Source organism: Micromys minutus, assembly GCF_963924665.1.
Source record: "Micromys minutus genome assembly, chromosome: 13".
NCBI classification, from domain to species: Eukaryota; Metazoa; Chordata; class Mammalia; order Rodentia; family Muridae; genus Micromys; species Micromys minutus.
In genome coordinates, this window is record NC_137982.1 from 54,952,318 (window position 1) to 55,024,406 (window position 72,089).

Consider the following 72,089-nt stretch of genomic DNA (forward strand, 5'->3'; position numbering starts at 1 on the left):
GCTTTCTTAATTTATTACTCCCTAAATCCCACTTTAAAAAAAAGATTTATTCATTCATTCATTCATTCATTTAATGTATGTGAGTACAGTGTCAGAGGGCATCAGATCGCATTACAGATGGTTTTGAGCCACCATGTGGTTGCTGGGATTTGAACTCAGGACCTCTGGAGGAGCAGTTAGTGCTCTTAACCACTGAGTCGTCTCTCCAGCCCTAAATCCCACTTTTTAACATTATAGTTTTTTCCCAGTGGGTAGAATTCAGGTTGACAAAAGTCCTGAGATCATAGCAGTCATGAAGACAATTACTTTATCTCCACGAGGCTTGCACACTGACCAGTTGTGGATGCCTGTGGTAATTCTCCTTTCCTGCGAGACCCTTCTTCGATGAGGGTTGACTGAGGCACTGATCTATGGGTCTAGTGATAGGCCATTAGCAGTCATTGTATTACGTGTCCCAGTAGTAGAACGATCGTAGTAGGTTTTCCTTACGGCCCATGATCTCTTTAGCCTCAGGTACTTGGTCACCTTAGCAATGTCAGGGATGGTTCCATTTCATGGAATGAGCCTTAACTTCAATAGAGTGATTGGTTAGTCCAGCAATATTTGGGGCACTGTGACAGCAGTCTGTCTTGCAGACAAGTCCCTGCTGTAGGTCTCAGATGCTGGGTGATACTGATTATCCCTCTCCTCTAGCCCTGTGCGGAGTACTTCCGGCATCATGAGTCATAGTCCGTAGGGGTAGAGCTTCTGGTTGGTCATCAGCTAGATTTCCCCGCATTCGATGACATAAGTGTGTGATGTCTCCAGCAACAGGGCTTTTACCATTAGGATGTGACAATAACCAGTAGCCTTGGCAACTGCCTGCGATGTTTGGGAGTGGGGATTTATGGGACCTCTTTGTCCAATGACGCAACAAGATGTAACCTATTCCCTGGGCTGAGGGATTTACTTAGTGACATAAAATGTCCAGTTGGGGTATCGCCTGTCCATTTACATTTCTCTCATATATGGATATATTTTAGGAAGCCTGTGCGGGAGTAGTACCGTCAGCATCCCTCCTCATAGTCCCTGCACGCCACTCTCACCCCTCCCCCACCTAATCCTAGTGGAGTTTCTCCTTATCTCTTTGAACTATGTTCTCCTTCCCTTTACATAGAAGGCCACATCCTCTGCCTCGGACCCTTACTGGGTACATAGCCTCTGGGGTGGTTTAACTGGAGCACACATGCATAGAAAGCTTTACATCCAAGCATCCACATGTAAGAGAAACCATGCGGTATTCATCTCTCTGGCTCTGGGTAACCTCACTCAGGATGACTGTTTCTAGCCCTCTCCAGCAATTTACTAGCAAGTTTCCTTTTCCTTAGCAGTGGGATAATACTCCATTGTGTAGACGTACCCCTCTTTTTGTTATCCATCCATCAGTCGGTGGACCATTAAGCCATTTCCGCTTTCTGGCTATTACGAATAGAGCTGCAGTGTACATGGATAGAGAGTCCTCTGGGTATACAAACGTTTTTGAGAAACACCGTGACAGAACTATACCTGCCTCAGTTTCCCCTACATTAAACATGTCGCCTGTGTTGCCCTGTTTCACAGTATACTCTTCGGTTACGCTTTCGCTGTTCCCGCAGAGCCAAGCAAACATATGGCTCTTCGAAGACACCATTTTGATTACTGGAAAATTAGCTGGTAAGTGTGCGATGCTTTGAAGAAGGATGTCCTTAGAGTGACTATTATTATAAGAGAATCAGGGTTGATTGTAAGTTGGCAAAAGTCCAAGTTGGGCATTGAAGGAAAGCTGATCAAAACTAGTTCTTGTCTTATTATAACACTACATTTTTGTGTATTAGACATTAGCTTTAGTATGGATTAAACATGGGCTCCATAAGGTCAGAACCCATTTCTCCCAGTCTCAGGCTCCTAACTACACACTGTCCTTCTGTTCCTCCCTGGTGAGTCTGGCTGCTAATGTGGGAGAGGCCTGTGACTGGGGGGTTTAGGATCTTCTACAGCCCTCATCTTGGATATTGGTGCTTGAATGTCCACAAGAAAGAGTGCAAAAAGCCTCCTTTACCTCCATGTGTCCTTTAGTTGGTGTATAGAAGCTTAGCCATTGTGTCTCTTTTTGGGCACATGCTGCATAATGCTCTTGTGAATTACAACCATTTTATTTGACGTGTATTGGTAAGCCAATGTTCAGCTCTGACGTAATGGACAAAACCGGAAGACAGGAAGTTCTCGTCTGTTAGGAGGGGCATGGCCTGAACTGCTTGTGGAAAATCTCCTGTAGAAGCTGATCTATGAATTTCTGATGGATTAAATAAGAAAACAGTACTTGGTAGGACTTGAATTTGGGGTTAGTCATCTTGGAGTGTCTTACCACGTAAGCCTCTTTCCCTAGATGTTAAAGCACTTGGTATTCATGCGTTTGCCATGGAGTTGTGTGTAGATTAGAGAGTCAACAGGAGACACATGGAGTTGTGTGTAGATTATAGAGTCAACTGGAGACACATGGAGTTGTGTGCAGATTAGGAAGTCAACAGGAGACACATGGAGTTGTGTGTAGATTAGAGAGTCAACAGGAGACACATGGAGTTGTGTGTAGATTAGAGAGTCAACAGGAGACACATGGAGTTGTGTGCAGATTAGGAAGTCAACAGGAGACACATGGAGTTGTGTGTAGATTAGAGAGTCAACAGGAGACACATGGAGTTGTGTGTAGATTAGAGAGTCAACAGGAGACACATGGAGTTGTGTGCAGATTAGGAAGTCAACAGGAGACACATGGAGTTGTGTGTAGATTAGAGAGTCAACAGGAGACACATGGAGTTGTGTGTAGATTAGAGAGTCAACAGGAGACACATCGCTGCAGAGCCGCCCAGTTGCCTGCTGCCCGGGCTGTCATGGAACTAGATGCAGATGTTTCTGATGTCACAGCTCTCCATAAAACACCTGCTTCTCTCCTTAACATGCATGCAATGCTTCGCCAGGAGAGCATCTGGTTTATATCATAGATGTGTGTTCTATATGTGGATGTGTCTGTAGACAAGAGGACAGAAGCAATCAGATACCTTTCTGAGAAAATGCAGACAGTTTACACAGGATGCACACGTCTTTACTTGTAAGAGGTTTGTATCTTTAGCCACATACTTGTAAAATTTCATTTCTTAGGTTAGCATATAAAAAAGTCCAAGGTCAAAGGTAATATATCTGCTAATTTTCCATTTTAATTTTGGAATTGATCCTGGGCTTATTAAATTGTGTTGGTTATAGAAAGATCAATATGCCACTGAGTTCTCAACTGATAAGCATCAGAAGAGAGTCAGTTCAGTACCATTGCAGTGAAGTGCTGTCTATGTCTGGGATCTGGCATTTGGAAGACTTTTAAAAACTACTGTGTGGCTTTCTGACAGAGGCCCCTACCCATTTCAGCATGTGGCCCAGAGGAGGCATTTTTTTTCTTCTACAAAGCCTGGTCAACTTCAGGCATAATTTAATCAGAAGGACTCAAGTTGAAATAATCAAAAAATAGTTTTCTTTCTTCACTTCTCAACTCCGTGAGCATCGCCTCCATTTTCAAACGAGCTCCCATGTTGGGTTCCGTGATGGAACCCTAGGGAAGCAAAGCAAGCCTTCAGTTCTGCATCCCAGCATCCTCGCCCCACAAGGCTTGTGCTTGGGACGAGGCCCATTGTTAAGCATGAACAAAATGCTCGATTGGGCTTGGCCCATTCTGACACACACACCATCACACGTTATAGACTCATCCGCATGCAGGCTGAGGATGGTCAGTGTATGTTTCCCTGAGAACCACGAAGACATTCTGGGCAGCAGAGTCACGCACCGGAGTCTGGAGGTGTTTAGAATCTAGAAGGCACACATGTTAGCTCATTTCGCATTATTTGGAGTACACTGACATTTTCCCACAACTTCTGCTTTATGCACGCCCCTTGCACGTATCCGTGTGCACATCAGTGGCTCATCTGTGGTGCACAGACCGATGCTACTGTGGAACAAAGCGCTCATTAGTCACTATGTAAAAGGAAGCTTGTTAGGTCCGAATTTCAGGTCATGATGTGAGATGGCGAAACTCAGAATTACTGCAACCACATCCTCTGAAAGAAAATGTCCTGACCCGAGATGTTGTTTTTGATATGCGTATGTTCTCTCCAGTTGTTAATGGGATTTCCTTTGTCCAGATGCCAAATCTCAACCAAGTGTTCAGTTTTCCAAAGCCTACATTAAGCTCCCTGACAACCATCATATCAGCAACGTGACTGGCTACCTAACGGTTCTACAGCAGTTTCTGAAGGTGGACAATTTCCTGTATGCGACCGGAGTCACCCTTCGATCAGGTATTTCTCTAGTTGTAAAATATGCAATCTTCTTTCTAAGAAACAGCAGCATGTACATTTTCCATCAGATAATATTTATATACATAATATTACATATTTGATTTGTATTTAATTTTAGTTAAAAACACAACCGCACTTGTCACTCCATCTCTAATATTCTTTGTAAATCTAACTGAAACCACACTGTTTGAAATTACCTCAGGCCTTCTGTAATTTTGAGTACAACACTTGTGTCAGATTTTTGGTTTGTTTTGGGTACATCTAGAAATGAAAGCAACAAAAGTATGTGTATATGTGTATGTGTATGTGTATGTATATGTATATGTGTGTGTGTGTGTGTGTGTGTGTGTGTGTGTGTGTGTGTGTGTAACAATCACTATGTATGGTAAATTATAGGTGACCTGATGCTATCAGGGTCCCAGCCTGGTGAGGCCCACTGTTCTGTAAGAAGCCTGTTCCCTACTGCACACATCTGTCACTGAGAGGCACTGCCTCGTCTCTAAAGCAGGCTCTGCCCTTATGTGGGCCTATGGGAGCTGACACACAACTGGGGCTTGTGCAGGGTCACAATGAGCTTTCCCGTCAAACTACTGCTTTAGACACTTGGCGTCCTGTAAGGGGACTGCTCCGCCTCGTCCAGCCTGGTGCCCCTGGTCACATGTGCTTCCTGCCCATGGTATGTCATCAGTGCACCAGAAGTCTGGACGTTTTATAAAAGCCAACTGGCAGCCCTTCTATCGGATCACGTGGTTCCAGACCCTTGTGAGTCTAAAGGTTTTTTTTTTTAATGTTTCAGAAGGTTACGGTTGGGGTTTCGGGATTAGAGTGTGTGCACTCAAAGCAGCATGCCTGTGGAGGCCAGAAGACAGGTTTGGGGGGTCAGGGACCATACTGAGATGATCAGGCTTGTATATCACACCTAGGGGGCTGTGTCACTGCACTGGGAGTCGCTTGAATTCCAGTGTCCTTAAATCAGATGATCCCGAGAGAACTAGATCATAGTCTGATTTCTCGGTGTGACACTGTCAGCCAACACTTACTCATGAAATACTTCGGAGTGGTGTTTTTAAAATCTTAACGTACATCCAACAGAGCCAGAGCGGACAGCCATGGAGTAGAGGAAAACAAATTTTAGAAACGTAACAGTTCGTGATGCAGATGAAACGTCTGCTCGGACATCGTTTTGATACTTTTTCTTCTCTTTTAGGTTTGGAAAACATTGAGTTGACGCCTCTTGCTGCAATATGTGTGAAGATATATTCTGGGGGAAAAGAACTGAAGGTGGACGGCTCCATCCATGTTTCTCTTCCTCTCCTACATACAAGTAATGTAAACACAGGAGATCGGATACCCGCCTGGACCTTTAATATGAACATAGGTATGGCGACTAAGAGAAAACCATTGGGACAGTTTTCTTTCAGACACTTGGCTATTTGATTTTAGAGTCTGACAGGAATCTAGATTCTTCACTAACATTATCATTTTGTACGGTTTGTTAAGGGCCATAACTGGCCCCACTGGGGACCAGTAAATAAGTTTGCGAGGGGAATGATGCTAATATTTTGTCTTGGTTGCTTTCCCCAACTGTAATAAAATACCCTGACTAAAGCAACTTAAGGGAGAGGGGCTTTATTTTGGCTGCTAGCCAAAATGAGTATAATCCATCATGGTAGGGAAGCTGCAGTAAGGGAGGGGTGGAGGCTAAATTAACCCCATATAGATTCATTTTATTTACCCCTTGGCGGACATCTTGGTTGAATTTATCTATCGGCTATTGTAAACAATGCTCCAGTAACCCCTCCACGGGGCCGGAGGCTACAAAACACGGAGGAATTCGCTTTAGTGTTCCATCTGTAATAATTTCTGATATGCTCCAAGATAACGGGAGGAGCTCAGAGACCCCTGTCATATAAATGTGATTGATGTGCGCATGAGGTGATGGAAATGCTGTTTTATGTTACACACTTTGAATTTCTGTGACATTTTTCTGTATGCCACGACTGTGTACAAATGTGTGAATGAAGGATAGTTTACACATTTTAAACTTTGTGCATAATAAGCCGAAATGCCAGTATATACAGAGCTTAAAGTAACTGTTAGCTATTTGTACACAGCATTTTATCAAACCTTAGGTCTTACTGAATTCGTTCTAGTGTGGGTGATGAAGTTTCACTGGAGTAGACAACCATCTCCAAGTTCAGAGACAGTGTGAGCTTTTATAAACCGAGTGTGGGGCGGTGTATTCTTGAGTGGGAGTGGGTTAGATGAAGTGCGTTTGAAGGAAGACACTGGACCCCAAATGGGACCGAGGGGCGTCAACTCTATGCTCACCTGGTCTCTGGTGCTACTGTGGTTTGGGTCATTTAATCCTTCCCCCTGGATCTATTCTCCATTGGAAGTAAGATCAGGACAGGGTTTGCTTCCCAGTTGCAGCAACGCACCTGAAGCGAACAGCTTTAGTTTCGGGCATCTTGTTGAAGACTGTGTGTGAAGTCTGATTCATAGATGCAGCTCTGGGACAGAAAAGGCATCATTCTGGAGGAACTATCAGTAACGGTTCTTAAAGGGATACGGCCACAAAATACAGGCTGAGTTTAGCCACAGTCTCAGGACAAGTGATAAATTGCTACCTGTCAAGGAATTGGGATTTGTTTTTCTCGTTAAACATCTCTCGATGGCGATTAAACTCCAGGATTCAAACACTCTACATCTGAGCTTTAAATTTGAATTTTCTTCTAATTGATCATGTTTATTAATTTTGTTTGATACATTCCTGAAAAGGTATCTCAGGGACCAAAAGTTGAGTTTTGCTATAATGGTTTTACGTTTTTTGATCATGGTGAATAATTCACATTATATTATTATGTATGTATTGTGAGTATGATGTGATATTTAGTATTTTCACCTGACATGTTTGGTATCCTGGTATTTGTAATTTCTGAAATGGTCTGTATTCTTTGCATGACTACCTGCGGTCTCCCGGTTTTATACCTTAGCTCTCAGGAGTCAGACTGTAACTGTTGTTTCCCACCTGCTGTGTGTTTTAGGTGCTTGGGTGCATCATGGCTGGGGAACAGTCAAGCAGCATAACAGTCACTTGGTTTGGACCTATGACGCACCACATTTGGGCTACTGGATAGCAGCTCCATCCCCCGGCACGCTAGGTACTGTAAAAATGAAACAAATTATTTCATAGCACAGCATTTCAAATCACACAGCATGCTGAAGATGATAAAAGCCCTCAGCTTACACTAAGCATTGTCATATACAAGGTGAATGGAACCTGACATAGCTCATCTTTTTCTTGTATACATAGCCAAAGAATTAATTCTTAATTAATTAAAGCTCCATGAGCGCTGTCTCTTACTGTCATTTCTGGTTAATCTTTGACGATCCTAAGTTTGTTCAAGTATTTTCTAAGTTTATGTTTTTATGAATTAATTCTTCGCAGCTCAGAGCCTCTGACTATAAGAAATAGAGACACGCTGAGTGATTTCTTAGAAGGTGGAGACCATATGTGGAGTTTGCAGGGTCCCGGGGAAGGATGAGGAGCCGGTGAAGGCAGACCACACCTCTGCAGCTCCAGAGCTGACTTTACTGTCCTCCCCTGGTGGCTGACACCGACTCTAGCCCTTTCAGGTCTATCTCCACATGATGCCTGATGTTTTTAAGGAGGCTTGGGGACATGAGAGGAAAGACTGTTGGGTAATAGTGTCTCCAGACTGTTTTGAAAGAGCAGATAGATGATACACGGAATGGCCGCTGACTTGACAGGTTGAACAGAAGGTGGCTAGAACCAGGCGGACATTCTCCACTATTCGATAGGGATAATTTATGCTGTTCTAGCACAAAGTACTTAACGTGGTCTCAAGTTACGTGGACAGCTTGGACTTATGGAAACTCCACATTTGTCACAGCCAGTAAATGTCTTAAAAATGAAAAAAAAATCTGTATCCAATCCATCACATCTTCCTAAATAATAAGTAAATAAATAGCTAAATAAAGCTAGGCGTAGTGGTGCCTTTATTCCTAGCACTTGGGAGGCAGGTGCAGGTCTCTGTGAGCTCAAAGCCAGCTTGGTCTACATAGCCAGTTTCAGAACAGCCTGAGTGTAACCTTGCCTCCTGAAAAAGCAACCAACCAACTAATCAGACAGACAGACAGACAGACAACACCTGCCAAACCTTCCTGAGTAGAGAAACACCCTTTCACATGCTGGAGGCTGGATTGGTTCAATCCACCTGGCTGTCATTCTGATTCAAGTTATATTCAAGAATTATATCAATTATATTCAAGAATTTTGTAGTTATAGTTTGTATTTTGCTGCCGCATAGCTTGGGTTCCCAGTTTCGTAACTTCCCGAAATACTTTCTTTGATGGTCGTTCTAGGGCTTGGAAGGTGGGGCCACACTTTTTAGGGTTTTATTGTCGAAGTGTCTCACAGGCAGCAACCAGTTCTGCAAGAGCAAGGTGCTGTGATACAGTCAGCCGTTTCCATGGCTACGTTGTGTATTTGACTTTTATTACCTGTGTGTCTGGGGTTGGATGCTCTGCTCTAGGGCCTGGCATGGTTATTTTAGGACTCAGGTTGAAGCATTCTGGGAAATGTGGGATGACAGACGTCACATGTCAGAGTGCCTTAGCAAGATACATGAGTCACATAACGTGCTTTGATGCTACATGAAAGAAAAAGGTTCTTCCTCTTGGAGTAGTTTAAACCAAAAGTGACCCCAATTTTGGGATCTCCACTGTTCTACCTGTATCCTCTGTCTGATTCTAACAAAGGGATTTGTTCTATATTTATTACATAGTACAGAAAATATGGCATGGGAAAGAAGTGAGGAATCTTTTGTCTTAATTTTTTTTTTTTTAACCAGCATTTACTAGGGAAGAATCCACAGACCCCAAGTAACACTGGAAACTGCAAACAGATGCCATCAACCTTCTCATAGATGCTGTCATTCTATAGCCACGTGTAGCTTCCAACATGTATGGCAAATGCTTTCTTTGAGGTTGCTTTTAACATAGTGACCACTTTCAGAAAAATGAATAACACAACGAATATACATTATTTTGTGTCCGGGCATGGGAGAGTCACAAAGAGGCGGGAAAATGACCTGAGATTAAAGCTATGCGTTCAGTTTATTCTGTCAAAGTAAACCACTCTGGAATGCCAGGTCATAGTGAGAATGGTTACATTGTTTTCTTAAAGGCAAGTCAAAGGGAAACAGGCTGAACACACAGTTTTAAGTGATCCGAATGCCTGGCGTTAAGTCGGATAAAGGTTAAGTGTCAGGAGGCAAGTGGTACTTCAGAGGAAGCTATTCCGGTAGTCATGCAGAATTCACTGGTCAAAGCAGGTCAGTTGATTAATGCCACGGTGTACCCGACTCACAGAAATCCACCACAGGAAGGAAACAAACCAATAGAAGTAAACACACATACTCAGTCTGTCTCACCCAGGGTAAGACAGCTAAAAGTCTAGCCCAAAAATAATACGCTCTATTTTTCTGTGTTTCCATTGGCTCATGCAGATTCAGGTATAAAGGAAGATTTCCAAGACATCACTGCCTACCACACAGTGTTCCTGACAGCCATATTAGGGGGGACAATCGTCATCATCATTGGATTTTTTGCTGTACTGCTTTGTTATTGCAGGTAAGAACAGCATTCATCTCTATGTGTAGACACAGAGCTGTCAAATAATAGCATCTTCAGTATATTATGTGCACCATAAAGTTCATTTATATAAATAATTGTTTAGGAGCTGGAGCGGTGGCTAATTGGTTAAAAATACTTGCTTTTACTGAGGCTGGCTGGCCGTGCGCGGGTCTGCGCGACGTCCTCTGTGTGTCTGTTCTGGTTGTTACCTTGGGGTTTTTGTTAAATTTTCAACAGTGGGGACGGCGGTGTCTCTGACTCCTTTGCCTTCTCTTGGGACCCTTCCCCTCCTACTGGTTTGTCTTGTCCAGCCTCTATGAGGGCTTTTGCCTTGTCTTACTGTATCTTGCTCTGTCACGGTTGTCTCTTAGAGGCCTGCTATTTTCTAAAGTAGGGGGAGTGGATCTGTTTGGGGGGTAGGGGGGAGCAGGGAGGAGTGGAGAGAGGAGAAACTGGTGGGATGCACTGTAGGAGAGGAGAATCTATCGTCAGCAACAACAAAATAAAAAGCAAACGAAAAGCCCACTTGCTCTTCCGAAGCACCCAAGCTCTGTGCCCAGGACTCATATCCTTCCATAACTCCAACTCTAGGGCTCAGACATGAACATGGGAACATACATCCACATGAATACAAATTTAAAACTCACAAAGAAATAAATTACTTAGACTTCAGTATATGTAAAACAATTGTATTCTAATAACATCATCAGATATGCATTTGTATATTTTGGTATACCTCTCTTTGATGAAAGTTATAGATTGTAACTCTGAGTATCTTTTGCCTTTTCTTTTTCTACTCTAGGGGGAAGTGTGGAACACCACAGAAAAGAGAAAGAAACATCACTAAGCTTGAGATCCTCAAGAGAGATCAGACCACATCAACAACACACATACATCATATCAGTTCAGTCAAAGCCGCATTGAAGGCCGAGGGTAAAACACAGTTGTTTAATTCCAAAACTTCCTCCTACAGTCCCCAGAAAAAGGAGACCACAAAGACAGAGGCAGAAGAAAGAATTCCCATGGTGAAAACTCGGGACAATTTCAAAATCTACAATGAAGATGTCTCCTATCTGTCAGTCAGTCACAATAATTATTCGAGAAACCCAACACAGTCTTCTGAGCCAAGTATAGGGAGCAAACAGCCTAAACATCTTAACAACAACCTCTCTCCATCGCTGAGTGACGCTCAGGAGAAGAGGTATGTGACAGGGAGCGGAGAGGTGTACGGGCGGTCGCACCTTCCCGAGCAGCTCATGCACATTTACAGCCAGCCCATTGCCATCCTTCAGACGTCTGACCTTTTCTCCATGACAGAGCAGTCACATGCCGCCAAGTCTGCCACTCTTCCGAGAAAGGGACAGTTAGTCTATGGCCAGCTGATGGAACCGGTGAACAGAGAGAACTTTACACAAACACTGCCCAAAATGCCAATGCATTCTCACGTCCAGGCGCCAGACGCCAGAGAGGAAGACATTGTCCTCGAGGGTCAGCAGAGCCTGCCATCCCAGACCTCAGACTGGAGCCGATACTCCAACAGCTTGTTGGAGTCGGTGTCTGTCCCTGGAACTCTAAACGAAGCTGTCGTAATGACCCCCTTTTCGTCGGAACTTCAAGGGATTTCAGAGCAGACCCTCCTGGAGCTGTCCAAAGGCAAGCCCTCTCCGCATCCCAGGGCTTGGTTTGTGTCTCTTGACGGAAAGCCTGTGGCCCAGGTGAGACACTCCTTCATAGACCTCAAGAAAGGCAAGAGAACCCAGAGCAATGAGACGAGTCTAGACTCTGGGGTGGATATGAACGAGCACCAGTCGAGCAGAAGGCTGGAGAGGGAGAAAACGTTCATCAAGAGCATGCACCAGCCCAAGATCCTGTACCTGGAAGACTTAGACCTGAGCGGCAGCGAGAGCGGAACCACTGTCTGCTCCCCAGAGGATCCCGCCTTGAGGCACATCTTCGATGGAGGGGGCGGGGTCATCGTCGAGCGCCCTGGGGAAGAGTCTCCGGGAAGGAAAAGCACCCTGGAAGATTTCGAAGCCAACACATCTCCCACTAAAAAAAGGGGCCGGCCACCGCCACTAGCCAAAAGAGACAGCAAGACTAACATCTGGAAGAAACGAGAGGAACGCCCACTGATTCCCATAAACTGACTGTGAGAGCGGGGCGGGGCCGTGTACTCTGTAGTCTCGTGGTGTGTGTTCTTGCTTCTTGTAAATTGCAGTGTGAATTTCTTAGGAAGCTGGGACTGAGTAATCTCGTGGGCCATAGAGACATCTCAAGCAAAGTGGATGGTAAACTCGAAAATCGGAAATGTTTTCTCTGGCCTGTTTCTCTCTCTCTCTCTCTCTCTCTCTCTTTCTTTTCCATTGTTTTTTAGGTGATGAAGTTATCAAAATGCAAAACAATGTAAAGATGTTATCTGAAAATGTTGCTCAGTTTGCCATCTGGTACGGGCTCTTAAGAATACAGCTGTGAAATGTGTTCTAAAGTTGCTTTTCTAAATCTTGTGTCTGCCTTGGTCTTAGAAAAGCAGGCTGCTTCTTCATCCTCGCCCATTGTGACTGTGATGCCCTTTCCCGCCTATGCTCACAACGACTCGCTAAATGTTTGTATGGATGTTAAAGACCAAACAGAATTTCCCTTTTTAAGATTGATGGCTTGTGGATTGTCAACACCAGAGTAAAATCCTGTGCTCCTATAACACGGGCAGGAACACCCCCCACCCCCCAGTTCATTAGATAACAAGACCCAATTCTGGTTGTTTGGGGATATAGGTTTATAGCGTAAATAAGCTGTTGACTTGTGTAGAAATCTGAGAAATGAAAACTCTGATACTGTCTTTTTGTTTCAAATGAGGTGACCTTAGTAGCCAGCTGGGAGGAGGCTTTGACTTTGAGGTTCAGGAGTCCCTAAAGGCTAGGAAAAAAAAAAAAAAAGACCAATTTCCTGATATTAAAAAAAAAAAAAAAAACTCCAGGCTTTGAGTTCCATTGCTAAACGTTGCCACCTTGAAACGATGTTGAAGAAGAGTCTGGGATTCCAGGGGCCGTGCTCCTGGTCCCCAGTGTCCTGCAGCCTTGTTAGTGTGTCTGTTACTTGTTCTGTTCTGTTCAGTAGCCTTGTTACTGTTCTCTCGGTGCGAACTCAGGAGCTGTTTTCCATGACGGGTCCTCAACTCTCCTAAACCGAAAAGCTCTCTGATGTCATCAACCACCCTGTTTGACTTAAAATTCTTCACGAGGACACATTTTTGCAGCAGCTCTCTTTTTTCTTTGGGGCAGGGGGAGGGGGAGAAATGGATCTTCCCACCCCCTACCATATGAGCAAATTCAAACCATGTAAATAAGATTGAGGAAATGAAAACAGACACCCAAACTTTGTAAAACGGTAGAAAGTTAGACAATGGAAGTCAACAGCTTTTCTCCCCAAGACAACCGACAGCCAGTTTTTGCTATGATCACTTCTGAAATGTCTGTCTTAACTCTCGTGGCTTTCAGCATTTACCCCAAAGAATGCAGAGGCCGTTGCCCATGTTTCTTGTACGTTACCCCTCTCCTTACATGTTTGGGTAGGACATAGGCTTACTACGGGGGGCAGAGTGATAGAGCTTACTTTTGGAGAAGGCTTTTTATTGGTTCTACACAGAAATAGATCACACACAGCATGAACGTGAACAAAGATGACTTGGAGAGGTTTAAGGAGTTAGTGCTCTGTGGAAGTGCCTTTGTCTCAGACTTGCATTAGGAGGATTAATAACATCTTTCTTCTGTGTACATTTTGTTAACCAAATTAAACAGATGTGCAGTTATTAAGAAACTTAGACCTAGTGTTTCACGTTGGAACAAGGAATTCTGCATGTAACATTTTCTTTTGTGTGTCGTTTTTCAAATCCACAAGATGCTGATAAATTGCTTATGTTGGAATGGGGTTAGGAACTGTATAGTTAAATGCTGCACCTGCTCAACACCGTAAGTGTATATCCTCACCTTTAAAAGGGTTTCATGTCTCAACTGGGCAATGAAATAACATATAAACATGTGAGTATATGGCCCAAGTATGACAGTGACTTCGCTCATTCTTAACTAAGGGAAATGAGATGAGGTATCCTAAGGGCTTTTATAGGATTTTAATTTTACAAAATACTTTAAAAAAAAAAAACCCACTGCAATCAATGCTGTTTTTGATTGAGAATGCTAGGCAGTTTATCTTTCCTACTCAGAGGCATGTGACCTCTTAATTGACAGCTGCTCACAATTCTTGTTAAAAAGCTAAAGCCATCTACTTTTTCTTAACCCAAGTGATAAACCAACATGACTCACTACTTTCTTAAATTTTTAAATTGAAAGCCAATGCAGACTTTTGCATACGTAAACTAGAGACTTTTGGTTACAAATTGTTGACATTTGTGGCTCCTTTGTACATAGTTTGGATATATCTTGAAGGCAAAGCTATCAATTAGCCAATAGACTCATTTCCTAAAGCACAACTATGCAGTTTTGAATACACATGACCTTGGAACTTTATAGAACCCATTTCTATGACTTTCTGCAGTTGAATAAGGATCGTGCCCTTTTATAATTCACAGTAAGCCACAAAGACTACAAAGATGGAGGAACAGGAGCTCAGCTTTGCTTTGGCAGTTACTGTCAGGACAGTTTCTATGGATTTGAATCCTCCACTCTCGACAGCCATTACAGGGTTTTACACATTTGGAAGTCGAATGTTGTCTTTTGAACCTTCCCAGGAAGGTAGAGCTCAAAACTCTATATTTGTTTCTACGGCTTGAGTTACCCCTGGTTGTGTGTGGACGTCATAGAGAGGTCTACTTGTTTCCGACTTCAGATCTAGAGCTAACGTCTTGCCCCTTGTTCCCAGGTGTGTCCTTTTTTTTTTCCTCTGTCTTCGCTCACTGTAGAACAATCCTTTTGGTGTTCTTACTGCTGTTACTCTATTTCTTGGACAGTCTGAAGATTTGTAAAATGTTACAAACAGTTCTTAAAGGATAATAAAATCAACCTAAATGTAGACTTGTTCTAGTGTTTAATTTCAAAAAGGCAAAGGGTTCCTCCCTAATGTAGTAAATGTTTAATCCACATTGCTTTTCATTCATTATGTCCCATAATAACATTAGTCCTGTGTATATAACCCCTTATTCTTCTGTCTGCAGAATTCCCAGGTTCACTGTTGAGGCTGAGCACAGACAATTAGTTTTCCATCAGATGGGATTCATTGCTCTAACAGGCATTTAAAACATTATATTTTAAATTCTAAGTGAAAAGATTATATAAAGCCTTCATACCTCTTTTAAAATACCCTTTGTGCTTTTGGGCCTAACACTGAGTTATCACTCCAAGGCTCTTTACACTGAGATCTCCGAGGTCCTCTCTTAGTCAGTTGAACAGTATTTAGCTTCAGTCAGGTGGCGTCTGTGGGCTTTAGAATAGTTTTAAGAATCATTCCGGCTGCCATGTTTTCAGACACGCCCATTCTTTTTATTCATTGTGTGACCAGGCATGTTTCTGCCTAGATCTACTAGGTGTTGGACTCTGAGATCACTTGGTGGACTCTCTGACTCCATGGGGCCTGTGCTGAAGCCCTTCCACCGGAAGCCCTGCAAGCTCAAGCAGGATTGTGGCTACCTTTCTGCCAGGGCCTGGGTGCTAAGAGGTGATGTGGCTAAGCGGTAACTGGAAGTGTGGCTGTTAAAGCAATGGGAGGGTGTGTGAGCTGGTCAAGACAGTCTGGCCTCAGAAAGGAAGCATAGAAAGAATGCTGGATGATGTAAAGAGCTGCAGAGAGAGTTGTGTGGAGACAAGGGAGGCTTTAATGTGAAGGAAAGTGGCTCTACTCACGCACCAATAGTTGGAAGAGACAACCAGGGCCTGCCCTTTCGACTCCATGTTGGGAAATATGAAACTAGGTCATGGTGTTGCTTTTCTCTGCATCTAATAAGAGATTCCTTTGCAAGGATTCATGACAAGATAACTTCCTTCCAGGAGTGTGCTCTCGCACCAAGGGAAGGGCAGAGGAAATGACTTCACTGCATGAGATTTGGATTTACCTTCCATCAAGATTACCTTTTTAGCATTTTTATCTTTACTGGAATCACATTCTTGATGACAGCTTCACGGTTTAATGCTATAAAACTAGCCAGGAACTCAATAACAACTTACAAATCCAGATGCAAAGTATATTGGTAAAATCACTTATTAATATAAACTCATTAATATAATTTATAGGAGGGGGAATAACTTCTTCCTGAAATAGCTATGTTTAAAGATCATGCACATCCCCGCTTTGCTGCTGAAACAAATGAGCATCTTTTCATTTCTGTTTATATAACGAATTCTACGTGGACAGAACCTTCATTATCCAAGCCCTGCGCGTCCTGGCCTTTGAACCTACACTAGGTCTGTTGTAAGTAATAACCCATAATTTTGTAGGGGAAACACCACTTTTTTCATGAGTTGGTGCTTCTCCTTCTTTTGTTCAGGTTGACAGTGGGTTTCCTAATTCATCTGTTCACTGTTTCTAGTCCTTGTAGACCTTATTAAAATACTAGACTAACTACAGACAGTCTGATTCAAAACAAACCAGATAATTACAGCCCCAGGAGTCTCTAAATTTGTTATACTCTGATGCCTTCATTAAAACGCCTTTCAAAAATACAACACTGAAAAGCACAGTTGTGGCCACTAGGAGAGGTGAAACGGTGTTTTAGAATATTTTTATTTCATATTTCCATCTTTCAGCTCAGAAAATATGTCTTTGTCTTGTACAAAAAGTGGTTAAAAAGTTATGCTCAAGTCTATCTTCACCAATCAGGATTTTGTGTTAAGTGGTATTTTCAAGCCTTAATTTCTAACTTGGATAATCTCTGAAATATTTGTATCCATTAAGTAGAGAAAAATTTAATTATGAATGTACACTTTTTGCTCAATTTTTTATTTAGTGTTGATTTCTAATTTAAAAATGTTTTATTTCATGAATAGCTTATTAACTTTTCTATGTTTTAAAGATTTCATATATTTATACAATATATTTTGAGCTCTTTAGTCAATACTACTGAGTTACATACTGACTGTTAGGGCATAGCACGTGAGGTTTGTAGCTCAGGACTCTGTTTTTCCAGGGAGCACGCACATCTATAAACACAGGGGAGGACTTTGTTTTTCCAGGGAGCACACAAATCTATAAACACAGGGGAGGACTTTGTTTTTCCAGGGAGTACCACGTCTATAAACACAGGGGAGGAGGGAAAACAAACCCTTGCCTGATCAGATATTTTGCTTTCTTTCTTGTTGATAAAAAAGGCAAATTAATTTTTAAAAGGATTCTAAAAATTAATTTTATGCTAACGATTACTAACACACACACACACACACACACACACACACACACACACACACACACTCTTTCTGGAAACCTCACTTCTCAACAAATATTCCTGTTTGTGGTTTTCCTTTACAGTCAAAGAACAAGTTGTGAGTTGCTCACAGTGGAAGTGTCATTGTTCTGTGCATTGAGACTCTCCTGTCTCATCTGCTTACATGTCCTTTAGAAGTCAAGGTGAGACTTAGTACTATCAAAATTAATTTTAGGAAGACAGTTTCAGTGTTTAGTAAAACAATTTACTTTCTAAGACCCTCATCTTCCATGACATAATGAGTTCACTTCTAAAAAGAAGAAAGGTTGCATGTCCCTGCTGCATGAGATGGTCTATGCTCTTACTTTGTTCTGATGACCTTACATATGTCTGCCAAGATCATAGGATCCCTGTGGATAGGAACTGTATTTAACACCCTGAGTTTCCAAGAATACCTCTGTGATAATCAATAATGTTGATGGATGAATGCATGATGATGGATTTTGTTCAATGGAAACATCTAAAGTATCTAGAGACGTAGGGAGACGGGTGTCAGCACGACAGTAGGGAAAGAGCATCCCGGAGACACGGTGTGGGGACATGAGAGTCTGAGTTCGGATCTCAGCATTCATGTACCTCAATACTGCTCAGGCACTAATCTTGTGGAAGCTCAGACCTGTTCCTTAACACCAGCCAGTCTCCAGCAGTGCAGTGGAATAAGACTTTGCCCTGCATCTTAATGCTCGGCTGCTGAAACCCCGTACCACGCAGAACCTGATAGCCTCGTTCCTAGCCCTGCCTGTGGATGAGATCTCTGGGCCCTATTCCTCCCCTAGTGTTGTGCTAGACTTGGAGGGCTACAGGCTCAGGGTAGGAAGCAGTTTAGTGGTACTTGTAGCAATAAGTGTAATGCAGGAGCTGGGATTGGCCTTTTCCAGAGTCAGGCCAAATCCAGCAGTGACGTGCTGATACTGTGTCCCAGAGAATCTTTCGGGACCGTATGTCTAGATCTATAATTCATAACTCAGCAGTAACTCATGGGATCCAAACTTTTACCATGGCATCTTGACTTTTTGGGTAGATGACTAAAACACCAGTTAAGCATATCTATAGTCTATAATTTGATTTTTAAATAAAACCAATTTACTTAAATGATCTTTGATCCATAATTTAAAAAAAAAAAGTGTCACACAAGTACTTTACATACTGATCTGAGGGTTGGTTTCCCTTTCCGAATTCTCCCTTCTGTTCTTTACTCTCAGGGTTTCAAAATATTGAGAAAGTCAACATCTTGGAAATAGTATAGAAAACTAAAGTATGCAGATGCAACAGTGTCAACTTACCAGCTGAAAACAGGCTTTCAAGCGCTGAGACTGTCAGTGATCTAAACCTGTGATATGGGCTTTCATATGAATCCATGTTTTAGTATACAGCCTGAAAAGCCTTCCTCAATCTTCAAGAGATCAGTGGGCTAAGGTTTGCTCTGATGCTTTGTATTGTAAAGCTAAATTGTGTACCCCAAGGTCTAGGCCAGATTTTGTTGTGCAAACTTTGTTTCCTAATTTAAAACTATTGGTTAAATAAAAATGGCTGCGGCCAGTTGTGGGATGGATTAGAGGCAGGTGGGTTTTTGAGTTACTTGGTTGAGGTGAAAAGGTGAAGGAGGATGAGGAGAGAGGAGAAGGCAACATGAGAGGAGAGATACCATGAGCATGTGGCCAGGAGAAACATCAAGCATTTGGGGTACGCTGCTGGTCAGGGAGTCAGGCCAGCAGTTAGAAAGGGGGGGTTGGTATTACAGCTGCCACCATGTGGCCACGATTGCAGGCATTGCTGGGGCAACAGCAGTGGAGATGTCAGCGCTGGAGTCTCTAAGTCAGCAGAGATGCTACAGGCGCAGGAGCCACGGAATCAACATCTTCATCAAGCCAGCACATTTCACAGCAACAGATTGACTTACTGGTAGGAGAGTTGGCCCTTGTTAGGACATGTCTCTTAGCATGCGGTCCCAGGTGTCACTCAGTCTGCCTACCCATCCCCAGGAACGTAATGCCATTGAAGCCAGACTACAGCCGAGCTTCAACAGCCCTTCAACAGCTCAATATCTTGAAGGTATCTGGTTAAACAAATTCCTTAACTATTCTGGGCTGTTAAAGGAGAACATAGCCAACCTCAGTGCAACCAGGTATTTGTGCTCTCCCTAGATGCAGCATTCTTGGGAAAAGTGTGGGACAACTTAAGAGCCTATTTGACCCCTCGTGGACAGCCAGCCACTTATGCTATGATGGAAGAGATTGTCATACTAATAATTATTTCATTTAAGTGTCTTGCACAACATATTCCAGGCAGTGTTACATAAATAAGGTGACCCTCCAGGTGCTGATGGCTCTCGAATGTCTAGATTGCAGCCCTGTAGGAAGTGATCAAAGCTTGGATGGCAGAGATCCATGAGATCATCATGTAGGGCGTTTCTCATCTCTTCCTTGTGTGACATGTTGCCTCCGGAGTAATATCTAAATGTAGGGTAGTAGTCAATGATGGGTAAGATCCTGGAAGACAGGCAACTTAAGACAGACACAGCCTAGTATACTGGGAATTCTTTGAGGTGGGGTCAACAATGTCGAGGCAGTGGCACCCTGGCAGAAGTGCTGTACTATTTATGGCAGGAAGAAACTATTTTTACCTCCTCCCTATAGCATTAATAAGAGATGGTTAAGTAACTATCTCTGCAATGGAATTAGGAAGGGAAGGAGCTAATGAGCTGCAAGCTGTACATATCAGAAAAGAATTCTTCATATTTATTTATTTAATTAATAAGAGCTAGTTAAGTAACTATCTCTGCAATGGAATTAGGAAGGGAAGGAGCTAATGAGCTGCAAGCTGTACATATCAGAAAAGAATTCTTCATATTTATTTATTTATTTAATAAGAGCTAGTTAAGTAACTATCTCTGCAATGGAATTAGGAAGGGAAGGAGCTAATGAGCTGCAAGTTGTACATATCAGAAAAGAATTCTTCATATCTATCTACCTACCTATCTATCTATCTATTTATCTATCTATCTATCTATCTATCTATCTATCTATTATGAGTATCAAAGCGAAGTTCTGCTCCTTCAGGCTTTGCCTCAGGTAAAGAGCATACCTAAGTCCTTCCAACAATGAGAGCCCACCACTGTCATGGCTTAACAGTAATGCTTGTCTGTCGAATCTGGTTTACAGGTGAAAATGGTAAAGAAAGCTAAACAAAAACCAGGGTCCTCTAGTTTCTAGAGTCTAGCAGAATGGGATTCCTATAATGAATCTATTAAAAAGGAATTTATTAAATTGGCTTATCTAATAGGGCTGAACTACTCATACCTTGGATGACTGACACTGGAGAAGACGAGAGCTTGGTAGTTATTCAGTCTACAAGGCTGTGTGCCTTCAGTAGTCTCAGTCTGGCATTGAAGGCCTGGAAATTTCCTGCAGCACTTCTGGTCTTCATCACACACTGTAGTCCTTCTTGCTTGGGTTCCTGTTGCCGTGATGAAACAGCTTGGCCAAATGTAACTTAGAGAAGAAATTTCAGCTTACTTCATTGCAGTCTACCATGATGGGGAGTCAGGGTGTAACTCAAGGCAAGGACGTGGAAGCAGGAACTGAAGCTGACAGTATGGAACAGTGTGGCTTGCTGGCTGGTGTCTCATGGCTTCCTCAGTCTGCTTTTAGCACCAAGGGCCATCAACCCAGGGATGGTAGTGTCAACAGTGAACTGGGCCCTCCAACATTCATCGTCAGGAAAATTCGATGTCATCTTGCTCACAGGCCAATCTGGTGGGGGATATTTTCTCAAGTGACATCCCTCTTCCCAAATGACTCTAGCTAGTGGCAAATAGAAATAAAACAAGCAAACACAAGATCCAAGGCAACAAAGGAATTAGTAACAATGTAAAACAACTTTCCAGGGAGAGCAAAGGCCTTCCATGTCTTCCATATTATTTTATTTAGGCCACTACCAGAAGGGGACACACACTATTTAGGGTAGGCCTTGGCACATCAATTAGAGCAATGAAGACAGTCGGCCACAGTCTAGTCCGTGAACTAACCCAGCAGACTCAGTTCCTCACTGAGACTCTCTTCTCAGTTGAGTCTACGTCATTTCAAGTTGACAAACCGACTGTCACAGATAGAAGCAGGTCCTTTTTATTCATTGGTGTGACCGCTGAGCACAGAACGTGCCCACCAAAGTCTCCGGAAACAATTGTTTTTAGAAGTGGAAACACAAAAATCCCTTAAAGGATTACAGGAAAGCTCATTCTAAACTGTAATCAATGTTTGTTACATAATCACTGTTGTTTATCAATCAAAGGAATTGCTATTAGATCAGGTATATTTTGCATGTAACATATTATTGCAACAATAAAACCCAAAGTCATTGTAAATCCTTCACAAAAAAGTTTGATTATCATAAGACTAGTATGGTATTTTGAATAGGTATGCCCCTCAAAGACTTGGTTGAATGCTTGGCCATAGGGAGTGGCACTATTAGGAGGTGTGGCCTTGTTGGAGTAGGTGTGGCATTTTTGTAGGATATGTTTTACAGTAGGGACAGGCTTGGAGTTCTCCTACACCTAAGCTATGCCCGGTGTAGACAGTCTCTTTCTGCTGGCCATGGATCAAAAGGCAGAACTCTCACCATCTCCAGCACCATGTCTGCCGGCATGTTGTCATGTTTCCTGCCATAATGATAATGAACTGAATCTCTGAGCGTGTAAGACAGGCCCAGTTAAATGTTTTCTTTAGTACGAATTGACTTGATCATGGTGTATCTTCACACCAGTAAAACCCTAACTAAGGCAACTAATATCACTTTTTCTTTCTTACGAAACTATTTTACAGCATCATTATGTTTTGGCTAAAACATGGTTCATTTTGTTTGTTCACAGTTTTGCTTTCTAAAACATTTTGTCTTTTCCCTAGGGATGTTTTTCAAGGAGACAAATACTTATTAGAAAATAAATACTGGGATAAATTTTTAAAAATTACTTTGGCGTTTCCTTAACCTAGCTTTTAAACAATTATTTTAAATTTGGTTTGTTGACAAATATATCTAGCTATTTAAATATCAGAAACAAAGACAAACTTTCAGTTTTAACATGTGGCTCATATTCATTCATTGTTGCAACATTTTGGTAATTACTTTCTGTTTCTTGATTAGTCTTAATACTCTTTGAAAATTGAAATGAGTCCTACAATCTTTCTACCTTCACTTTCATGAGCTTCTCCATCTCCAGGGGAGGGGCACCCAATGGATACTTTCTCTCTTGACATAACGTCTGAGTGTGGGTCTCTGCAACCAGCTCCTGTCTGCTGGAAGAGGACGCCTCTCTGATGACAATTAGACAAGGCATTTTGACCTATGAGTATGACTATAGCAGATTCTTATTAGAAATCCTTTGATTGAGTCTTTAAGAACATTTTTTTTTTTGTCAGTCATGTTTGGTTCTACCTTAGGTCTTTGGACTATCCTGTCTCCAGTTTTGGGTCATCCAGGCAGTTTAGGGCATGTCCTCCCTCTCATGGTATTGGCCAACATTGGCCTCTCCCACAAATTCTGCACCATCATTGTCCCAGTGTAATTTTCAGGCAGGCGTTTTACCTGCTTTTGAGACTTTGCTTCTCCTATTGGGTTGCCTTGTCCAGCCTTAATATGAGGACTTTAGCTTTGTCTTATTGTATCTTTTTTTTTTTTTTTTTTTTTTTTTTTTTACTGTTTAGATGCTATCTCCTGGAGGTCTGTTCTTTTCTGATCAGAAAACTGTAGAGAAATTTTAATTCAACAACTTGGTTGCTCTGGCAAGGAATCACATCAAAGACATTCTAGGTCTATGTGATCTGGTTGGAATGTTATACCTTTAATCTATAATACAGACACACTCTTAGTACAGACCTTTTATCCAAAATAATAAAGGCAGAGTTAACTTGTGGAAGAAAGCAGTCATGTTTGAAATTGACATCTAATTGAGGAGCAGACAAAGTGATAAATCAGAGACAGATTTGACAGAATGAGTCAACTCTGCCCAACTCTCATGAGAACAGACAGGAGAGGCTACTTAAAAGGAGAGCAGTGCAGAGTGAGTCAGAAAAGTAGGGGAGGTTAGTTCAATGAGTGCGGTTCAACTGAGACCAGGCAATGCAGTGAAGTTCAGTTGAGTTTACTTGAGGGCAGTTTGGTGCAGTTTGGTTGAACACAGTTGAATTCAGTTAAGTCTGGCCAGTTCTGTTTGTGCAGTCAGTATAGTCAGCGCAGTTCAGTTCTCAGAATTTTTTCAAGCAGAGTAATTCAGTGAGAAGCTGAGAGAAGGCAGTTTGAATCGGTCACTTTAGAGAGAAGTTTTGAGCCAGAATAGCTGAGTTGAACCAGCCAGCCAGAGTTCAGAAAGAGATAGAAATGGTGAGCTTATTCAGCAGTAAGCCTCTGAGATGACAATTATGTTATAAAATATAATAAAAGTTACTTCTACAAGAAACAAAGGTAGAGTGGCTCTGGGGGACCAGGAAGGTGATGATGGGGAGCTGGGAGGAATTGGGGGAGGGGAAACTCTGGTCACAGTGTATTATATGAGAAAAGAATCTTCTTTCAACAAAATTTAAAAATTCAAATTTAATTTTCTTAGTTTGGTGGCTGCATATGGGGTTGATCCCCAGGTGAGGCGGTCTCTGCAGCCTCTAAGTATTTGTCGTAAATTTCATACTTTTAGAGTTGCTGTTTCAGGATATTTGATCACACCCAGAACCCCACAATTGTGTTATTTACTGGAAAAACATGTTTCTAGTTGTGGTGTGTTTTAGCACTAACATACACCTTTAATCCAAGAGCTTTCTGATTGAACATTGTAAACAGGATTAAATAAAGTCAACCATAGGTCAAGAGGCAGAAAAAGCAACCAGCTGACAGGAAGCAAAACAGGACTAAGGAAAAGAAAACATCAAGAGTAGGAGTCAGAGGACAGATAGGAAATTTTTAAATTGAAAAACCGTTTACTTGCCTGATATAATTATTTTTCTCATGGTTTAGTGCCTCCAGCTTCTAACCTTGGTCTAATCCTAGAAACTTCTAGACTTGGTACAATCTAGTCTAGGCCTAGAATGTTTCTAGACTCTGAGACTTACTGCTGAATAAACCCACCCTTTCTATCTTGTTTTCAACTCTTGTTGGCTGGTTCAACTCCACTGTTCTGGCTCAAACTCCTCTCTAAGTTGACTGATTCAATCTGGCTTCTCTCACTTATGACTGAATTGCTCTACCTGACCTCAAACTAACTCGAGAAATTTATTCTTATCTTTTGGCTTCTTCTTTTTTTCTGGCTTGCTCTGTCTTGACCCGTGTCTAGCTTGTTCTCTCTTTAACCTGTCTGTGAAAATCTCCTGGAAAAACTGGCTCCTTTCTCCGGACAGTTGGGCATATCCTATCTCTGACTCATTCTGTCAAATCTTCCTCTGATTTGCCACTTTTTCTGCCCCTTAATTAGACATTATGTCTAATTAAGGTAATTAGATAATTAAGATAATTAGACATGGATGCTTCCTTTTACAAATTAACTTTACTTACATTATTGGGAATTTTAAAGGTGTGTCCATATTCTAGTCAGATCACATAGACCTGGAATGTTTTGGATGTGATTCCTTGCCAGAGCAGCCATATTGCTGAATTAAAATTCTTCTACATTGTTCCCCTTTCTATTTAAGCTAAAACCATATACAGTTCAACTACTACAACAGAAACAATGATCAATTCCATGACCTTAACAATCCGAATGTCTTTATGAAGATCTGATGATGTGATGATCTTTCACCTGTCCTTCAACAAATGCCCACTTCAGCATCAAGGATTTCCAGTTGGCCAGTTTGCCAATCTGTCCTTTTTCAGCTGGTTTGTTGAGCTGTCCCCATGCAGGGGGTGGGAGTAGGGACAGGTCAGCTTTCTGTGTTATCTACATTGCTGTCTTTCTGCATCACTTTATTCCTTGAGTTGTACCTTTCATGTAGAAACTTCTTTTACTTGGATCAGATCTTTATCAATTTTGATAGAATCCATCGTCTCTTATCCCTGTGGTTCACTGTTTCACAGGGTCCTGTGTCATTTTTGCTCTAGACTTGAGGCTCCAGTAGCTTTGGTGTTTCCCTAGTCTCTTGGGTATCCAGCCAAGCTCGAAGAACAGATGCTTGCTCTAGGGCTGATCCCAGGTGAATTTCTCTTCTGTGGCTTTCTGTCAGATGTTCTCTATTTTCTGCAACCTTGGTGGGTTTTCTCCTTCTCCAATCACATTGGGTGTGGGATGTTGGGACGAAAGCCTGCTAACTCATAGAAGCAGAGAAAATATCTAGCTGACTTCCTCCACAGCCAATGTCCCAAAAGGACAAGAAAGTTCTCCTCTTCTGTTTTGTCTCAAAACCCCTCAGACTACATGGCCCTCCCTTCTACTTCCCTTTGTCTTTGTCTTCCTGATTCCCTCCTACTTTCTGAGTTTCTTCCCTATGCTCACTCCCCGTCAGACTTGCCCCATTTTCCACCTGTGCTTGACGTCACTAAGTCCTGTTTACAACAAACAGAAAGCGCTTGGGTTAATGGTATATGATAGGACTGAACCACATCACACCTAGAACAGGATGTTCCAGTAAATAACACAATCTTAGCCTTCACAGTATCATCAAATATTCTGCACCACTGATGGAGAAATGATGGGAGGTAGGAGGGAGGGACATTGTTTGAAGGAGGTTGTTGTTTGAAATGGCATGATGCACCTGTGGGATGTCTGTTGAGGAGGAAGGTCAGCTAGGTGTTTTCTTTGTCTCTCTGACTTAGTAAACTTTCACTCCAGCACCCGACTCACAAATCTTTATTGGTAAATTTGAATGATTAAGATTTTGTTAAAAACAACAACAACAATAACAACAAAATTGTTTCTCAGAACTGTGTATTCCATTACCATGACAAAAACATGAGAGATTTCCTTCCATGATACAGATAATAAAAACTGACAATATAGTGATGTTTAAAACGAATATTTGTTAGCCTTAGAGATTACTTAGTGGGGTAAAGCGTTTGAGGACAAGTTTGATGACTTGGGTTAGATTCTTGAACCCACATAGTAGAAGGAAAGAACTAATTCCCTCAACCTCTCCTCTGATCTCCACATTTATGGCATTGCATATGTGCACTGATACACACATGCACATACAATAAAGAGTATTATCTGAGAGGCTGGGAAGATGGCTCAGTCAACAAAGTACTACCTAAGTATGAAGACCGAAGCCTGAATCTCAGCACCTATGTGAAAAAACAAGACAAAGCAACAACAACACAAGTGGCACAGTGCTCATAGTCTCAGGAGGATGGAGGCCGATGGGATCCCTGGGCTCAGTGGTCAGCCAAGTCTAGCTGATTCCGTGAGCTCTAGTCCTAGCGAGAAATGTTGACTCAGCTGAAGTTGGACTCTGCCACACACGTGTGGCCTCCACTCTCAATACTACAGGTTTTAACAAAGCTTTGAAAACCCGCCAAATCATGTGATATAAAAATAGAATAAGCATCTAGAAGTTATTATTTTTCAGACAAATGTTTGAAGCAATGATTATTTTAAAATAGCTCTGGTTTAGAAATGAAAGCATAAACTTCATATTTCTTAAAAGTAAAATGGCGACCCCACTGTCAATGTGCCATGGCTTATTTCATTACATTTCATTTCACGTGTAATAAAACCGCTGTAAGGAAACACACAAAATGTTGACCATTAAGATTTTCGTATAGGTTTGCAGTGGTCGTTAGTGAGAAATGTGAGATGCCTGTAATTCCCCAGAAGTAATCCTGAGTGTGAGGTTGCTGTTCGGCAGGAGCAGTTATACAGCAGTGACGCAAAGCAGGAGAAAATCTATTTCTTTCGTGAAAAAATTAGTCAGCCTAAAATAAGATATGGACGCTCTATTCATTATTCATAATATGTAACATCTTGAGTATTTTCATTAAAACACACATTGCTTAGTCTTCCACGTAGCAGGGCAACTTCTGTAAGCACAGTATGTTAGTCACACACAAGTAGGCAAAAAAGATGATAGAGTATTTTATAGATATTTGTCAAGGGTGTACACAGACACTTATGTGCTACAAATAAAATATTTTGCGTATTACATATTCAAGTTTTTCTGGTGTAATAAAAGTACCTTTTTCATAGTTGAATTCCTTCCATTATTAAAGACAGAACAGCACTTTGCGTTTGTAAAGGCGGACGCGAAGGTCGTCTAGGTGGACGACCACATTTTAGTCTACCTTTCCCCGTGGAGTTATTGTGCTTTTTAGACAAACTAAGTTTGGTTGTGTCCAAGTTGATAGTAAGATTTAACTCGTCTGTAGATAATGTACTTGACCTCTTATGTTGTCTTAATCTAGTGCTGAGAGATTTCCTTGTGTTGTACTGTATGTGTTCGTAACCTCTGCTTGTCTTTGCACTCTGACCAGTTTGATCTTTTTCACAGATCTGTGGGCTTTCCTTGCCAGTGAGACAAATTATATTCTTATGAGGAAGGGAGGGAAGAAATGTGTGAGACGGTGTTTGCCCAGTGGCTGGATCTTGCAGATATGGGGAGAACTGTTTGCTAATTTTGTATCCAAAAACTAATTTCCCTGAATCTGAATTATCTATTTTGACTGAGCATAGGTCATCCATTGTTATATTTTGATAGTTATCTGATGGATTTTGAAATGTAGTCAATGCTGTAGAATTATACTGGGGAATTCTAGGTAAAATTCCAGTTCTATTGTGTTTTAAAACTAATCCAGTACCAGGAACAAAAAGTTTTGGCTCTTGCTGCTTCGACAGATGAGCGATGTCTTTGTTTGAAGTCAGTTGATGTGCTAGTCCGTCTGCGGCTGCGCCTTTCCAGATCAGAGGGTTATATATGACTTGTCTGTCAATAGGGCATGAATTGCACTTGTGGAATAACCAATTGTCAATACATTTCCTGTGGAACTTGAAACAAAAATGCTGTAAGTTCATCAGATGCTTCTTAAATAAAATTTTCCAGCTTAGTTGTATATTGAAACTATTGAGCAAAGATAAAGATGATGCTAACTTATCAAGTTTTATGAAAATATTTGAACACATTCATTTATAAATACAATACATATACTGACTGATTTTTATTTTACACTGTAAAATGCAAAGTTCTTTATGCGTATCACCTTCCTACCATTGTTAGAAACTTACCATGAAAGGCTTTCTTTTCCTACTAACATGAAACTTAGTATGAAATAACTTCTAATGAAAACAAAAAATTAAAAATTCATAACCAACTAGAGTTGAAAAATGACTCTAACAATCATAACCCACTAAATAACACACATGCACTTTTGCTCAGGAAAAGGTACTCTCAGACTGTTTAAGTGTGACTTTAAAGCTGTACATGCTTGTTTAAACAATGCTATTTTGGGGAAAATATGGTCATTAACTATGGCTGTCATGTGACATTGGGCTTTGATTGTATAGTGAGTTCTTACGAGGAATTTTCAATTAGGGCACTTCCATCTTTATCCAGAGAACTTCTATGTCACACATAAGTGCATAAAAGAATGCAGCTAAAGTGCCACTTACCCTAGCCAGACAGTGTATAAGGAACAAGTCCTACTAGGTGCAAGTGTGTCCTGAGGGCAAGCTCTGCAGGGACTTGTCCACCTGTGCTGTGCCCGTGAGCAGCTCCGTACGGAGCACAGCAAGAAAAGGAAAGGGAACACTGTAACTGTCACTTCACTCCTGAGAAACTGCCTTTTAGAAAAAGAGAAGCGAAGGGTGGGTGTGGCTTTTACCTTGTGAGCACACGGCAGCAGTCGTGCGTACTGACCGAGGCAAAATGGCTTCAGACAAAGTCGACACTGGTACCCTGGGGCGAGCAGCTTGCTGTTCTTTGTAATCAGCAGGAGAGGCAGAGACTTCACAACATTCTTCGGTGTGTAGAACTGACTGAGTAAAGACAGACAGAAAGACCCCAACACCCATGTGCGATTACAGCTCAGAAAGTAAGTCAGTGCACAAGTTTGCTACATAAGTAATACAGCGAAACCCAAAGGTTTCTCGAGTTAGAGATTTATGCTTGTCGTTTAGATTCTGAATCTGGTAGGGCTGACATCATAAAGGGCAGCTTAATTTAGCCACATCACGCAGAAATATTGATTAGATTTTTGTTTATACTTTAAAGCCAATAAAAAGACAACATTTTAAAAGTCATGAGATGGGATGATTTCAATGTGGACAAATAGTTAGACATACATTTAGAAAACACAAACCAGTTTACTTGTCAGCAGACGAGGCATACAAGAGTAAGCTCAGCTACTCCAGGGCAGTGATGTCAACTGGTGGATGGCGGTTTGTGAGGGGACGCCATGTTTACCCACGGCTAAGATAAGGTGACTGAACTGACTGGGGCCATTGGAGAGGGAGAGTATGTAAGAACAGAAGCAGAGTTAAAGGAGATGCGGCCCTTATCCACACAGTCAGCAACAGAGCTAATGCTGCCCTCCCTCTACAGATACCCCCACAATGGCATAGCGCTATCTCCACTGTAAGTATGGGGAAATGTGCAGGGAGGAGGGAGGCCTGCATCCCAAGCCTGTCTGACAGTGCGCACTTGACTAGGACTGGATTGGAACGGGCTGACTTGAGACCCCGGCTCTTCCCCGGGTTGTGAAATGTTACTTGGGATACATGTACAATTGTTAACAAACATGAAACCAAGGAACACATATAAACTATTTAAATTTTAAAAAATTACAAACATATTCTGTCACACAAGAAATGTAAACTTTACGGAGACGCTCACCCTCGCTTTTCTTGGAAACATTGTGTGTTTGCTTCTCCCTCAGTTTTAGTATCTATGTATTTCACAACATCTGACCTTTCTTCTACTAATCTCCATCTTTGATTTCTTTTCTGAAATATGTGGAGAAAGAATAGATATTACTTTTTAAATCTTTAAAAATTATTTTCTGATTTATCAAGGCTTGCTATTAGTGATATAATATTATAAAATACTCCTTATAATATCTACTTTACCATATTAAAATTATAAATTACTTGGTCATAGTACTACCTTAGGACCCAGCTATGCCACTCCTGGACATATACCCAAGAGATGTTTCAACATATGACAAGGACACATGCTCCTCTATGTTTATAACAGCCTTATCTATAATAACAAGAAGCTGTAAAGAACCCAGATGTCCTTCAACAGAGGAATGGATACAGAAAGTGTGGTACATTTACACTATGGAGTACTACTCAGCTATTAGAAACAACGACTTCATGAAATTCATAGGCAAATGTATGGAACTTGAAGCTATCATCTTGAGTGAGGTAACCCAGTCACAAAAGAACACACTTGATATGTACTTATTGATAAGTGGATACTAGCCTCAAAACTTGGCATACCGAGGAAAAAAGTTTACAGACCTTATGAAGCTCAAAAAGAAGGAAGACCAGAATGTAGATACTTCAGTCCCTCTTAGAAGGGAGAACAAAATACTCGTGGGGGGAAGTACAGAGACAAATAAAGGAGCAGGGACTGAAGAAAATTACTCAGAGACTGCAGGGACTGCCTCACCTCGGGATCCACCCATATGCAGCCACCAAACTCAGTCAATATTTCTGGTGCCAAGAAGTGCTTACTGGACGCCCCTTCAGAGGCTCAGGCAGAGCCATACTGGTACAGAAGAGGATGCTGCAGCTAACCATCAGACTGAGCACGGGGACCCCAATGGAGGAGCCAGAGAAAGGACTGAAGGGGCTGAAAGGGTGTGCAACCCCATGGGAAGAACCACAATATCAACCAACCAAACTGTCCAGAATTTCCAGGGACTAAAACACCAATCACTGAGCACATATGGAGGGACCCATGGCTCAGCTGCATATGCAGCAGAGGATAGCATTGTCTGGCATCAATGGGAGGAGAGGCCTTTGGTCCAGTGAAGACTCATTTTCCCAGTACAGAGGCGCTGAGGTGGGAGAGGGTGGTTGGGAGTTGGTAGCGACTTAATCGAAGCAAGAGGAGGGAAGAGAGGGATGGGAGAGGGGGAAAGGGGATAACATTTGAAATGTAAATATAGATAATATATCCAATAAAAATGATAAAAAGGAAGTTTCTTTGAATAGAAAAAAGATTACATATCAATAAAACATCATAAAATAGTCTTATAAATGTAAAAAAAATTATAAATTTCTGACAGATCTTATGCCCTGATGTGAGTTTACTAGAATAACTTGACTTCCTTTCTCAACACTGAGGGTTTAAGCAATGGAACTTCGAACTACATCCATTACTTTGAATTAATTAATTTTTAATAAACTTTTATTTTATATGTGTGGCTGTTTGCCTCCATGTGTATATAATGTACCATGCACATGCCGAGTGCACACGTGCCGAGTGCACACGTGCCGGGTGCACACAGGTCAGGACACTGGATGGCCCTTGGAACTGGAGTTACAGGAGTCCTGAGCCATCGTAATGGTTCTCTAGAAGAGCAGAAGTATCTGTGTCCCTGAAAACGTCTCTCATCCTCTTCTTTTGTAAGTTTCTAATGGATTTGCAATCCTCAGCCCTTGAGTGACTGGGGGTATGGACACTTACCACCACAGCCATCACGTCTTCAATTTTATTAGTTAATGGTCTTCTCTCTGACTCTGTCTCCCACTCCTCCCTCTCCCTGCCCCTAACCCTCTGTGTACCTGTGACAGCACTTGTGTTGAGGACAGATGTTAAATTACAGGAAGAGATTCTCTATATTGACCATGTAGGTCCCAGGGATTGAACTTGGGTCTCTAGGCTCGACAGCAAACACCTTTACCCACTGAGTTATCTTGCAGGCTTGCCTAGTTATTCTTAATGTAAAAATATTAATTATCTCCAAGTAATGGTGGCACACACCTTTAATTCCAGCACCAGGGGGCAGAGTCAGGTAAGTCTCGGAGTTCAAGGCCAGCCTGGTTTATAGAGTGAGTTCAAGGATAGCCAGGGCTACACAGAGAAACCTTGTCTCAAACAAACAAACAAACCAAAATTAACTATAATTACAGATGTTTTTTTCTATAGTAAGAAAAACGTAGCATTATTCAGCATCATTACACACACACACACACACACACACACACACACACACACACACACACACGTAGCTAGGCTTCACTAAGTAGCCCAGACTGACCAAAAACGTGTGACTGTTCTGCCTTAGCCTCCACAGTACTGAGACGGCAGGTCTGCACCACTACACTGGACTTCAGGAGATAGTTTTAAAATGAATAATTCAAAGGATCCAAAAGAGTTCTATGTATTATTTGTGGGCATGAGAAATTTTAAGAGAAAACCACAGTGGTTGTCGGAAATGTAATGAGAAGCCTGCCCACAGGCTAGGGTTTCTCTAACTCGTTTCCAGGCCGAGGGCTACAGTGCCCGCTCTTACGGGTTCCTTCGACACTCAGTGCTTGGTATTGTGACTGAATTTATAAAGCACCAGCACAAACATTGGTTGCTTTGTACAGACTTACGGGGGAATTCTAAGTGTACTTTCTAAAATTAAAAGCCAGTTCCCTCCATGGTGTTATCTGCGTTTCATGCTCTTAGATTTGCTGGTCTTTCTGGCACGGAGCATGGCACATCAGTTTTTGGTGGGCACTTACCTCACGGGACAGGAAGGCGTGGGAAGGGTGGTAGCAGCTGTCAAAGCAGTCCTGGCATAAGTGATACTCCACACACTCAGTACACCTGGACCGCGGCATGTCAAGACACAGGAGAGAAAAACCCGATCACTGCCATTGTTTAGGTGAGAAGGTAACTCCCGTCCCTGTGAATGGTCCACTCTGGTCACATTGTGAATTAGTTTCCTATCGCTCCTGAAGAGTTTTCTACAAATTTGTTAGCTTAAGTAGCATCCACTGGCTATCCACTGTAGAAGGGAAGCTTGGTGAATCTCAAAGGGAGAAGGCAGAGGGTTGGCTCGGCTGTGTTACTTTTGATGCTGCAGAAAATCTTGTTTCCTTGGCTGTGCCGTATTCTAAAGGCACTTACCCGTCCTAGTTTGTGGTCCTAGCTCCACTTTTCAGGTACCCTTTGTGCCTCTCTTCCCCTTCCTCTTTCACTTTCAAGAGCTCTTGGGTTTATCCAGGTTGGGATCAGCTGATGAGAAACTGTGACTCTATTGCAAACCTGGCTCCCGCTGTCACGTGACCGGACATTTAGGTGCTGCGATAAGCTCGGAGGTCTACTTGAGAGACAGTTATTACTTTGTCTCCTCTGTGTCCTTCGTGATGTTTTCAGATCAATTTAGTCCCCAGTGAATTCTTTCTCTAGCGTCCCGTGTGACCTAAGCCCGTAAGCCCACAGACACATGGATTTGTCCCATGCTGCCTGGCTCCTCAGTTATCTCAAGGATAGGGTTACACTTAACACGATAAAGTCTCAGCAAGAACTATTACAGTCATTTTAAACTGTAATTTTTCAGAGAAACTGATTTTCACGTTTATGCTGTTCAGTGAACATTTTCCACACAGGATTTAAGTTTCCTTGCTAAAAAATTCAGCCTTGTGAGAATTAGCCAGACAAGCTTTTTTTTTAAATCAGAATTTTCTAGTGTTTAGAAGCCCATTTGCCCATTTCCCCAAGAAATAAGAAACATATGTACTCAGACATTTCAGAAGGCACATGCTCTAGATTATTATTTCTGTTCATATGTGTAGATTCTTAATAATCAAGGTCTCAAACAGGCAAAGCTGCAATTCGCTAGGTCCGCCAGAGTAGGCGGGGATAAAAGCTTAAGTAACTGCACTTTATCTGCATTTATCTGATGTTTTCGGAACTAATATAAAAGACGAATCACCGGGAGACTGCTGCTTACAGTTAGTAGAATTCAATTTTGGGGCTGACTGAAATGCTCGCTACTAGAAGGGAAGAGTGGAAGGTGGAGTTGCAAATGTCACAGATACAGATTTGATTTGTAATCAAGGGATACAGAACTGGTTGTTAGCCAAATCCATAAACAAGGTACGAGAAGTTTCCATCGGATGAGACTTAGCGTCTTGCAGGAAGCACAGCCCAGAAGCAATCAACTTAGTGGTTCCAGAAGGACAATCTTCCAGGACAGAAAGCAAACAACACCCTGGCCGAGGAGTTGACCGTCATCTCACTCAGGACACTCACCAGTGCTGCGCCATCTTTGATAGAATCAGTTACAGGGTGCTAGCGAGTTTTCTGTTTCACCCCATGGCTCCTCTTCACACCCTTCTCTCTCACAGGACATTTGGTCCCTAAAGGGTTCCAATCCGAGGTTTATGACAATGTCTGAACCATCCCTGCAACAGCTGCCGAAGACCACCACTCCAAAACCAACATTCCTGAGCTAGCCCACCTCGCGCTCAAAGTCTGTGCAAGTTCTGTCCTTTTTAAAGTCAGACGACCCCGTGGGGCCTCTTTGGCTGGACCCCCGTAGGGCCTCTTTGGCTGGACCCCCGTGGGGCCTCTTTGGCTGGACCCCCGTAGGGCCTCTTTGGCTGGACCCCCGTAGGGCCTCTTTGGCTGGCCGTTCTCCAGTCCTGATTTCTGTTTGTGATGAGTTTTCTTCTGTGTAGCACAGGCTTAAACTGAAGAAAGGGACAAGCGCTGCTGGTGTTAAACAAACAGTTCCAGGCCCAGCAAGTTATAAATATTGATCTGGCTGACTGTAGTCTAATTTCAGGAAAATAGAACACCACATTGATGGATTGAAGGACATTTTTAATGAAGATTGAAACAAAACATTTTTGTAAATATACATCTTAAATATTTTATTCAAGAAATCGTAGTTACCAAGGCATAAAGATTGTATAGTTGTGGCAATTATAGGAAGTTATACATATGACAGTCAAACTGTTTCTCTACAGATAATACTGTTTTCGTTAGCACTGAGGTGAGTATGAACAAGACCAACACTCAAGGCAGATGGAGATGCAGGTTGTAATTTCGGGTAGGCAGAAATGGATTTAAAACTCAGCCAATCTAATCAATATCCTTCTATGACTATTAGGAGACTTTGGCCATGACTCCTTCATCCATGGTCCACAGTGTTACAGGATGTGAGATGTCCTGTCACAGGACCCTGAACGTGGACTCTTGCCTAGGGCAAAGAGATAACAAGAATGCCAGAGTTTCCAGATGTTGCTTCACACTCAACTCATGAGAACCCAAAGCCAATGCTCTTGGAAGAGGGAGGAAAATAAAATGCAATCCCAAACGAGCTGTCATCACATAAGACGTAAAGGGGAGATGGGTAGTCTAACGGCCCGGCCCGGGTGCTCTGATGCTCAGAGCTGTGGGCATTGGAGCCTTACCTGTAGCACTTCCCCTCAATTGGCAGCTGGTTACAGTTGTTACAGGGAATTCCGAGGTGTCTGTCTAGTCGTTCTTTCTCGGATAGAGTCATAAGTTTGTTAGAATTTTTGAACTCCTCCAAGATGACTTTGAGTGGTGCAAACTCTTCCCTGCACAGAGGACATTTTAACATGGACCTGTCCGACGCTGTGTCTTGGTAGTTAGCTAAGATCCTCATGCATTTTATGTGAACGTTGTTGCCACAGCCAAATCTATCAGAAATAAAAGTCAAGTGTTATCATTTGTTGGATGTATTTGTTATAAATGTTTAAGTAAATTAAAAAACCTCTGGAAACATCTTAATTTCTTAGAAGATGCACGTTGAACTGGTTTCTAGATCTAGCTGGATCACAAACAGACAAAAATCTAATTTACTCTCTTTATCTGAATTCCAAATACAAGATTTTCCTTTAGAGAAAATGATAAAAGTTTTACATCACAAAATCACTTTTCATTCATATGGCCAGAATAAGTGTAGCTTCAATACAAATGAAAGTCAAATTGTTAATTCTTTCAATGGGGGAGGGGTAGCTCCTACTCTCCTTTTTTCTCTATTGCTTTACTGATAAATCATGAGACATCTTAAACATGTGAGCGGTTCCTGGTGGGAGAAATAACGCTGTGGAAGTAGCTGGTACCTTTGAAGTATTTGATAAGAGCAACCTCGTGGGAATGTGCAAAAAAAGAGTCAAATACTTGACAAGTTCACAGGAGACAAAAACAAGGAAGGGAATTAATCAGCAAATAGCACCCTCAACTTCTAAAGGCCAGCGAGAGCCACCAAGTAGTGTGACTGAATTTCTCTGAGTGAGGACGTTCGCTCACTAAGTAGAAAATGTGAACCACCTTGATGACAATGGACTGAACCTCTGAACTTGTAAGCCAGTCCCAAGTAAATGTTCTTTATAAGACTTGTCTTGGTCATGGTGTCTGTCCACGGCAATAAAATCCTAAGACAGGAGAAAAACTTAAATCTTAAAAAAAAAGAAAAAGAAAAAGAAAATATAGCTTAATTCTAAGACTACCAGGATTTTGTAGTGGCACTATATGTTTCTAACTAAATTATTTCTAAGAACACTTTTCTCAAAGCATCAAATATTGTAGAATCCAATGTACTTGTAATCATGTGTGATAATAATGTACCTTATGGAGAAATATTGATTTTCCTATAGATAAGTAAAAAACAATTTGTATTTATTTATATCAATATGTATATTGCTTATTATATGTACAGTATATGTTTATACAAATATATAAAAGAAAAATAACACTATCAATGGAATATTTATGTCATATACATTTCTATACTTGTATAAAAAGTAAAACATTATTCAACATCAAAAAAAAAAAAGAAAATATGAACCACTTAAATTAGAAGATAGAATTTCTTAAAAATTGAAATGAACATTTACGACTTCAAAGTAAAATAATCTTTACATGCAGAAAATCTGTTGTGGTCTAATCATTTCCCCTGTACAAAGAAAACAAAGAACTAAGGACCGGTGACATGGCCTAGCAAGAAAAGGCTCTTGGCGCCCAGCGGTCTGGGAAGTGATCTCATCTCTGGGACACACAAAGGGCACGAAGGTAAATCAACCTCCACAGTTCTCCTTTGACTGTCCCATGTGCCAAGGCATGTGACTCTACCCACCTACCAAGTCAATCAACTAATCAGTCAATCCATACACGTAAAAGGGATTAATAAAAACAAAATGTCTTCCTAGTCTTAATTAAGGCTGAGCAATGAATAGCTATGGACTGACACTTCCAGTTTGTCCCCTGAAAGCAGCCTAGCAATGCTTAGAAGAACGGAGCATCTCATAAGATGCAACTAGGAAACCGAGACCGTAGAGGAAATAGGACTTAGACGTGGGGAGAGCTTTGGTTTTTTTTTTTCTATCAAGGAAAGACAATTATCATAATGTAACTTCCTAGGAATATCCACTGAGAATTTTTGTAAGGTTTAGAATCTAAAGACAAATGCATCACCTGCAGAAGGTGACCGGGAGCTTCCTCTCCAGCAGCACCTCTTGACAGATAGGACAGATGTCCCCTGCACTGATGTCCTTCTGCTTAAGGTAGCCATCTTCTTCCACATGTGCTGTCTCGTCGATTGCTCTAGTTTGTGGAGTTTGGACCTGATGTATGCCCCGTAGCAGGTCGTTTATCTCTCCTTCGGTAAGACCCGACTGGAAAGCAGCTGGTGGAAAGTGGTGAAGCATTAGAATTTGGTGGCAAGAAAGGGAACATGGAGGTGAAGTAAGGGCTGAGCTGTGTAGTTTTCTTTCAGACATGAGAAAGGTAGCCCTAGTTGGGATGGTCTAGTCATGCTAACCGCTGCTTTGTATTCTACTTGGAGGCAAAATGGCTAGAAAAGAGAAATTTATGAAAACAATGCAGTTGCCTCCCCCTACCCTGGTACTGAAGCTAGCGCAGTCTGCAGGCTTGGGGTGTGGTAATATTACCCTAGGATTGTCGCTGTGCTGACATTTGGTCTTTTCATGTGCCTGCAAAAAAAATACTTCATCATTATACGGCGGTGTTGAAATGAGGTCGGGAGACATGGCTCACTGGTTAAGAGCTGGAATTGAACTTTCGAGGACACAGGTTCACTTCCTAGTACCCTTGCAATTCCAGCTCCAGAGATTCCAACAGCCCCTTCCTGGCCCCAGTGGACACCCCCAACTTAAGTCAGATACTCATAGAGACACAAACACACAAATATAAAGAAAGTGAATAAAAACTTGAATGAATTAAGCAACAGCAAGAGTACAGAGAAAACGGGCGTGTGGACGTGTGCGCAGGATCAGTGTTCTCACTGAGTGAACAGTAGAGAGGGCTCTCTGTTAGATAACGCTGTGGCTCTTTTCTGTTTTAGTTTTGTATCCATAGAAGAGAGCTCTGGTCATCTTGTTCAGGGCAGGCTTAGACACAGCCATTGAGTGTGCCCTTGGGATGTACATTCTTTTTTTTTTTAAACTTTATTTTAAAAAACAAAGATAAAAAAAAAATTTAAACATTTTTGCATAAATGTATACAGATACAATTGTGTCAGTGCTTGGCTTTCTTTTTTCTTTTTTCTTTTTTTTACAATGAGCAAAAAGTACATGTAAAACAGGGTGTAACCCGGAATTTGTCAATGTGTTCTTGGTGTATAAGGATTGAACATGACTTTTTTTGTTTTGTTTTGTTTTGTTTTCTTTATTTCTTGGACTTCATACAGTCTGTGAGTTGTTTCTGGGGCAGTGCGAGGCTCTGGGGTTAGCATCCCTGTCGCGTGCCCCTTGCCCCGTCGGCAAGAACGCACGCGGAACACCAGGATCCTTCTGCAGCAAAACCTTTATTGCATGTTGAAGAGGAAGACACCGGGCAGGAAAAGGCACCCTAATTTATACCCCCCAAGGGTGGCGTGTCGCTGTGTGATTGGCTGCCCGCCAGTGGTCTGATTGTGACGCCCCGAGATGGGCGGTGACTTGGCTCGCACCACTCTTTGCACATGTGCCCAGTGGTTATTTACCACACTTTAGCTGATTCATGGCACCTGAAACCAGCGCCATCTTGTAAGGGCGCAGCCTTCGGCCCTCAACACATCCCACTATCAGTGACTGCATATTATGTCTGTTCTTTTGTGACTGGGTTATCTCACTCAGGATGATATTCTCTAGATGCAGCCATTTTCTTGAGAATTTGGTTAAGTCATTGTTTCTGATAGCTGAGTAGTATTCCATTGTGTAAATGTACCACAATTTTTGTACCCATTCATCTTCTGAAGGACATCTGGGTTCTTTCCAGCAATTATAAAGGTTCTTTCTGGCTATTATAAATAGAGCTGCTATGAACATTGTGGTGCATGTATCTTTATTGTATATTAAAGTGTCTCTGGGGTATATGACCAGAAGTGGAATAGCTGGGTCTTCAGGTAGTACTATGTCCAATTTTCTGAGGTATCGCCAGACTGATTTCCAGAGTGGTTGTATCAGTTTACAACCCCACCAACAGTGGAGAAGTGTTCCTCTTTCTCCGCAACCTCACCAGCATATGTTGTCTTCTGAGTTTTGGATCTTGGCCAATCTGACTGGTGTGAGGTGGAATCTCAGGGTTGTTTTGATTTGCATTTCTCTGATGGCTAAGGATGTTGAGCACTTCCTCAGATGTTTCTCAGCCATTTGATATTCCTCAGTTGAGAATGTTTTGTTTAGCTCTGTACCCCATTTTTTAATAGGGTTGTTTGATTCTCTGGTGTCTAGCTTTTTGAGTTCTTGTACACCTTGGATATTAGGCCTCTATCTGATGTCGAGTTGGTAAAGATCTTTTCCCATTCTGTTGGCTGCCGTTTTGTTTTCTTAACAATGTCTTTAGCCTTACAGAAACTTTGCAATCTCATTAAGTCCCATTTGTTCATCTTTGACCTTAGAGCTTGAGCCATTGGTGTTTTGTTCAGAAAATTTTCTCCTGTGCCTATGTGTTCTAAGGTTTTCCCTACTTTCTCATCTAATAGTTTCAGTGTATCTGGTTTAATGTGGAGATCTTTGATCCACTTACACTTGAGCTTTGTACAAGGAGATAAGAAAGGGTCTATTTTCATTCTTTTGCATGCTGAGTGCCAGTTGGAGCAGCACCATTTGTTGAATAGGCTGTCCTTTTCCATTGAATGTTTACTGCTCCTTTGTCAAAAATCAGGTGGCCATATTCGTGAGGGCTCATTTCTGGATCTTCTATTCTATTCCATTGATCCACGTGCCTATTTCGGGATGCACATTCTTGAGTTATGAATTTCCCACACCCTGTTGCTCTTACAAGCAACTGTGTTGCATGCAGTTTTAGTCTTAGAACTTGAGATTCTTTCTCCCCATCCATGGCCCCTCCCCAGTCTGCCCTCTCTACCTAATATAGCACCATTTAAATTCCCCCGAGTTCTGTTTAAGAGGCATATGTTACATACATGTAAGATAAATATTGTATGTAGGGGTGTGAAAGCTCTTGTTTTCTTGACCCCCCCCCCAACTAAACACTGAAGGAACTGCAAAAAATGGTATTTCTGTTCAATACAGAAACCTTTTGTTCCTTGCCTGAGGTGGCGTGGTAGGTGCTGGTGGGCTGTGGGAGGAAATCAAACTTTAATTACCCAGCACTTGGAGGAAGGCGTTATTTGTCATAGAGAGACAGCAACATCTGCTCTTTCAGAAAAAGAGAGTACAAAACAGAAAACGAACAAAAGATTGCACACTTAGGAATTTTACAAAAGGAGCTAACCAGAAACTGTTCCATGTGAATTAGCAATAACAGAAGCCCTGAGAGATCACACAGAAAAAGCAATGTATGAGACCAACAGGAATGTTCTGTAAGACAAGAGCAAAGGAGCTAACCTCCTCTAGCAATCTCGATCTGTTACATGAGTTAAATGTTACTTATTCAATGTTCTTCCGGACTTGATCACATAAGGCAAACAAAACAGCTGCCTATTTATTATGTTTTATTTAGTGTGTGTGTGTGTTCCTCTCTTATTTTAACGGAGCTCTCTTCTGATTCTAATGAGACTTGCAAGGTTACTACCCAGCTCCATGTTTTCTATGCATGTTCTTTTATATGTAAATTATCATTTGGCTGTTTCTTGAAATAAAAATAAAAGAATCTTTAGAAATATTTCAGAAATGACACCTCTTTGAACTGTGTTCCTTGCATTCCATATGCTTTCTCTGTAGCTTCTTCCTACCATTTACCTATTTCTTCTTTCCCGTGCATCGTTCCAGTCCTCCTGAACCATCTTTTCCCACAGAACCTTCTTTCCCTTCCTTCTTTCCCATGCATCGTTTCGGTCCTCCTGAACCATCTTTTCCTTATAACAGCAATGGCTTTCGCACTTTTGCTGGTGCTTGTTTTTGTTACTATGACATCCCTGTGTCTTGGTGCAGGTTGGAGGACGGTGCTTGGTTTGAATTAATCATCTCTGCATCACCACACGGTTGTCTCAGTAAATTACTGGAAGAATTTCTTTCATTTTTCTTTTAAGTGAATTAAAACAAGGATGAGGCAGAGACATTAAATTAAATCTATGAAATAAATAACAGTGAATGAAAGTATAAAGTTTCTGTACTTAAAATGTTGTTTGGAGGCATTTGAGATTTCTTCATAGGAATGTTTGATATGTGAGAGTGTAGAAGAAAATCTGTTTAATTTAGTAGGCATGAGCAAATCACTATGAATTTTTGCCATTATTTATATTTTCTATGACTTAAGTCTTTTTTGTCACATGATTATAGTAATATTAATAGGTCAAAATGTTTCTCTGTATCTTTATTTCTAGTAGAGGCTTAATATGCAGTTAATATCTTTAAGTTATATTAAACATGAACCTAAAACACACAAAAATATTGATACAATTCTGAATTCACGGTAATCAGTGAAAGTATTTAAAAAGAGCAATTTGTATGAGAAGCAAACAAAAATTATTTTCTAAATTTATTTATTTATTATATATAAGTACACTGCAGGTGCCTTTAGACACACCAGAAGAGGGCATCAGATCCCATTACAGATGGTTGTGAGCCACTGTGCGGTTGTTGGGAATTGAACTCAGGACCTCCGGAAGAACAGTCAGTGCTCTCAACCACGGAGCCATCTCTCCAGCCCCCAAAAGTCTTAATATTACTATTAAAAGTTATTTGCTGGGCTCCAAAATTAGTTATAGGAGCTACTTTTGTACAGACAACAGTATCTATATAATGAAAGTTTTTTTCTTCTACTTTTGAGATCATTAAGACCAAATTTAAGTAGCATAAAATGTGTAACAAATATTTTTGCACAAAAATTTCAGCCAAATTATATTTTTAGTTTGCATTTTTTTTAGACAAGGTTCTCTATATAACTGTGGCTGTATTGGCACTCTCTATGTAGACCAGGATGTCCTTGAACTCACAGAGCTCTGCCTGTCTCAGCCTCCTGAACACTGGGATTAAAGGCGTGCGCCACCAGAAACGTAGTTTTGAATGTGATTATGTGTCACGGTATTTCTGGGTGTGTATAAAGCCACTATGATGTAGGTTTGCTTAAAGTAAGGGACGTTATTTCCTTCCAAATAGCACCATTGTTTCATCTTTGCTATTTTTCTAAATTTAACTCTTGCGCAAACTTTTAAGAGAACATTTTTTAAATTCCGTGTCAGTCTGCATGTACTTTCATTATCAGTGAGTGCTACCCCTTCATGTGAGCATGCGCCACATTGTACATTTGGAGTTCAGAGGCCATCTTAGGGGTTGGGTCTCCCCTTCCACTATGTTCAGGGACTGAATCAGACCCTTAGGCTGTAAGCAGTGTTACCCACCACCCCATCTCTGCGGTCCTTATCCATGTTTTTAAAATTAATCTGATTTTGAGTGGGATATGCAAACACATTTTTACTTAAGAGGAAACATAAGAAATTATGATAAAATGAGATAGTTACTTGATTCTTTAGGAAAACTAAGCATTCAGGTTTAGAATATGTTCACATGAGAGTTTCATAGTTTTGTTAACTTCAAAATAATAAAGGATCAGAAAGTAAAAAAACCAGAGACTTACATTCATGATTCCTTGGAAGCTTGAATTTCTTCAGTAACACCCTATTGTTCACAAGTAGAAAAACTGAAGTCATTTAATTGGATATTATCTTCAAACATAGTGTTTGAACTTGTAGACTATAAAGAGGATGATTTAATGCAGAAAATGTTATAAATAAACTTAATCAACTTTCTGTTAATTATACTTATCTTTAAGGTAATTTGATGTGAGGTTGATAGACAAATTGTGTTGTGTTAAAGGGATTGATTAGAGAGAAAAAAGCCTTTATTTCTTAAGACATGGTCCTTCCAGGAATAGTGAAGAAATCCAGGTATTTCTAATACTTCCTTTAACCTCCTTACAAGTAAATGTCACATGACTATTTTTCTACACCTACCATTTTAATGTACAGTAGAAAACTTTCAAATGTCACTAAAGTTGTAACTTTAAAGAGAGCAAAACCACATATTTAAAAAATATACAGTTAATGGGTTTCAGCATTAATTACATTAATATTAATATACACTTGGAGGATATTTCTACTTAGTTTATGGTTAAACATTATATGAAATGAGTTATAGTATATTAAAATCGGAAAAGAACAACCTTACCCTGTCCTGTCATAAAATAATATTGGAAATCCCTATCACAAGCTCTATAATGATCTACTGTACATTTGAAAGGCAAATAACCAATAACCTATGTTAGTAGATGTTTAGTAAAATGTGACCAAAATGGAACAGTCCCAAACCGGGTGAGCTGAAAGTGAGACCCCGGGCACACATGTAGCAGACATGTGGGGCTCACTCCCCATGTGGGGCTCCCAACGTCTAAATATTTATATTGAAAGCAATAAACATCTGAATCCTGAATTATAGAAAACAACACAATTTCATGACAGTGTTTCCGGAGACAGGAGGCTGATGAAGACAATAACGTCTCAAGTGTAAGCTTAGACTTGGTAGTTAGATTTCACATTTGTGCACATAGCACATATCAATATTTTCTACTTTATATTACTAAATATTTCTCAGCTGATTCACTCACTTTTCAGACTGAAATGCAATGCTTCCAACACTAAGAAACATGCTGGTAAATTATGGCCATGTTAGTTTTTAATTCCTTCAATACCAAATTTCTTTATTCTTGCTGTATTTAAACCATGAACATGTTTCTTTGTGTAGCTTGTTGCTAACAGTCACTCACCAGCATATGTGCTTACACAGTTCTCCCCTCTTCAGAAACGTGGGGCAGCTGCACTCATGCGGGTTTCCAAGCAAAACCTTTAAAGTAAAAGTTAAAAAACAAAGTTAATTTTAAGAGCTAGGTTAAAACTAAATTGATAAAATAACTGGGTTAAAAGAGATTTAAATTATTGATTGGTTTAGTCAATTTAGCTCTGAACTTTGGATATGATCAAACAGGGCCTTCTGAGAAATATTCTCTCTTGACATTCAAGGCTGAGTTCCCACTCCTTAAAGTAAACTCCTGGCCTTGGTTAACAACTGGCACTGTGAATTAACCCATTTTTTAAAGGTAATCTGTACTTCAGTGAAATTAAATCTAAAATTGAAAGCTCTCCCTCCAAACCATTCTATTTTTTTAAAGGATTGGGTTAAATGGCTTCTGAAAAATGGCTTGCTCACTTTTGACTGATTGATTGGTTGACTTTTGCATTTGAACTTTACTTTCGGTAGAGATTAGTTTTATTCAAGACTACACAGTCTATAACTGTTGAACCCAATAAATCAACAAGGTAAAACAGCACGCTTTGAGCAGAATACAGAGTGATTAGCTGCACCCAGTACTCTCAAACACGAGGGAGGCCACAAATTTAAAACTTCTACAGCACCAGGGAAGTGTTCAATGGCTCGTCTTTGACAGACAGGAGCAGGACATGTAAATATGAAACATCTGTTCTCTTCTAAGAAAACCATAGAAATATCTTAGAGAAACGGATTTTAATGAGCAAACATTTAAAAGATAGGATTCTCATATGTTTTACAGGGCTGGTGAACACCAACAAGGTATCCAGAAATACACAAACCACAAACTGAATATTCATATAACCCTCTCCAATATTTGTTTTTAATGCTAGAACTCAAGGTCCATCATTTTACAAGGGTTGGACGCAATTCGAGTTCCTAACTATCGAGAAAAAAAATTTTTTTTCTGATAAACAATATTTCTTTTTGTAACGTGCCCATTTTTAAAGTCTGGGGAGCACTTGTGGGAGTGATTCCTCTTGTGAGGCAGGTCTGTTTGCAGGAATTGGGAAGTGGGCTTGGGGCACCTCCCCTCCCTCCTGCCGCCCTCCTCCCGCCCCCCATCCCCCCCCCCCCCCCCCCCCCCCGTCCCCAAGGGGCGGTAGTTACTCGGAAATCCCCTTTTTCTGGCTCCTCCTCCCTCAGTAGGAAGCCTGTGGGGCCGATCTGTCGCAGGAGAAAGATGCTACTACTCAGCGCCTGGTCTTGCTGCCAGCTGAGGCTCTCGCTTAAGTGTCTTCGCTTTTCTGAGGCTTTACAGCCTCCTCGAAGCATCCCTGGCGGCTGTGTCCTTCTACGTTAAGCGTTCGGAGGCGCCTGGGGTCTCTATGGCAACAGCGTGCGGCGCGGTTGCCGCGGTAACGGTAGTGCTGGCCTAGGCGCCCAGCTTGCTCGGCTCTAGTTGGGGCTGGAGAAAAGTCCATGCTTAGACTTTCAAACCCGAGATCACAGGCTTAGTGGCAAACCTCGTATTCTATTCTTCTTACCGATTTGCTCACAGGCTAGACTGTCGATCTGCTCGTTAGGACGTTCTCAGACCCGGTTACAGTGTGGGCTCCAGAGGATAAATTACGGCCTGTGAATTTCTTTTTCATAATTAAAAGATTCACCCTGACTATCGATATTCCACACACATTTTCCAATGGGTCACAACAGCATACAATTAGTAAGTCGCTCAGGGGAGATGGAGAAAATAGGGCTGGCAGATCAGCTAGGTGTGTGTGTGTGTGTGTGTGTGTGTGTGTGTGTGTGTGCATGTGTTGTGTTGATCTTGAAGCTAGGAGAAACTCTTAGGTTTCATGTTGGATTTGGATATTGATAGCGCTCTCTTTTAAGGAGTAAGACTTTTCAAGGCTGACTCAACAATCCGCAATTTGTTCCTGAGCTGTTTCTATATTCCAAGTTGAGAGCTATCTTAAAGTATTAGTCAATAGTTTGAGTCATGGTTACTGAACTCAAAGCCATGTTGCTGGATTCTTTCTAAGAAACCGAGAGCAGATGAGAGCTCTGCTTGGTCTCTTGGTTACGGGAAGAAGGAAGGCATCAACGCTATCTCATCAGGAGAGGAAGCCACAACTAGATCAGGCCAAGAACCTGAAAAGAAAAGGGCACCGCCCAGTGTGAAGTGTTGTGGCAGCTTTGATGAGGTGTGATCATCTGCATAAACACCATGGGGCCTCAGGTCAAACAAAATGAGTTTTGTTTTGCTTTCTTATTAAGTAATGAAGAACTAACAGCTACACAACCATACTTCCAACATTAGCATTAGTCAAACACTGTGTTAGCAAAGGAAAACAATATATATTAAGAAAACCCCTGAGAACGAGATGAACTGTAAATTCACTTTCTATAGTAGTCTTTTTATTTGAAAGCTCGGAATTAATGAGTGTCAGTTCATACTCTCTGCGTAATAGAATGAGTTTGGCTTCATAGTGAAGGGACTTTGTGATTCTATTCACGCAGTCCTCTATGTGCCTGAATGTGTGTGTGCATGTAGCTACTTAAGAACTTAAAAGCCAAACAGCAGTAAATATTTAAGGTTTTACGTTTTATTTAGGATGATATTTGCTTCATGTGTGATAAGCACTATTTAAAAAGGCCACGTACTTAAATTATTTAAGTTGACTGTAGTGCATTAATTCCATTTTGAGGAATGGTAAGAGCACAGCATTTGTGTTCTCATGCTAGTTAAAAACAGAAAGCACAGATTGCTAAACAGATCTGTAGTCTAGCTGGATGACATTTGCTTTTATATCTGTCAGTTAAAACCTTAGAAACAGCTTTAGAGTCACGTGACTGGTCCATATGCTTTCTCCGTCTTCTGAAATTTTGATGACAGGAGTAATACTTTTGCAAATACTTTAATTTGAAGAATTAAAATTTCTCCTTAAATTTACATTCTTCTCTTTCAGGTTATAAATCAAGGTATTACCCCCCACACAGGAAGTTGATTGAGCTTCATGAATTGATAAACTTTGCTTAATGAATTATTAATGCAACTGACTTTAGAAGACAGGCATTAATAAATGACTATATTTCCAACTTGAGATGTAAGAAAGCTAGATTTACGGTGATGGGATAGAAGGAAGAGGAGCAAAGCCAGAGGGAGGGGTGATCTGCTACTCCCTCCATGTCTGGGTAATTGGCATAGGACTGGAGACCACAGATTGGTTTGACATGAGGATGCCTGGGACTGGTGTAGAGGAAACAGAGCTAGTGCTGGCGAGTCGGCTAGATCTCTTCAGTGTTTGCCTTGTCTAATGTAGTGAGGAATGAACTGAGGTATCGAAGGAAGAAAGATAAATGAACTGGATGTAATGCTTGGCTTCTGCCCTGGCTAGTTTTGTGTCAACTTGACACAAGCTAGAGAATTCAGAAGTCTTCTGAAAGAGAGAACCTTAATCATGGAAAAGATGCCCCTGTAAGACTCAGCTGCAGGGAATTTTCTTAATGAGTGGTTGAAGGATCGGGCTCAACACATTGTGAGTGATGCCATCTCTGGGATGGAGGTCCTGGGTTCTATAAAAAGGCAGGCTCTGGTGGTTTGAATAGGTTTGGCTACCCTAGATTCATGTGTTTGAATGCTTGGCCATAGGGAGTGGCACCATGAGGAGGTATGACCTTATTGGAGGAGGTGTGGCCTTATTAGGGGAGGTGTGGCTTTATTGGAGGAGGTGTGGCCTTATTAGGGGAGGTGTGGCCTTATTAGGGGAGGTGTGGCCTTATTGGAGAAGGTTTGGCCTTGTTAGGGGAGGTGTGGCCTTATTGGAGGAGGTGTGGCCTTATTCGGGGAGGTGTGGCCTTATTGGAGGAGGTGTGGCCTTGTTGGAGGAGGTGTAGCCTTGTTAGAGGACCTGTGCCACGAAGTAGGTAGGCTTTGAGGTAGTCTATGCTTAGGCTGTACCCAGTGTGGAACCTAGTCTCCTCCTGGCTACCTTCAGATCTCCTTCAATGTGCTGCCGTGCTTCCTGCCATGATAATGGACTAAACCTCTGAAACTGTAAGCCAGCCTCAGTATAAGGGATGTCTTGGTCATGGTGTCTCTTCACAGCAATGGATACCTGAACTAAGACAGGCTAAACTAGCCACGAGGAGCAGGCCTCTGCATCAGCTCCTACCTGCAGATCATTATCCCATTTGAGTTCCTATTCTGACTTCCTTCACTGATGGACAGCACTGTGGAAATGTAAGTCACATTGCTTTGGTCATTGTACCTCATGACAGCAGTAGTGATCCTCATTAGGCCAACTTAAAATCATTAAAGACATCCAGAGAACACCATAGTTCAGGCTTTGCTCTGTAAATGTACACAAAAGAAAAAAAATACTGAATTCATTGAGCTCAAGACTGAGTAGAGGCAGGAACAAGGAGTCCAGTAGAAGGTGCCAAAAACATGTCATCTTAAGAAAACTGAAATAGTTTCAGTCACAACAGAGTGAGTCACGAGCAGGTAAAACCCAACGAAGAAGTGACTTGTAAGAATCTAGAAGACATTTATAAACTTAAGGTCCCCAGCTTTTGTTATCAGACTCAAGTTTACACAGATTTCAATTTTCTTGTGTCTTGTATAACTTTTTGGGGAAAATACAGAGTGAACTGTATGTAGTTTTAACTGTCCACTTGACACAGTTTTGAATCATCTGGAGTGAGACTTTTCTAGATGTGATGGTTTGTTTATGCTTGGCCCAAGGAGTGGCACTATTAGGAGGTGTGGCCTTGTTGGAGTGGGTGTGTCACTGTGGGTGTGGACTTTAATACCCTTGTCCTAGCTGCCCGGAAGCAGTCTTCACTGACTTCAGATGAAGATGTACAACTCTCAGCTCTGTCTGCATCATGCCTGCCTGCATGCTGCCTGCTCCCACCTTGGGGATGATGGACAGTAGTTTAACCCCAGCTAAGACACTAGATAAAGATGGCCTGTGGATTTGCTAATGAGGGACTCGCCCCCCTTAATTTGTACTAGTTGATGTTCGAAGAGCAATTCTCAAATTTGGCAGCAATGTTTCCTGGGCCCTGTCCTGAGAGACGTAAGAGTCAACAAGCTGAGGAAGCGTTTACTTCCCCTTTCTTGATTGTAGATGGGGTGTGACCAACAGCTTTAAGTCCCTGTGGTGTGGTTGACAGTTCTAAGTCCCTGCTTTGGTGGACTTTAATCAGGAATTGTGAGCGTAGATAAGTTTTCTCTTTAGTTGTGTTTTGTTTGGGCATTTTAATCCTGGCAACAGAAACAAAGCTAGAATAGAGTAAGAAATAAGAGATCCTAAGCCCTTACTTTCTATCAGTTATAATGGCCTTAGTATTCCAGTTAGCTCGACTCAACTTTAGAACATCTCTGCTGGCTTCAGATCCCTGACATTCCTTGAAATTCCCAATTGAAAAGTATCATTTCTTTGAGATGCAAGCATTCTACCAGTCTCTTGATGGCATCAAAATACAGTAAAATTCTCCTAGAGAATGTGGATTCCACCTTTATTTCTTTCTTTCTTCCTTCCTTCCTTCCTCCCCCTCCCCTTATTTTAATCAAGAAAGAGACGACTCCTATATCATGGTGACAACACAGTCCTAATTTACTAAGATGTCAAGTAGTAAACACAATGGCCGAGTCACCGTGACTACCGCCTCTCTTCCCACACCGCAGTGCTTTCCCACCGGCTCGTCCAGATGCTCAGATTCCTGTCCTTACCTCAGTGTAATGAGTCCGATCTCTCTCCTCACTGCAGTAGCATTTCATAAAATTTCATAAAGCCTCTGTGTGGATGTAACTCTACCCTGCGTACTTTACTTTGACAGAAGAGATTATTTAGCCAAAATAGCTTAATTGGCAAATTAGCAAGCATTTTTTTCCTTCTTGCTGTAATTAGGGAAAACAGAGTCTAGCAGGGGTGATTGAATCATTTAGAGAGAAAAACCTATTTCCATGAAAGAAGAAATTGAGAGATCTGGCATGTGTGTGTGTGAGTGTTTGTCATAAACACCTACGAAACTATAAGACAAAAGATACTCTATACTTCCAGGAAAAGTGTTGTCTAACCCTAAACCCTTTGGCTTAGATAGATCTAAAACTATCTCTCACAGTTTCTATGCTAAAAGCTAGCTGAAGGGCTTCTGCAAAGTGATAAATCCCTAGGAGTGGGGTTCAATGAGAGAAGCCGGCCGGTGGTGCCCTTAGGGATATCTTGGTACCGGGTTTTCATCTCTCTCTAGTTCCGAGGTTGGTGAGGGAAGCAGCTCTTCTCCACCACAAGCCACACACTGTTGTCCAAACATGGTCCAAGAATGAAGAAGTATGAGATGATGTCTGAGTGCTTGTGACAAAAGCCCAGGAAACCAAGCCAAGAATCTTGTGACCTGCCCTTCCTTTAAATCACAGGTACGGTGGGTAGAAGTGAGTTTACCTCCGATTATCTGCCGCATGCCTCTCTGGAAAACACATGTTTTTGCCACATGTGGCTTGCCCACCACATGCCACTTGTCTGCCAGGTGTGACTTGCTTACTTGTGGGGTTAGCCACTGTGATTGCATGTGAGTCTACTTAGCCCTCAGAGCTTAATTTGATTGATGCTCTGAATAAAGCTGGCAATTGCAGGAGACTTTGCCCTGCCTCAGTTGTCCGCTCCATTCTCTCAGGACCTCTCCAGAGCAGTAAACAAGCATCACCTGGAGGAAGAACCTGAGGTTGGCGGTGAGATAGGGAAAGGGGCTGAACCAGAACAATGGGGCAAATCCAGTTCTAAAAATCGTTTTATTTATTCACATTCCAAATGTTGCTCTGTGTCCTGGTCCCCCCTCCAAGAGTTCTTCACACCATCTACCCTCCTCTTTGCCTCTGAGAGGGTACTACCCAACCCCTACCCCTCACCTCCCTCCATCCCCTTCTCTGGGGCATCAAGTCTCTACAGGATTAGGCACATCCTCTCCTACTGAGGTCAGACAAGGCAGTCCTCTGCTTAGGGCCGAGGCCAGGGGCATGAACCAGCCTATGTATGCTCTTTGGTTGGTGACTTAGTTTCTGGGAGCTCCCAGGGATATGGGTTAGCTGATACTTTTGGTCTTCCTATGGGGTTGCTATCCCCTTCATCTCTTCAGTTCTTCCCCTAACCCTCCCATAGGAGTCCCAACCTCAATCCAATGGTTGGCTTTAAGTATCTGCATCTGTCTCAGTCAGCTGCTGTAGAGGTTCTCAGAGGACAGCCATGCTAGGCTCCTGACTGCAAGCACATGACATCCATAACAGTGTTAGGGTTCGGAGCCCACAAATGGGCTGATCTGAAGTTGGGTAGATAACTGGATGGACTTTTCTTCAGTCTCTGCTCTGTTTTTTGTCCTTGCATTTCTCTTAGATGGAAACAATTCTGGGTCAAAAATTTGAAGGTAGGTTGGTGACCCCATTCCTCCACTGGGGTCCTTGATCATCTACTGGAGGTGGTTTCTTCAGGTTCCATCTCCTCACTGTTGGGAATTTCAGATAAGGTCATCCTCATTGAGTCCTGGGAGCCTCTCACTTCCCAGGTCTCTGGGACTTTTAGAGAGTCCTGACACCTCCCACGCCCTCAGCTGTTTATTTCCACTCATTCCCTGACCTCTGGGGTTTTCTACTATCCTCCTCCAATACCTAACTATGTTCCCCTCTTTCTTCTCCCTCCCCTCTCCCATCCTGGTCTCCCTCCCTCTGCCTCCCATGATTATAAGGAGGAACGCAAGCATTGAAATCATAGCTATTAGATCGCTTGCAGCTTGTAGGGAGTGGTTCTGATGCTAAGGTTCTGTTTCCCTATTGGTTCCCGATCTGTCAGTAAAGAAAGCGATGGGCCAGTTACTGGGTGGAAAGGACAGGTGGACTTCCGGGTCCCTGGAGGCGGGCAAGAAAAAGAGAACAGAGTTTGACATGTGTTGGAGAGAGGAGAACCAGTCAACCGTGTGAGATCTCAAAGTGGAGCGGCCACACAGGCCAGGGGAGTTTAGCAACTGAAGTTTAGGGCAGGTGGGAGAGGCAGAGATAAGAATTTATAAAGGCACAGTTTTTCAGGAGTAAGAGTGGCGCCCAGCCACTGTGTCAAAAAAAGCAAGTTGTAATTGAAGAACCGTGTGTCTGTGTCTTTTGTCTGAGGATTAAGGGAGGCTGGGACGGGACTGAGTGCACGGTCACTTCTTGGAGCTAACTTCAGTGCAATTTCAGCAATTGAAATGTTTACCTAATTATGCAAGGACCAATCTGTTTAAAACTCTAGAAGAAACAGCTTGGATAGTTCTTGCATGTTATCTCCAGAACTACAGCTATTAGAATTCAGACTAATTGGCTTTAAATTTATTTTCCCAACTAAGTTTTCTCCTACAGGTATCATAGCACAAGAGGATAAACCCTTGGAATGGATTGATTTATACCACAAGGCCCATAAAACACTAACAGCTTACCTCACTCTACTTTCTCTACCGGTAAATCAAGGAGAACCTGATATGAAAAATCATATGGACTTGATTCTTGCTGTACTATAGTACCCTTAACTAACAGCCAGTTTTTAAGAGTGTTAATCAACTCTATGGAGTTATTAATAAAGGTAACGGGGGCTGGATCTACCCAATCTACAATTCAGAGCAAAGCAGGATGGGAACTTAAGACCAATACACATGCTCAGAGGTACCATGTTTATGCCTGAACCTTGGTGTCGTAATAAACTCATTCATTCATCTGATGGAGGGACTGTGTTTTTCCCTTGTGATTTAAATCACCCCCAATTTGCATAAGACATCATAGCATTTGAGCTCTTATTAAAGGGCAAATGTGAGCTAATAATATAGATCTCCTTTCAAGCTATTCTACAGATCAGTGGTTTTCAACCTGTGAGTGACAACCCCTTTGTTGTTGTTGTTGTTGTTGTAGGTGGTGGTTAAACAACCCTTACATAGGAGTTGCTTAACACCATTGGAAAACGCAGAGATTTGCATTACAGAATAGTAGCAAAATTACAGTGAGAACTGAGCTTACAGGGAAGTAACAACAAGAATAATTTTACAGCTGGGGATCACCATAACACGAGGAACTGTATTAAGGGTCACACAGAATTAGGGAGATTGAGAACCACTGCTCCAGATGTTTCTCATCAATACAATAATGTGACCAGTAATGCTGCACATGACTTTGATCTCATTCTTGGTGGCAGAGTTAACGTTACATACAGTGCCTTCACTGTCCTAATATTATTCGTTATATTTAGAATTTGCATCAGTGACAATTAGATCCACCTACATCTCAAATCAAAAATACTCTGGATATCCTGTATTTTAAAAATAAGAAAAGGTGGAGAGATGTACGACCACGGTTTGTTTGTTTGTTTGTTTGTTTTTGTGCTTGTGGGAAACCCCAAGAAAGCAAACCGAGAATCCTGTGCCCTTGGTTTCTAGAGTCTTCTGAAGATGCTCTTGGAATGAGGTTTCACGCTCCCTCCAGGTGTATCAGATGGGACTGAGTCACTTCGGTTATTTGCTGTTTGCTCTAAGGAAGAGCAAGTTTTTTCCTTGTGTGGCTTTGCTCTTGTGATTGTTTCTTTACTTATGCGACTCCATTCAACCCTGAGAACACAGATCTGATGCTCTAGATAATGTTGTCCATTTCGAGAGACTTTAATCTGCTTCATTTATTAGCTCCATTCTCCTAGGTCCCACCAGCTGTTGAGCAGTAAATACAAGGACTTCTTCCTAATCATGGGACTGGAAATCATGAGGCCAAGAAGCCACAGCCACAAACCTCTGAAGATGTTCAGGTTTTTTAGGTATTTAGTCACAAAAATAGCAAGTTAACTGGCATATTATTACGGGAATAAGATAAACACTTTGTAGATAGGCACACATTTTGAATATTTTGTTTCCTATCATTTTTTTGGACTCCCCTCTGGAAGCTATTAGAGCACATGCTTTCTAACTGAAAGCAAATTAATGAGGACAGGGTCACAGCCACAGTGCATCCCGAGAGAGGTACAGAGGCTCAGGGTAATTTGTACACAGGCATCTAAGACTGAAACACTTCAGAAATTCCCAGATTTGTTATTTTCAGTGAGAACAGAGGATGTGTCCAAAGTATTGAGTGGATTTCCTTTTCAGATAGTTTCAGGGCTTGTTAGATCAGTACTAGCGACAGAAATGTAAGAAGCAAACCTCCTGAGAAGGCCTTAGATGTATCTCTTTTGGTGACTTTTGGGTCAGGTTCCAACCCAGTAGCAATGATTGCTGAACTTCACATGAGGCCAACGTGACAAGGCCTTATTTTATGTGTGGCCATGTGTCCCCAGCCTCCTGTCTGCCTGGCTGACCCATTACTGTAAGGCTGAGATATTACTCACAAGATCAATCATTCTAACTTCTTTGGAATGAAGTTAGTAGCAAGGAAGTGGGACTTTCATTATCAATTTGGGGCCTGATTGAAAGGTTGGGGCTTTAATGCCCCGCTTGTAACTGTCCTGAAATATGGTTCTGAAGATGGCCCTGCTGCATGGAGCGCCAGCTCCGCTTGGTGCCAAAATAGCGTCCAATACTCTGTGCTCTCAATTTTTCTTGCGTTCTCTTCTCCTCCTCCTTTCTCTTTTCTCCAGGGACTTTCACACACTTACACCTCCCCCTATATTTTGCCATTGCAGTTTATTCTAGATTCTTGGCTTAGAGGAAAATAGACCATGTCATCAACAACAACACATTAATTAGAGAAGATGTTGAGAAATGCAACATGGGATTACGGTTTACCATATGGCGGTCTCTGAACACTACTGACATCTTCAGCATGTGCTTATTCCACTGTGGGAAGCAAACAAATTAAGAAGCCGCTATAGGATATGAACCTGAAAATAAAACACAGGTAAGTTAATTGACACATACATTTGGAGAGTGGGTGATGGGATTTGGAAAATGAAGGGCTCTTTGGTCTTAGCAAATGAATTTTTAATTTAGAATTTTAATGAAGATACGAACTGATTGCTTTTAAGTAAGCTAATTTTCATTTTCATTGGCATGGACTGTGGTGAAGTATTGTTTGAGATTCAATGGCTTCTGTTTTTCAGGTTCTTTTAAGTAACTGAATTGACACCAAGTGTGTGTATGTGAATCTGTAGGGTAAAAGGTGAAACCAGGCAGCGCTGGGATCTTAGGTTTATTCCACTAGGTGTCAGCAGAACACTGCTCACAATGCGGGGAGCAGTTAGTCAGTGCTTGTTTGTAAACAGGCTTTAACTTATCTTCTGAACGATGATGTATGAAACCAAAACTCGACAAAGTAATCATCTTGTGCATTGCAACAATCATTCTGTGACTAATTTTTTTAAAAAACAGTTCCGATTAAAGCCGTATAAAAAGTTTGGGTGCTGAGCCCCAAGGAGGGAACTGGATAAGAAACGGACCTTACTGAGCTCAGGACAGACAGTAAGGCAAGACTTCCTGCTTCTGAGCTCAGGGTTTTCAGTTGGTGGCTTTTCTCTTCTAGAGGTTATGAAAGACATTCGAACTATGGGAAGATCAAACGTATAACATTTCCTCTTTCAGTTGTTTCCTTTATAAACATGCTTTAAAGGAAATGAGCTGTAACTGAGTAGCTTAATGCTCCTTAGAAGACATATTGTGCCATTTGGAAGCTAGATATTTTTAATCATTTTCCTCGCTGACTCCTAAAGCAGTGTCATTTGTGTTAGCTTCGTGTGGGCGTGTCCCTGACTTAGCTTCGTGTGGGCGTGTCCCTGACTTATCTGGATGCTTCGTGTGGGCGTGTCCCTGACTTAGCTTCGTGTGGGCGTGTCCCTGACTTATCTGGATGTAACCTTCATCTTACATACAGAAGACGCCGGAAGTCAGTGTCTAGATGTGCAAAAGTTCTTCTAAATTTTTCTCTACTAACATTTCAAATGTTGTTCCTTTCCCAGTTCCCCCTCCGGAAACCACCATTCCATCCTCCCTCCCCCTGCTTCTATGAGGATGCTCCCCCACCCACCCACTTTTGCCTCCCCACCCTGGCATTCCCCCACACTGGGGCATTGAGCCTTCACAGGGCCAAGGACTTCTCCTCTCCTGATGCCTGATAAAGCCATCCTCTGCTACTTATGTAGCTGGGACCATGGGTCCCTCTGTTTGTATACTCTTTGGTTGGTGGTTTAGTCTCTGGGAGCTCTGGGGGGGGGGGGGGGGTTTCTGGTTGGTTGATATTGTTGTTCGTCCTGTAGGGTTTTATTGTGCAGAGTTTTTCTGTTTTGCTTAGAGTATAACTCTTCCTACCTTCTGTTTTGTTCTGTTTTGTTTTGAGACAGGGTCTCACTAATACCTCTGGCTGGCCTTCTACTCTGTAGACCAGACTGGCCTTAAACCCACAGAGATCTACGTGTCCTCCCCTCCCAAGTGCTGGGATTAGACATACGCATCGCCGTGCCCAGCTTTCATTATATTTTAAATGAAAAAAAAATGCCTAAGCAGTTTTTCAAATAACAGGACACAAAACTCATTAAAATGTACAGTTTAGAACATTTGCTTTTAATGTTGTCAATATATTAAGTTTTGAGATATAAGCATCAGGCCGAGATAGTCTGATATTTCAGGAGTTATTTTAAACTTACTAATCAATGATTGTTAGGTATGCATTTGTAATTTTTCTTTTAAATTTTTAAAAATATTGTGGGACATTTCTGCTCTACTATGCTATATCTTTACAGTAATTTTTTTCAATGTTAATAAACATAAAAATGTAATAAAATCCAATATATATTTTTTCGCTTATTCACATTACATGTTGCTCACTCCTTTCCCCTCTTTATGCCCTCCCACAATTCTTCCTCCATCCCCCTTCCTCTGAGGAAGTAGGGACCCTCCTGAGTATCCCACTGACCCTGGTACATCAAGTCTCTGCTAGGCACATCCTCTCCTACTGAGGCTACACAAGGCAGCCCAGCTAGAAGAACATATTCCATGCATAGGCAACAGCTTTTGGGATAGACCCTGCTCCAGTTGTTCAGGATCCACATGAAGACCAAACTACACATCTGCTGCAAATGTGCGGGAGGCCAGCCCATGAATGCTCTTTGGTAGGAGACTCAGTCTCTGTGAGCTCCAAGGGTTCAGGTTAGTTGACTCTGTTGTTTTTCCTGTGGAGTTTCTATCCTTTCCAACACCTGCAATCCTTCCTCCTATTCGTCCATAAGAGTCCCTAAGTTCCATCCACGGTTTAGCTGTGGGTGTCAGTATCTGTCTGAGTCAACTGCTGGGTGGCACCCCTCAAAGGACAGCAATTAGACTAGTGTCTGCAAGTATAATAGATTATCCTTAATCGTATCTGGGACTGGTGCTCACCCATGGGATGGGTCTCAAATTTGGCCAGTTATTGGTTGGCCATTTTTTCAGTCTCTGCTTTTTTCCCAATGCCTCCATTACGTGCAGATAGGAAGTATTTTTTGGGTTGGAAGTTTTGTGGGTAAGTTGGTATCTCTATTGCTCCACTGAGGTTGCTTCCTGGCCACAGGAGGTGGCCTCTTCAGGTTCCAAATTCCCAATGTGAGTCACAGCTAAGGTCACCCCCATTGATTCTTGGGCACATCCTTATATCCTCTTGTCTTGGAGATGCCCTAACTTCCCCAGCCCCTTCAGGAGATGTCAACTGACAAATATCTGTGACTGTAATTTCCGTGAAGTCCCCGTGAACGTGATGGATGGACCCTATGGAACTCTGATATAGTATAGTTGCAATGTTAATAGATATGAGTACACGTCTATCTAAACAGTCCTACAATCCCTAAGGAAACAGAAACAATCATTAACAGTCTCCCTACCCACTTTTTCAAAAAAGGTCAAGGCCAGATGGTTTTAGTGCAGAATTCTACCAGACCTCTAAAGAAAAGCTAATACCAACACTCCTCAAAGTATTACACACAATAGAAACAGAGGAAACACTACCTAATTGATTCTATGAGGCCACAGTTACCCCATACCTAAACCACATGAAGATTCTACAAAGACAGAGGACTTCGACCAATTTAACCTAAGAACACCAATGCAAAAGTACTCAATAAAATTTTCATAAACTGAATCAAAAACACATTAAAATATTACTTACCACTATCAAGTAGTATTTATCCTAGAGATGCAGGGATGGTTCAATACATGAGAATCCATCAACATAGTCCACTGTATAAACAAATTCAAAGAAAAAAATTACATGATTGTCTCATTAGATGCTGAAAAATCCTGTGAGAGAATCTAATGCTCCTTTATATTAAAGGTCTTGGAGAGATCAGGGATCCAAGGCACATACCTAAACATAATAAAAGTAATATACAGCAAACCAACAGCCCACATCAACAGCCCACTCTCCTTATCTATTCAATATAGTACTTGAAGTTCTAGCTAGAACAATAAGACAACAATAGGAGATCAAGGAAATAAAACTGGAAAGTCAAGGAATCACTATTTACAGATGATATGTATGATAGTATACATAAGTGATCACCAAAATTTTACTGGAACTAAAATTTTACCTACTGCTGATAAACACCATCAGCAAAGTGGCTGTCTATAAAATTAACTCAAAGAAATTATTAACTCCGCTTTATACAAATGATAAACAGGCAGAGAAAGAATTTAAGGAAAACAACTTCCTTCACAATAGCCACAAATAATATGAAATATCTTGGTGTAACTCTAAGCAAGTAAAAGATCTGTATAACAAGGACATCAAGTCCCCAAAGAAATAAATAAGAGAAGATCTCAGAAGGTGAAAAGATCTCTTAAGCTCATGGATTGGCAGGGTTAACACAATAGAAATGACCATCTTGCCAAAAGCAATCTACAGATTTGAGGCAATCCCCATCAAAATTCCAACAAAATTTTTACAGATCTTGAAAGCGATTCTCAACTTCATATGGAAGAGCAAAAACCCAGGATAGCCAAACCAATCCTGGACAATAAAACAACCTCAGGAGGTATCACTATTCCTGGCCTCAAGCTGTAATTCAGAGCAACAGTGATAAAACCTGCACAGTATTTGTATAGAAACAGCTTGATCAATGGAATTGAATCAAAGACTCAGAAATAAACCCACATATATGGGCATATAATTTTCGATAAAGGAGACAAAACCATACAATGGAAAAAATAAAGCATCTTCAATAAATGGTGCTGGTGTAGTTGGGTGTCTGCATGTAGAAGAACACAAATAGATCCATATTTATCCCTCTGCACAAAACTCAAGTCCAAGTGGACCAAGGACCTCAACATAAAACCAGATAGACTGAATCTCATGGAAGTGAAAGTGAGAAATACCCTTGAATGCATTGTTACAGGGGAAATTTTCCTGAACAGAACACCAAAGGTTCAGGCTCTAAGATCAACAATTAGTCAATGACACCCCATGAAACTGAAAAGCTTCTGTGGGAGCAGAAGACACCGTCACCAGGACAAAATGGCAGCCTACAGATTGGGAGATCTTCACCGAAAACCCCACATTTGACATAGGGTTAATACCCAAACTATATAAAGAATTCAAGAAGTTAAACTCCATAAAACCAAATAACCCAGTTAAAAAAAATGGGGTAAAGAATGAACAGAGAATTCTTAACAGAGGAAGTGCCAAGAAGCACTTAAACAAATGCTTAACATCCTTAGTCATCACAGAACTGCAAATTAAAATAACCATGAGATTCCACCTCACACCCATCAGAATGGCAAAGATCAAAACCTCAAGGGTTTTGTGGGTGGGTTGGTGTCCTTATTTCTCTGCTGACAAGGATGCGGAGAAAGTACAACACTCCTCTGTTGCTGATGGGTTTGCAAACCTGTACAACCACTTGGAAATCAATCTTGTGGTTTCTCAGAAAATTGGAAATAGTTCTATCTGAAGACCCAGCTATACCGCTCCTGGACATATACACAAAAGATAAGTCACAATAATCCAAGGATATATGCTCCACTATGTTCATAGCAGCTTTATTTGTAATAGACAGAAACTGGAAACAACCTAAATGTCCCTCAACTGAAGAATGGATACAAAAAGGTGGTTTATTTACACAATGGAATAAATACTCTCCGGGTATCAAAAACAAGGACATTATACATTTTGCTCACAAATGGATGGAACTAGAAAATGCCATCCTGAGCGAGGTAACCCAGACCCAAAAGAACATGCATGGTGTGTGCACTCCCTGACAAGTGGATGTTAGCCATAAAATATAGAATACCCACGATATACCTCATAGACCCAAAGCAGTTAAACAAGAAGGAAGGCCCAAGCCAGGATCACACTTAGAAGAGGAAACAAAATAGTCACAGGTGGCGGGGAGGGGGGAACTGGGTGGTAAAAGGGAGGGGGAAGGGAATGGGGAGGCAGGATCAGGTGAGGGGAGAGAGGCCCAGAGGGCCAGGAGAATGAAAGGACACCTGCAGCTGCAGCAGGTTGGGGACAGGGGAGAATATCTAGGAAGTCCCATAGGGGAGGCTCCCAGGAGTAAATGCAGGTGACCTTATCTGAGGTGCCTAACGTGTGGACATGGAACCTGAAGAGGCCCCTCCTGTGGCCAGTCAGGGAACCTAGCAGAGGGATAAGGCCACCAAACCCACCCACAAAACTTTCTACTCAAAATCTACCCTGTCTAAAATAAGTGCAGGAATGGAGCAGAGACCGAAGAAAAGGCCAACCAATAACCAGCCCAACTCAAAAGCTACCCCATGGACAAGCAGCAATCACTGACATTATTAATGATACTCTGTTATGTCTGCAGACAGGACCCTAGCCTAACCGTTCTCCGAGAGGCTCTACCCAGCAGTGCACTGAAACAGATGCAGATACCCACAGCTAAACACTACACAGAGGCCGGGGACACTTAAGCAAGAAATAAAGGAATGACTGAAGTAGATGGGAACCCCACAGAGTAAACAAACCTCGGCTTCTGGGAACTCTTTGAATCTGAGCCACCAACCAAAGAGCATGCACGGGCTGGAACGAGGCCTCTAGCTCATTTATAGCAGACAGGCAGCCCCGTCTTCATGGCTGCCTTGTCTGGCCTCAGTGAGAGAAGATGCACCTAATCAGGCTGAGACTTGATGTGCCAGGGTGGAGGGGATACCTGGGGGACCCCACCCTCTCAGAGGAGGAGAGGACTAGGGAAGGGACTGTACTGGCTAGTTTGTGTCAACTTGACACAAGCTGGGGTTATCACAGAGAAAGGAGCATCCCTTGAGAAATGCGTCCATGAGATCCAGCTGTAAGGCATTTTCTCTACTAGTGATCAAGCGGGGAAGGCCCAGCCCATTGTGGGTGGAGCCATCCCTGACCCAGCCCATTGTGGGTGGAGCCATCCCTGGGCTGGTAGACCTGGGTTCTATAAGAAAGCAGGCTGAGCAAGCCAGGGGAAGCAAGCCAGTAAGTAACATCCCTCCATGGCCTCTGCATCAGCTCCTGCTTCCTGACCTGCTTGGGTTCCAGTCTTGACTTCTTCTGGTGATGAACAGCTATGTGGAAGTGTAAGCTGAATAAACCCTTTCCTCTCCAGCTTGCTTCTTGGTCATGATGTGACTAAGACAGGGACTGTGTGAGAGAGGGACTGGGAGGAGGAGCAGCGTTTGGGGTATAAATTAATTAATTAAAAATAAATAAAAAACACAGTCAAGGGAAAAAAGTTACTAAGCTGACCTAGTGGTATTATTTTTATTTTTGTAGAAAACCTTAATGTGCTAGTCCATTGGTATTAATAATGACTACAAAATGGATAGTTTATAAATGATGGAAATGTATCTCATGGTTCTGAAGTCTAAGATCAAGGTGTCCTCAGGTTTGGTATCTGGTAAGGACTGCTCTTGTCTATACTTTCAGGATAGTTTTTATTTTCTATTTTATCTAGTTCTATTTTACCTAGTGTTCATTTCTCAGGAGCAAACATTTCAAGAGCAGGATTCCTCCACCCTGAAATGTCGTTTTAATAAGATGCTAATCCTACCCACGAGAGTGGAGTTCATGACCTAGTCTCCTCCCAAGGCCTCTACTTTTTACTGTTATGGTTTTGGAAACTAGGGTTCAACATGAATTATGGAGTGCACAGTGCCAAACCATATTGGTGACAGAGGTCTCCATAGCTGGACCACATGGCTTAAAGTCTTTGTCAGTTCACTAATAAGCAAACTAAAGTGATCTCCAAAGCATTTCACACGCTCTATACATGACCCAACTACACAGTAAGACCTACGCATCAAAGAGGGGACGCAGTACACAGATCCTGGCCTTAGCCTGCCCATCCACAAAATTTCTAGACATAGGCAAGCGGTTTAGGGAACTTAAATGGTTCTTCTAAGGTCAGTCGGGATTTGAATTTTCTCCCATGTTGCCTTTCCTGTCTACCAGAGGTGAACGGGCTCATTGGCAGAAGTCCCGGAGAGGAAAGGAGAGAGATAGAGCGTTTTCTAAATTCCATTTAAGGGAATGATCTGAAACGAGCTCCCACCCTCCCTTGTATATACCATAGGCTGGGGTGTGGTCATGTGATGGGTTGGCTTTTATATTGGTCTCTCTGCTCCTTTTAGTTTTATGAACACTTAATGTTTTTACAAACAAAATTGCAAGTTTTACAAGCAAAAATGTTAAAAATTACTTTTGCTTTAGTAAATGTGTTAAATCGTGTTTTTATGTAGGAAAAAAATGGCAAAGGAAATGTAATGAGACAGGAAGTTGTAGTATCTTTAATAAAGCACCAAATTCAATCAAAGCCTTTATGCATGGCGCTTCTGTGGGGAGGTCTTTCCGTTTTGACATTAGTATGCATATTTTAGGAAGAATGTTAACAGATATTTGTTAGTCTTTAAGGAATAGAAAAATCGTGCAATTAGGTAACTATTAATAGCCTGTCTGACTTTTAAAAAGTTGCTATTTACTATCTTGCTTTTATAAAGCATCGGATTATAATGAGGCCTGTTACAGAGGGGTTTAAGAGAAATTTAATTCCAATCGAACTGCAAGGTTGTATCTCATCTTTCGAATTAAATTATTTTTTTTAAAACTTAAAAGCACTTGCATAAATATTAACATTTTTGTAACATCAGTAAGATAAATATTTTTCTGAAATTGTTTTGTCTGCAAAATGGCTTGTTAACCTCCCTGAAACTTTTTTCCCCCAAAGTGACTTAAGTTCTGGAAAAAGTATAATTTAACATGGTACACACTTGCCAAAAAAAAAAAAAAAAAAAAAGATTCCTGGCTTGGATATTACCCAGGAAGACATCTGTTTGCTAAAAACTAATAATAGCAGAGACCTAACGATGTGCCAAACAAGTTATTTTAGCAGAGATGCTTTGTTTAGAGAGTTTAAGGTTGGTTACTCTGCAGAACTGCCGTGTTTCTCAGGGTTTCATGGGGAGTCTTCACAAGGGAAACTGCTAAGGTACATGCTAAAGGCAAGGCAGCTCTGTCTGCAGTGTTCTCTGTCTGACGGAGATTAACTGCCCTCAAGAGCGGGTGGATGCTGGTAGCAGGTTCTGGCTTAGGCAGTGGCAGTACACAGGGGAAGGGGGTGCTTCGTCCATTGTCGCCTAAGGGCAGATATTCATTCAAACGTCTAACGGCTTTATCAAAATTGCCTTAAAAAAACCCACTCGGATTATTTTTTGGAGTCATTATTTCTCATCCCTCAGTTTCCTCTAACGTTTCAAACTCTCTGTATAGAGTAGCAGAGATCTGAATGCTTGCTTAAGAGTTTTGAATTTGAAAAGGGGATCAGAGTCGTGATTGGGTTCAGATTCACTCCTCTGGCTAACTAGCATGTTATTAGCTTTCTAAAGGTAAAAATGCAAATGAAACAGACAAGAAGACAAATACTTTTGTGTTACAAGGACAGTCATATGCCAGCCCACATGTATGTTTCAGTGACAGTCATATGTCATCCACATGTATTTTACAGGGACAGTTGTATGTCAGCCCACATGTATTTTACAGGGACAGTTGTATGTCAGCCCACATGTATGTTACAGGGACAGTTGTATGTCAGCCCACATGTATGTTACAGGGACAGTCATAGGTCAGTCAGCATGACTGGTTTATTTCATGTTTATTTTGCACATTTCCTGCCTAGCATGGCTTTCACTCAAACACTGGGCCAGTGGCTGCACTCATTTGGAAATACACCTACAGTGTTACCCAGCTGTGTCTCCATTGTGAAGGTGTGCTTTACACCCACAGAGACAGCCGTGAGTGGGGGTAAACACCGGCACCTCTGTATCACAAGAAGACATAGTTTCTTCCTTTCTATCTAGAATATTAATAACATATTTGAAACAGCATAAAGAGGCTCAGAATTTAAAGTGCAGCAGGGCTTACGTTTTCTGAAGTTTCTTCCTGAAATATGACTGCTGTTACGAGCATTAGATCACCATTTCACATTAATTAGCAAATAACCTCCACAGGCACACGGGATTCTCGACGCTCTCTGTACAGCAAGCACAGCCAAGGGATGGTTTTCTGGCCAAGTCTGGCTCTGCATTTTGCCGATGGCCATGGGAAACATATTTTGGCTGACACAAATGCTAAAACGATTCCAGGAACTTTCTGGAGCACCTAGATGTCTTCTAAGCTAAGTAGTTTCTTCTGACATACATGATTTCTCAGGATGAAGCTACTTTTCTGGGAGGGGCCTTTAAGCAGAAGACCTCATTCTCGATACCAAGATAGAGTTTCAAAACACATTGATGGGCCCAGGGAAAAGCCACAGACAGAGCTATAACTGGATGCTGCCTAACTTAGCAAGAGATCATTTTGCTTTACTTTAACATGGCCTACATGTAGTGTACAGTATGTTTTTAGAAGTGCAGTTTTATGACTATTGTGAGGCTTGTAGTGGGAACTGTATCTGAGGTCAAGATGAAGAACATTTATAGGATCAGAAATCGTCTCCTTCATGTCCTTCCCCCACCCTGCATTGTAGAGAAAGAGACTTCTAGCTATGCCTATCTCTGAATGACATACGATTATATAGTCAGTGGTTTTTATGTCTGGCGTCTTTCACAGAGCTTGGTGCTTTTGACTATTACATGTTATTGGAGAGAATCACCCCCTTTAATGCTCACAGATTCCAAAATTTACACGTGTGGATTTTAGCATCTGAGCCTCTCGGGACAATAGTACTTTTCACAAGCAAGCCGTTTGCTTCCTTTATTCCTGTGCGCCCAGAAATAGCAACGTGACGGTGCTAACAAGTATGGGCTGGAAGGAACCTTGCTGGAGGACATTTAACAACGTCATTTTGTCTCTTGTGAAGGGATGGAGGTGAGCACAAATTATGCTCCCACTGATTGCTCAAGCCCACATTCCTGCCTCTAGATCGGTGGCATCTGGAGTTAAGGATGACCTATTGCAACCACAGAGGAAGCCTTGGGAGCAAGATGGAGGACCAGCTGGGTGGCGCAGCATCCACGCAAAGGAAAACTGCACCGAGGGAATCGTTCCCTTTGTCATTCACGTAGGCTGTATGTCCACTGGGAATAGTCCGAGAAGGTAACGATTCTACTCAAATAATAGAATAAGATAAGACATGAAGTGTTTTGTTGCTGGAAAAATTTAGTCCAATAACAGATTAAAAATATTATAGAGTTGTTTTGTCAAACTCTTTCGCTGCCCAGTCTGATGACCCGAGACCCGCATGGTGGAGGGAAAGAGCTGACTCCCTACAGTTGTGTGACCAGGGATCTGTTCAGAGTTCTTGTCTACACCTACAAGTGCATTCCATATATTTTCCTCTGGAAGTTTTTTCAGGTTGATTTTCTATAGGGTAAAGCACACGGATCCAAATGTATTCTTCTGTAGGGGGCTATCCCGTTTTGTCAGCATTGCATGTCAAATAGCCCCCCCATCACATGTTTTGGCCACAGCTTTGATCATTTATCTCTGGATCTTGCTCTCTGCTTCGAGGTTTGTCTGTCTGCTTTCAGGCCTGTCTGTGACAGGCTGTCTTTGCCACAATAGCTCTTGAAAATATCTTGAGCTCAGGTATTGTGATATATATGCTATTTTTTATATTTAGTGTTCGTTCCCCACAGGATGGGAGAGAATTGTTACCAACTATACTTCACACAAAGAGGTTGATGTCAGAATTTACTATGAATTGTTAAATTTAAACATCAAAAATCTTGAAACTGCCCATTAACAAACAGGCTAATGAAATAACCACCCTGAGCACTAGCCTGTCATAAAATAATATATGAATCTATATTGATACTCTTAAGCTGTTATGAGATTATCTTAATCTATGGTATAGTGCTTGCCTAGGAGAAATAAAGGGCCTAGATTTGGCTCCCGGTATTGAAAGAAAGAAAGAAAGAAAGAAAGAAAGAAAGGAAGGAAGGAAGGAAGGAAGGAAGGAAGAAAAAGGAAGAGAAAGGAAGAAAGGGGAGGAAAAGAAGAAAGAAGGACAGAAGGATAATATGCACTTAAAAATAACATGATGATCATTTACTCCCACAGAACTGAGGGAATATAAGTGGATACATTTAAAACAAATTGAAATAAATAAAAAGTATTTTTGTTCTTTATCTGCATTTTTATCTGAAGCCTGAAAATATATGCTATTATTACTTGCTGTTTGGTACTTGGCTCAAAGTTATTCCAAATCAAGGTCCTTGCAGTTTTGCAGCCACTGAACAGGAAATCCTGTGCTTAAAGAATTGTTCTCGTGGCCATTAATGTAGGGATGGACCCCTGGGAATAGCCCAGCAGGGTAACTGGCCCTACACAAATAGCATAAGAAGATAAGATGTGAAATATTTTTGTTAATAAAACATTTTAATCTAATAATTCAGATTGAAAATAACTTTTCAGCTAATTCTGTTTTATGCCAAAAGCATTGTAAAGAGAGTGAATGCTTGCTTTTAATTCCCACATTCAACTATTACCCTAAAGTAAATTTAAGTGATCTTAGAAATGAGTTATGTTTCTAGAACCAAGATATTCATAATATTTTCAGAAGTTACTGTGAAGAGTATAAACGTAGCCAGGGTTTGGAGCTGAGTAATTACCTCCACACATCTCTGCCAATAGATTTAGCAAATATAAGTAACTAAGGGATAGTTTTGTCTTATTAGTTCTTCAAACAGCCCAAAGGGCGGTTTCCATGGTTCTTTGGAGTTCACGTGGAAGGCTCATTCTTGAGAGTACTTATCCCAAGTCTTTGCTACCTCAATATGAGCAGCTATTAGATCAATGGGTAATCCTAGTTGATTTCTGCTGATTAGATTGTTTAGCAGGAGGGTCCAACCTGCTAGATAGCAGGTGCAACCTCACAGGGTTAAAGATTAGCCAACACCAAATCACAAACTTATTTAAAACATGGAAAAAAATTGGGGGCATCACAATTGCAGGCTCTTGAGTGTAAAGATGGCAGTGTTGCAGTGTTGAGGGTGGGCACACCTGAAGGGTTCCCCAAGAACTTGAGTTCTGTCTGAATGAGAGAGGCCCTCAAGATCGTACCTTCCTGCTGGTCCAGGTTCACCCACTTATAGGTACGCTCTTCTCTGAAGTCGGATAAGTCTGTACTGTTTTCTGTAGTTCATGCATAACGTCTGCAATGTCTGGATTTGCGCAAAAAGGGAACATAAGCTTACACTGTAGATTCGAGAAGCCAGTGGCTAGAGGGGTGAAGTAACCTGCGTAGGCTGTAGTAGCGGCACTGGTGAATAAGCAAAGTTGATTACTGTCTGTGCCACCAAACTGTTAGGAACACCAAGAGAGGAATGACGAGAACTGCATTCAGGAACTCATCAGACATTTAGGCAATAGATTCAGGACTCTGCGTTCATGGGTTTCAGGATATTGAAATGGTTCATATCCTGTGCCTCACAATCTGTGCTATAGCCACTAATTATTTCAGCTGGAGGAGAAATAGACCAATGTCAAATATATATATTTCTTTTTTTCACAGCACAAATGAAGGAGGCACTGAGAGAGAAGGGCAGGGTGACAGTGGAAGCCATGCTCAGCTGGGTGACTGGGAGCACACAGAAAGACGCAGGGGCCATCTGAGTTTCTGGAACACTCACTTCTTACGAGCACCATTCCCAGCACCGTGTGTTCCCAACATCCCAATAGCCTTATTTGGAGGTAAAATTTGGATCATTTGGGAAAAATAAAGCCTAGCTAAATTAGATAGCTTATATAAAGTCACATAGCTCATAAGGGATGGAATAAACATTTAGACTCTGATAGTTAGACCTGGATACATATTTTCTAGCAGTAAGAGAAGTAGCCAATGCTGAGAACCGTCACTTTCTAGGGGTGGCTTTCTGCAAGAGTACAGTTTTCATGCGTATAGGCTCGGTGCCATCTACCATAGAACCGCTCCGCCTTTTAAAGCATGAATCAAGTTGTTCCATAAACAAAAAGAGCTTCCATTAAGTGTTGGTATAATGGTACCAAGAGTAGAGAGTGTAGAAACGTTTTTATAACAGATTTTTATAACAGATATAAAGAGGCTACTTCCATAAGGTGTGGAGTACCTGACAGGTACCACTTTATCAGAAACTAGTGATCAGATGCATGGCTTATGGGGGGGATAGAAAAGATGAAGTGAATAGAGTTCTAAACATAATGGCCATATTTAAATCCAAAATTTGGGGGATTGTGCTAGGGTTATGCTCAGAATTTTAAAATGATTCTAGAACCCAAGAGTGGGGAGTCAGTTGTTGGGAGAGTCCAAATAAAAGTTCCTGTCTCATTTGTTGCTTGTAAGATGTCAAAATATGTCAAGTACTATAGGGTACATAGCATTTTATCTGACTCTCAGAGGAAAACCAGACTGTCCATACAAATGGTCCAACAATTTCTGGACTTAGGCCATTGACTTGTGATTAAATCACCAAAGCAAAGCACATGCTATGTAATGACTGTAGCTTGTTTTCATCTTCTTGAGCACACATCCAGCTCTTGTTGGAAGTTGATCTCTAGGATGTTTTCACGTTGCATGACTGAAACTCTGCATCTATTGTGGATTAACCTTGCGTTTATCTCTGCTTACCCATCTTTGACAAATGCCAGTAAACCCTTTGCTTTGATGGATTCCTTACTTTGAGAGCCTCAAATACAAGGAATCATGCACTGTTTGTTTGTCTTGAGATTAGTGTATTTTATTTGGCATGCTCTTAAAATTAAAATTAATTTCTGTGGTTGTATATAGCAGATTTCATCTCCTTGTAGAGCTGAATGGCTGAATGTACTGTTCTCTTATGCTGGCCCTCCCATCTTTTCAGAATGGCTTAGAAGAGTATGCAGCCAGTGGTTTGCATAGGGCCAGCTTTGAATGTCATCAGCTCCTGAGCTTCTTTCTTTCTTTCTTTCCTTTCCTTTTCCTTCCTTTCTTTCTTTCTTTTATTTTTTGTCATGAGATGGGTATTTGTGTGGTTTTGTTTTCTAATTTTAAATGTCTATAGAGATTTTATGAAGAGTTGTTTTTCTAGCATTACCATTCTTTTTTTCTTTAATTAAACACAGGTTATTTTCTCATAAGATAGAATCTGCATCCAACCTCCCTGCCCTCTGCTCCCCTCAGTTCTTTCCCACCTCTTCTCTCACCCACTTCCTTTCCTTCTCTCACTAGAAAAGAACAGACATAAAAGAAGGATAACGGCAAAACATGAACAAAATAGAGTAAGACATAACAAAACAGTCAGAGTGAAGTTGGACAGGGGCAGCCAACCGAAAAATAAAAGAGAAGGCACAAAACCAGATAAGCACTTGCTTTCACATCCTGGAGTCTGATGGAAGTCCTAAACTGGGAGCCATAGAGCATGGTTCAGACCCATGCAGGTCCTGTGCATGTCGCTCCAGTCTCTGGGAGTTCACGTGAGCTTCAGTCAGTTGACTTAGAGTGACATGTTCTCTTAGTGTCCTCCACCCCATTTCCCTACGTCTTCTGGCTCTGCTTCTGTGGGGTTCTCTGAGCTGAGGGAAGGGATTTTAGACTGAGACATCTTATTTAAAGTTATGTGATCCAAGGGCTCACTCTCTCTCTGTCTTTCTGTCTATCTCTCTGTCTCTCTCTGTGTGTTTCCCTCTCTGTCTCTCTCTGTTTCTCTGTCTTTCTGTCTATCTCTCTGTCTCTCTCTGTGTGTCTCCCTCTGTCTCTTTCTGTCTCTCTGTGTCTTCCCCCCATCTCTTTCTCTGTCTCTCTGTCTCCCTGTTTCCCTGTCTCTCTCTCTCTCTGTCTTTGTCTCCATCTATAATATCTGGCTGTAGGTGTCTGCATTTGTTCCCATCTGCTGCAGGAGGAAGCTTCTCTGATGATGGCTCAGTAATGCACCCGTCTATGCCTATGGCAGAATATCATTGCAGTCTTTTTATTGTCTCCTCTCCCCCTTCTTCCTCCTCTGTCTTCCTTTCCCATTCCCTTCTGTCTTCATTTTCTTTCTCACCAGCAATATGTTCTCTGGGATACTCAGCCTCTGGTTTTGGTCACTGAAGCCGTGTGAGGTACAGGTTCTACCTCATGGAGTCGGCCTTAAGTCAAACCAGATATTGGTTGGTTATTTTCACAAGGTTTGTGCCACCATTGCCCTGGTATATTTCTCCCAACTTTAGACCTAATTTGTTCATTTTACAATCTCATCACTGAATGGGATTTCACTGTTTGACATATTTCATCTTTTTAGCTATACACTTTCATTTTGGGATTGTTTCTTGTGTGTGTGTGTGTGTGTGTGTATGCTGTAAATTTTTCTATTCTATTTTTGTTTCACTATTTTAAAGTATTTTCTAACTTTTGATTTCTTTTTCAAAGCACTCATTCTATAGCATGCTAAATTCATGTATTTGTGAATTTTCTATTTTCCTTCTGCTATTTATAATCTAGTTTCACTTCATTGGAACTGGAACTGGACATGATTCTGGTATAATTTTAGCATTCTTGAGATTTTTTAGAAATTGTTTTGTGTCCTTATGTGTGTTCTATAGTGGAGAGTAATCTAGGTGGCAAAGATCGTATATTCTGGTAAGATTGGGTGAAGTGTTCATATGTACACACACACAGACACACACACAGACACACACACATACACACACACAGACACACACACAGACACACACACATACACACACACAGACACACACAGACATACACACACACACATATACACACACACAGAGACACACACAAACACACACACAGACATACACACAGACACACATACAGACACACACAAAGACATACACACAGACACACAGACAGACACACACACAGACACAGACACACACAGAGACACACACAGACACACACACTCAGACACACACTCAGACATACATACATACACACAGACACACACACACACACACAGACACAGACATATACACAGACACAGACACACACAGAGACACACACACTCAGACACACACTCAGACACATACAGACACACACACACAGACAGACAGACAGACAGACAGATACACACACGTACTCACACATACACCCTGCAGCATTTGGTTCGTCCTGGTGTTCAGGTCTTCTCTGTAGCT

General features: G+C 41.6%; 2 protein-coding genes across 2 annotated transcripts in view; one reads left to right on the forward strand and one right to left on the reverse strand.

The window, feature by feature from the left end:
* The window catches only part of FAM171B (family with sequence similarity 171 member B), a gene marked incomplete at its 5' end in the record, with an annotated part of 61,107 nt that extends 48,878 nt beyond the window's left edge, over window positions 1-12,229 (forward strand). Inside the window, 6 exons of the mRNA XM_080927227.1 lie at window positions 1,600-1,692; window positions 4,203-4,358; window positions 5,566-5,736; window positions 7,406-7,522; window positions 9,893-10,016; window positions 10,822-12,229. Coding sequence (XP_080783353.1) covers window positions 1,600-1,692; window positions 4,203-4,358; window positions 5,566-5,736; window positions 7,406-7,522; window positions 9,893-10,016; window positions 10,822-12,166 — 2,006 coding nt within the window. The 3' untranslated portion in view covers window positions 12,167-12,229. The remainder of the gene's footprint in view (window positions 1-1,599; window positions 1,693-4,202; window positions 4,359-5,565; window positions 5,737-7,405; window positions 7,523-9,892; window positions 10,017-10,821) is intronic.
* Window positions 12,230-27,589: 15,360 nt separating this feature from the next.
* On the reverse strand, window positions 27,590-45,880 carry ZSWIM2 (zinc finger SWIM-type containing 2; the record flags this gene model as incomplete). The annotated part of the gene is made up of 9 exons (XM_080927129.1): window positions 27,590-28,390; window positions 29,224-29,377; window positions 30,234-30,343; window positions 33,083-33,167; window positions 35,765-36,016; window positions 37,794-38,004; window positions 43,362-43,402; window positions 44,547-44,623; window positions 45,716-45,880. The coding sequence occupies 9 exons, from the start codon at window positions 45,878-45,880 to the stop codon at window positions 27,590-27,592; spliced, it is 1,896 nt and encodes a 631-aa protein (XP_080783255.1).
* Between the last annotated feature and the right edge of the window lie 26,209 nt (window positions 45,881-72,089).